Source organism: Peromyscus leucopus, chromosome 15, assembly GCF_004664715.2.
Source record: "Peromyscus leucopus breed LL Stock chromosome 15, UCI_PerLeu_2.1, whole genome shotgun sequence".
NCBI lineage: Eukaryota > Metazoa > Chordata > Mammalia > Rodentia > Cricetidae > Peromyscus > Peromyscus leucopus.
In genome coordinates, this window is record NC_051076.1 from 30,351,074 (window position 1) to 30,423,162 (window position 72,089).

At 39.8% G+C, this 72,089-nt stretch overlaps 1 pseudogene; it reads right to left on the bottom strand.

Moving 5' to 3' along the window:
* Nucleotides 1-18,097: 18,097 nt before the first annotated feature.
* On the bottom strand, nt 18,098-32,705 carry LOC114689996 (annotated as a pseudogene).
* Between the last annotated feature and the right edge of the window lie 39,384 nt (nt 32,706-72,089).

A 72,089-nucleotide genomic window follows, 5' to 3' on the forward strand; every position in this document is an offset into this window, starting at 1 on the left:
TTTTAAAACACTTCTTGAAGTTGTGTGCAATTTGAATTATATTTTTTATTTAACATATGAATAATATTGATAATCATATGCCTATTTAATATAGTGCAGTACAAAGACCATAGTATAATTTATTGCTTCATGCACAATGTATAAACTTTACAGTACAGCATCTCCCCTTCCTATCTTTTATACTGTTATTGACATACATTTCAGTTTTACAATTTAGAAACCCACAAAATAATTGGTATTATAATTCATTTTAATATTTGCATATTCTCACTTATACATGAGGCAAGATTTTGTATTTATTACTTTTACTGATGCTGTGACAAAATATTTGACAAATCTGCTTAAGGAAAGAGGGGCTTATTTGGGCTCATGGATTGAAGGGATATAGCCTATCATAGTGGGAACACTTGGCACCAGAAGCATGAGATGACTGGTCACACGACTTCTGCACCCAGGAAGGAAAGAGTAATGATTGTATATGCTCATGTCACTTGTGGGGTTTTATTTGACCCATGATCATAGCCCATGGTGTGGTGCTGCCTACGTTTAATGTGGCTTTTCCCTATTCAATTAATTCTCAGCAGAATCATTCTCACAAATAGGCCCAGGCGTATGCCTCTGGTGATTGCAAATCCAGTCAAGTACACAGTGATAACTAATCATGCCAGACCTTCATATGTTTACCCTATGTCAGAGCTGTTCCTAGTGTTTGTTCATTCTTTGTTTTGACTCAGATCATCGTCTGGTATCATTTTGTTCTTCTCCATTGGATTCCCTTAAATTCTTTTATATCATGGCTGTACTAATACTTTCAACTACTGTCTCCAGGGGGAAAAAGTATTTTGCCTTCATATTTGAGTGATATTTTATAGAATATAGAATTGGATGGTAGCTTTTTTTTTCCTCTTAGTATCTCAAAGATCTTATTTCATTGTATCATTGATATGTATAATTGTAAGTTTAGTAAAGCCTGGCAAGTTTTTTGCCATTGCTTTTTCAAGTATGTTCCTCTACCAAGAACTCAATTTATATGTATATTAGGTCTCTCACAGCTTTTCCACAGTTCACTAATGATTTTTAGATTGTATTGTTTTTTAGTTCTTGATTTTAATTTAAGGGAGTTTCTATTAGTATATTGTTACATTCACTGATGCTTTCTTCTGCAATACTGAACTTTTCGTTAAGCAATATGTGTGTGCTATATATGATACATATGTACTATATAAAAGATATATAAAAACCTTTTAGCTCAAAATTTTTTATTTGAGAATTTTTCATGCATTCCCGGTCTCTACTTAATATTTCAAGGATCGAGAGTACAATTAAAATAACTATTTTAATTTTATTCTCTGTCAGCATTCACATCTGTGTCAGTTCTGTGTTAACTTTTGCTATGGGATGGTCTGTATGTCAAATTGTTCTGATTGGTCAATAAATAAAACACTGAAGGGCAGTGGCCAGGCAGGAAGTCTAGGCAGGACTAACAGAGAGGAGAACAGAGAAAACAGGAAGGCAGAGGGATCACTGCCAGCTGCCACCATGACAAGCAGCATGTGAAGTAAGCCATGCCAGTAAGCCAAGAGCCACGTGGCAAGGTATAGATTTATGGAAATGGATTAATTTAAGCTATAAGAACAGTTAGCAAGAAGCCTGCCATGGCCATACAGTTTGTAAATAATATAAGTGTCTGTGTGTTTATATTATAAGTGGGCTGTTGAACTGCTGGGGCTTGGTGGGAGCTGGAGAGAAATTCTCCAGCCACAAACTTTGATTTTTTTTCGTTATAAGCCTAAACTTTTCAGCCCTGTTAATACCCAGTGTCTTATTATGAGCCAAATAGCTTATAGTCAACAAGAATCAAAGTGGCAGCAGATGTGGTCTGTGGAGACCATCCATCCTCTCTGAATGGCTCTTCCTACAGTGTTCTCCTGTGGACCTGGCAAGGCAGTTATTCTCTTAGCCTCTTTAAAAGGATCACTAATCCTATCTGAAAGAGAGATCTGCTGTCAATGACCTAATTACCTCAACAATGGTGGTACCTCATAATACCATTGTTTTAGGAATTCAAATTTCAACATATGAATTGTCAAGGGATCAGGGATGTAAACATCCAGACCACAACATTTAGTTATACATATTGTACCTTCCTAAGTGACAGATATTTTCTTTTTTTGTGTGTGTGAACTTTCTCCAGCTTTGTGTTGAGATGTAATTTTGTTCCTGGGAAGTGATTCATCCTTTAAAGGGTCTTGCTTCTAAGATTTGTTAAGCATCACCTTATGTGTGTAATCTGTGAATAATGATTTCACATTACCAAGGCTTCTGCTTTCTCCCATTGCTTCAAGAAACATGAGACTATAGACCTGTGTGAGGACCAAATGTGTTAACTTCAGTTCTTTCAGTTAGTTATGTCTGGTTATTGAATAGTTTTCTATAAAGGACCAGGATGCTATATATAGGTAAGCCTCTGTAGACCTCTGGATCCTCCCTTTCCCATCTCATCTGGTGTTGTGTCCCATGAACACCATCTACTTCCTCCTTTCTGCCTTCTCAACATTTTCTCTCTGCCTCATAGAGGCCATCTGGCTTTATGTCAATTCTCCTTGCTTACTTCACAGCCCAGGAATATTTTCTGTACACTAACTTGAGCTAATCATGTGCCACCTCATTTTGGTTCAGTGTCTTAAAAATAATTATCTCATACGTTTGATTCATTTTACTTGTGTTATATAGGAAGCCCCGTTGCTCTGTTTTGCTTTGTTTTTTTAGAAGTGTAAGTATAATTTATCTTTATTTTTATTTTAATTTTGAGTTTGGGGGATAGCTAGTTTAAGTCTGGTGAGTGGAAAGGATGAGAATGAAGCAAGCAGGAGAGGCAAGGAAAGCATGTAAAGCAAGTAAGTGGATAGGAGTTTGGACAGGAAGATGCCAGCGGTCAGGAGTCGACCCATGAGGGAAGGAGCAGGAAGAGAAAAGTATAAAAATTACTTAAAAATGAACTTTTCTTATTTTAGTTCACTTGAAAATTGTAGGTGATATACTTAAATTTGACTTTTTTATGCAATATTTTCATTTTGGTGGGCTTTTTTTTGGGGGGGGGGAGGATATTGTACCTTACATAAACATAACCACTGGCTTCCATACAGTTTAAAATTTCTGCCATGCACTTTGGAAAGTCTATCCTTGCCCATGTGTTTTTCCTTATATTTGAAATGTGATTATACCTTGACCTCCCCAAAGTCTTCACATCCTTTTCTGTTTAGCAGAAAGGCATTTTCCCATGATATCTCCCACTTCTGCTCCTTCACTAAACCTATTTCTACTTTTTCTAAGTCACCATAGCTCTTTTTGTGTGTGCAAAATCCTGCACATACTGTATCCATCCCACCCCACTTCCCTCTATCTGATGTTCTTTCCCCAGACTGAGAATGTATGAGAGCAGGAGGCACAAGACAGTCACTTTTGATTGACCTTGACTGAGCCAAGCACTGTATGTGTCTCCTTGTCCTCTTGTACACTGAAATAATCCTGTCTCTTCTCTATGTGGCTTACACCTCACCTCCCCCTACATGATTAATTCCTCAAACCCCTAAAACTATTGTGGTATCCTCACATAGGCCTATTTAAGAAATGAGTCACCAATTTGGCATTGCCAGAACTATGTGCTTCGTACCATAGTTTCAAGCATTGTTCTTCCTCAGGGTACTCCATCTCTGAGCTAAGAAATCAAATAGAGGTAGTCCCAGGAATATATGTTCTTAAATAGTCATCAGAGTAAACCTGATTTTTTTGGCAAATATCTGACTTTGTTTCTAGTTAGTTGGGACAAAACTGGAACTTGCCTTTCTGTCTGAAACGCTTTAGAATAATTCGGTTCCTAAGACAAATTGATTTTATAATAAACCAAGGTAGTGAATGAACTAAAAGTTTGGATGGACATGTGAGAATTAATACCCATACCTCTATTTCTATCTAGAAAGGTGGGTATAGTTAATAAATGTATATATTTTTGAAAGCATAAACAGCTGAATGGTTGGAACCTCTAGCATTTGAAGAAGCAATCCTACTGAGAATTAAAGATGAAATATGCATCGTCACCTGCCTTTTATTTATCTTTCTGCTTATTTATTTATTTACTTAGTTTATTTATTTGTTTGTTTGTTCTTCCTTTGCCATTTTCTAGGAATCACATCCCATAATTTGGTTGTAATAGAATGTGACTGCTCGGGAAATGTTCACAGAGTTGGCATTCATTTGCATGCGGCTGCCATTTCAGCCCAGGGCACTCTCTCCTTCTTCCTGGTTCTCCTGCCTCCCTCCCGCCAGCCTCCCCCAAAGAGCACTGATGAGATGTGACAACGGAAAACACAAGTGCATTTCCTGGAAATTTACCAACATCCAGAAGGAAAGCTCCAAGGAAAAGGAACAATAGAAAAAGCAGAATTGTGGAGGGAAGAAAGTTTCTAAGGCTATCATTTGCAAATGTCAGCTCCATTCTCAGCGAACTCTAGAGACTGTTAAGCAAACCTGTTTCTAATGAATACAACAAGAGCTGTTTGAATCCTCGAGACTTGAGCCAGTCACATTTAACAGATCACCCAGTCTATCTTCCATTATCCTCAGAGGCAGTGTGGGCCTCATAGCCTCTTTTCAATTTCAGCTTCAAATGACCCAAGCTGTAGGCTGTCGTGGGCTTCAGTGAGATTTGGTGGAAACAATGTCAGAGGGTTAACATGGTTTCCTTATTATATTATATAATTGCTATGTACTTTAACCATCCTGTTCTCTTAACATGAGGGGTTTCAGCAGTCAATTAGTCCTCATTATTTATCAATAGGATCGGGAAGGCAGCAGTGAAATGTGTAAAGCTAAGACAGAAGACCTGCCCTCTACTCCAGCGCTCATCTCTGCTTCCCTCTGGTGAAATGCCTCTTTCATTTCTGCACGTATGAAAATGAGAAAGAATTTCTTTTTGCTATTTGCTTAAAAATAAAAGGAAAAGATACATTTGAAAAGCATAAAGTAATGCAAAATCTAAGCTAATAGAATTACAGGGCATCATGGTCTCCAAGCATGTGAGGTTAACTTTTGTTTTTGTTGAGTTGCATTCTTTATAACAGCATATCCTGCTCTTCAGCATCACTTGACCGAGCATGCTCATCATTCCTTCTGTTGACTGCTTCCATTCACAAATCATTCTTGTCATCCCAAATCCTCTTCTTTGCTACTATATATCTGGTCTGGTGGGGTCCATTGAGCACGAATATTAAATAGAACACAGTGTTGATAAGATTCTCCATCACCTTGTACCAAGGTCATTACTTTTGTTGGATCCAGTTTACATACACTTTATCTTGGGCAATTATTAGTTCCATTATGATCTTCCTCTAATGCAGAAATTCTGATCAGAACTAAAATACTTATGCTTTTAATAAATAAATTATATTTTAATGAATAGTTAATAGTGGTTGTTTTTATGTTCCTACTTTGTGAAACTAGTTATATGTATTAATGATAAATGCATGTGATCTTACAATGAACAAGTTTGGGGTGAATGATTTACCCAAGATCCAATGGACTGATTCAGGCAAGCAAATATGCCAGACTTACAACATCATTTGGGTTTCTTCCAAATCAAATGAATTTCTATGGTCTTGCTGGCTGAACAGGACTTCACAGAATCAGATGTGATACGGTTCATTTTTAGTCGCTTATCACATACAGAGAAAAACATCATTAGCGGTCAGGGAAAAGGGAGGGGAGAGTGCAGAAAAAAAGTGATGGGAAGAATTCAAGTTAGAAGGTAGAAGAAGAGAGTGGATAGAAGTCTGAAGAAGGGAAGCAGTGAAGTGTAGGCCAAACAATGTGAAGACTGTGGGCTCCATGCTTGTATATTCAAGATGAGATACATGGACAGCAGTGAGACCCGTCTTCCTTTGCCCCCTTACAGCTCCCACAGGCGACACTTGAGCTGTGAAAAAAAGAACCGGAAAACAGATATTTCAAACTCAACAGCAAATGGTGAGACAGCAGGAAAAGACCCGAGAGAAGCATGCTACAAAACAGATACACGGTCAAAGCTACAATGAACTCTACTGATGCTTTTACACTGCAGAACACAAAACTAGCACCACTCAATTTTAAAGCATTCCCTGTTTCGATGTCTCTAATAAAACATATAAAGGGAACCAATTGTTATTTTTCTTGAGAAGTGGTTGCTGTCCCTTACCAGTGTATTTATTTCGCATAAGCCAAATTCATCCACATTCATACGAATTGTTCACTTCAGTAAAACAGACAGAAGCAGCCAACTATTTATGGTAAAATGGGATGCATATAGCAGGACTGAAACAGCAATTGACCTATCTGTAAACTCATCTCTCCCCACTGTCTGACCGACTCTTCTTTCTTGCTGGTAAAGAATTATGAAAATATATCTCAAGCTTTCACATCAACATTAAGCTAACTCTGGGTCTCTACTGGTTCAGGATTGAACCACATTCTAAGAACCATGTCTCTGCTGTTGTACTGGGAAGAATTACTTTCCTTCTTTTTTTAAAACTACTTTTTGTGTGTCTATCCCCACTAGTCTTTTTCTCATGCCCCTTCTCTGAACCCTGTTACTAGGAACCGGGACTTTGGTAAGAGTACACAAGCAGTTTCCTTCTGATCAGTCCATTATGTTGTCTACTACCACATCAGCTCTGTGAATGTCATGGGGTACCCCACCATCTCTAGTTCAAATCCCTCACATGCATTCTTAAACCTACAGAGACAACCAAACCAAACTAGTGGGAACTCATGAAATTTAGACCAACACCTGTAGGGCCTCCACGGGACTGGACTAGACCCTCTACATAAGCGAGACAGTTGTGTACCTTGATCTGCTTAAGGGCCTCCTGGCAGTGGGAGCAGGATCCATCACTGGTACATGAGCTGGCTTTTTGGAGCCCACTACCTATGATGGGACACCTCGTGCAGCCTTGAGGCAGGGAAAGGAGCTTGGACCTGCCACTACTGAATGTACCAGGTTCTGCTGACTCCCCATGGGAGGCCTTACCATCTTGTAGGAAGGAATGGGGGAGGGGGCTGGGGGGAAAGGCTGAAAGGGTGAGAGAAGGGAAGAGGGGGATCATAAAATGAGCTCCACATGGGTCACAGGATGAACATGATGCCCTAGCATGGAAGCTGCCTGAGCTTGTCTCCCTAAATCTGCCCTGCAGGTGTAAGACAGAAGAACTCACTTTTGTCAGTAAGATTACTCAAGAGCCATTTGCAGCTCATTCTATCCTTAACATTAGACAAAATTCTCTTTTCCCCATTAGGAATATGCTTACAGACCAGAATCCTCTTTACTCATTGTTTTGTGTGGTTTTACTTTGCTTTATACTCTATCTTGTATTATGAAAATCTATCTGAGTGAAGGCTCAGAGAAAAAAAAACAGGTGATGCTGTTGTATGGCTTGCTGTTTGCTTAAACATCAATTGTATAAGCGACACAAAACTTATATTCACTAAAGTAGACTATTTTTACAGTGTGGCTGATAATACACAGATTTTCAGTGTTGAGCATGTTAATTCATGACCTGTAGCTAGAGTTTTCCTGCCTTGCCCATAGTCAGGACAAATCTTTGTCACCCGCCAGTCCCACAGCCGCTCACCCAACCAAGTAAACCCAGAGACTTATATTGCTTACAAACTGTATGGCCATGGCAGGCTTCTTGCTAACTGTTCTTATAGCTTAAATTAATCCATTTCCACAAATCTGTACCCTGCCATGTGGCTAGTGGCTTACTGGCATCTTTTCATGCTGCTTGTCCGGGTGGTGGCTGGCAGTGACTCCTTCTGACTTTCTGTTCTTTTATGTCTCCTCTCTGTTAGTCCCGCCTATACTTCCTGCCTAGCCATGGGCCAATCAGTGTTTTATTTATTGACCAATCAGAGCAACTTGACATACAGACCATCCCCCAGCACAGCCAAGTGCAGACCATCTCAGACACCTGCACTCAGGCCTGAGGTCCTAATCATCCTCTATGCGGACCTGCTGGGTAAAGCCACAAGGAACCGAGAACGGGCTCCCACAGGACGTACAGAACATCCCACAGCAATGACCCTTTAGTAATATTTAAGATTAGAAAACCTGACAACCTGGCCTTTCTGTGGTCTCTACTCATTTCAAATCTGGAAGGGGATTCAATCAGATATGCATCTTCCTTCACAGTTGAACAGAGTCCTTTATCTGTCGTGTGCTAGCGATGTATCCAACAACCTTATGTTGCTTGGGAGGTTCCAAAAACATACCTCTCTCAATAAGAATACATTTTTTGCATGACTAGAACTGTTTTGTAAGTGATAATAATAAAATATAAAGAGATAAAACAAAAACAAACATATTGGAATTGGACAAAACAAACAAAACAGAAGGAAAAGAGCCCAAGTAAAGGCAAAAGAATAAGACACACTCATTTGCACACTCAGGAATCCCATAAATTCCATAAACTAGAACCCATAATATCTATACAGAGGACCTGGCACAGACCTAAGCAGGCCCTGTACATGCTGTCTCAGTCTCTGCAAGTTCATATGAGCTATGATCATGTGGATTTAGAGGGCCTTGTTTTCTTGGTGTGTTCCATCCCCTCCGGCTCTTACATGCTTTCTGTCTACTCTTCTGCAAGGTTCCCTGAGCCATGAGGGGGTGGGATTTGATGGAGATATACCTTTTAGGGCTAAGTGTTCCAAAGTCTCTCATGTTCTGTACATATGTCTGGAGGTCTCTGTGTTTGTTCCCAAGTGCTGCAGGAGGAAACTTCTCTGATGATGGCTGGGGAAGAAACTAATCTCTGAGTATAGCAGAATATCATTAGGAGTCACTATACTGCTAAATTTTTTAGAACAGTAGTATCTGGTTTTCCCCTAGGTCCCTGTGCTATCTAGTCTCAGATTCTTGGTCACCCAAGCAGTGTCATATATGGGTTCCATCTCATGGAGTGGGCCTTAAGTCAAATCAGACATTGGTTGGTAACTTCCATAAGCTAGGTCACTTTTTTCTTGTCAATTCAATTTTAAGGCAAAAGTAACATCTTATTATTGGCTATAATTTTGCTGAACCCAATACTGTGCCTAATAAATACTATACAATTGATTGATTGTATAAGATAACTATTGCTGTAAAAATCAATATACAAAGAAAATAATGTTGTGGAATAATCCTTTTGTATACTGTGAAGAACTGTCACTCAGATTGGTTCAATAAAAACCTGATTGGCCAGTAGCCAGGCAGGAAGTAAAGGTGGAACAGCCAAACTGAGAATGCTGGGAGAAAGATAGGTGGACTTAGTAGAGATGCCAGCAGACACAAAGGAAACAGGATGTGTAGAAAATGAGGTAGCTAGCCATGAGCCATGTGGCAGAGCATGGATAAGAAATATGGGTTAATTTAAATGTAAGCATTAGCTAGTAACAAGTCTGAGCTATTAGCCAAGAATTTACAATTAAGTTTCTGAGTGGTTATTTGAGAACATCTGTTGGCACAGGACAGCTCCGCCCATAAAATAGTTTTAATTACTATGGGAGAAACTAGAATAACATTTCCTCAATATCATTTAGAATGAAATCATCATCAGGAAAAGTCTCTGTTTGGGAATATGGCAAAGAAAATGTAATACAACAAAATCTAGTGAAGGAAACTGCTTGTGCAACAATCCTGAAACAATATTAAAGAAACATCTTGGTATAGCCTCGAACAAGAGGTAAAGACCATGGTGGATAATGAGAGAAGAGAAGGAAGAGAACAGATAAAGCGGAGACAGAAAAACCAATAAGAATTTGAGGGGAGAGGGTCAATGATTTGTGTTTACAAAGTAAAAATACAAATGAGAGACGTCTAGAGTACCTAGGTGCCCCAACCAAGAAGAGTATGCTATTCTACAGAAAACCACAACAGATCAAAAACCAGAGAACAACTAATCGCAGGATTCTACAACCTCCGTGGATACATCTATAGCATCACTCCTGTACCTAGGGCTTAGGCAACATTACAGAAGAGGATGTGGAAAGAATGTAAGGGCTGGATGGCCAGGAAAACTGCTGTGAGAGTGTGTCTCCTAGAAATAACAGGGAAGCTTCAAGCATGATACCTTAACAATATAGCTGCCTAAACAAGAGCTGAACAAGGAAAACACCAGTAGACATCTGTAGCTGTACAATTTCTCTCCAGCTCCCAAGTCCCACCAGTCCCAGAGCCCACTTATAAAATAAACACACAGACTCTTACATTACTTAAACTGCTTGGCCATTAGCTCAGGCCTATCATTGTCTAGCTCTCACTCTTATATTCAGCCCATTTCTATTAATCTATACTTTGCCACATGGCTCATGGCTTACTGGTACCTTACATCTTGCTTGTCCTGGTGGTGGCTCCAGGCAGTCTCCCTTCTCTTTCCTCCTTCCTCAATTCTCCTCTCTGTTAGTTCCGCCTATACTTCCTGTCTGGATTTCAGCCAATCAGGTTTATTTACATATAGTGATATCCACAGCAGACAGACATCCTAACATTAAAGCAAGCAAGCTCAGGGGGAGCTCAAAACATTAGCCAAGACCTACCAGTAATACTTAGAAAGAGGCAATTAGTCATCTCTGAAATCATGTACAGACAAGCAATACTAAGTGAATGCCACAGGTTGTATTTATATATTTATGTATATCTAATAATTTACATTTAAAAAAAAGAAAAGAGATTGTTGGAGTGCTGTAGCTCAAAGATTTCTCTGGTCCCATCCAGGCCTGTGTCCCATGGCCACTTACAAAAAAATCATTCAGAGGCTTAATATTATTTACAAACTGTATGGCCTATGGCAGGCTCCTTGCTAGTTAGCTCTTATATCTTAAATTAACCCATTTCTATTCATCTATGTTTCACCACATGTTCTGTGGCTTTACCTGTCTGCTGGCATGTTGCTCCTTGGGCAACATTCTGTCATCTCTCCAGACTCCACCTTTCTCTTTCCTATCTCTCTCCTTGGATTTTCCACCTGCCTCTAAGCTACCTTGCCATAGGCCAAAGCAGCTTATTTATTAACCAATGAGAACAACATATATTCACAATGTACAGAAAGATATCCCCCAGCACTTCCCCTTCTCTATCTAATCAAAAAGGAAGGTTTTAGCTTTAATATAGTAAAATTATATATAACAAACAGTTATCAAGCAAGAATTACAGTTACAATATCCAGTCTATTTGTATTTGGCAAAAATTAAAAAAATAATTTTATCATCTATTCTATATTTGTGAGTCTAAAGCTTCATATCAATTTATCTTTTATCATAACCAAGTAAAATTATAACTATCTAGTCTTCAACTACATCAAAGACCTCAGAAAGATATAAAATTGCCTAAGGAAACAGGAAGAGCATTGTAAGCAACTTCCAAAGATCTAAAATGACAGAGACACCAGATGTAATACAAATTGCTAAATTATCTTATTAATAAAAAACCTGGAGCCAGATATTGGGGTGAATGCTGAAAGATCAGAGGTATAGAACAAGCCAGTCACAAGCTTTTACCATTAGGAAATCCTCAGCCCCAAGAGAAGCTATAATGGGAATGTTGTTCTGTATGTTGTGATTGTGTGTTGCTCTGATTTGGTTGATAAATAAAAAGCTGATTGGCCAGTAGCCAGGCAGGAAGTATAGTATAGGAGGGATAAGCAGGGAGGAAAATTCTGGGAACAGAAAGGCTGAGTCAGGAGTCCCCAGCCAGACACAGAGGAAGCAAGATGTGAAGGTAAAACTGAGAAAAGGTACCAAGTTACATGGCTAAACATAAATAAGAATTATGGGTTAATTTAAGTGTAAGAGCTAGTCAATAGTTAGCCTGAGCTAATGGCTGATCTATTTTAATTAATATAAGCCTTTGTGTGTTTACTCGGGTCCAAGTGGCCACAGGGCTGTGGGAGCTGGGAAGGACCAGGAAAACGTCAGCTACAGAGCTACTTCCTGTGTACTCATGCCTTATATACCTTTCTATGCCCTGCCATCTCACTTCCTCTCTCTACCCAGCTCTATTACTTCCTGTCTGTCTGTATAGATCTCCAGACCTCTATGGTTAACTAGTTCTGGGATTAAAGGCATGTGCCACCACACCTGGCTTTGTTCCAGTGTAGCCTTGAACTCACAGTGATCCAGATGAATATCTGCCTCCTAAACGATAGGATTAAAGGTGTGTGCTACCACTGCCTGACCTCTATGTTTAACATAGTGGCTGCCTTTATCCTCTTATCCCCAGGCAAGCTTTATTTTTTAGAGCACAAATAAAGTATCACCACAGAATACAAGTTCATACTAGCTGGTGAACCTTCATTATTTCCCTTCTTCCCAAACCTTAGAGATGACTTCACCAAGTAACTTGAAATCATTTACAATGAGAATGTTTATGAAAATGAACAGATAGTCATGCAAAGGAATTTCTCTCACTCCTACCTACAAACTTCCTCCCAGTAAGTTGTGAGACATCTACCAGTCCATCACTGTATCATGTGGAAACTTATAACTGTTTATTCTTAAAAATAACTGCTGAAAGTCAGGGGTATTTGCATGAGACAGGGAACCCACCTGAGATGCTCATAGCCAGGTTCTTAAGAAACCCAGTCAGTGCCCCCCAACTCCTGTCCTACTGATTCTGCTCATAGAGATTCAGAATACTCTTCAATGCTTTGGGCAACCTTGCTGACCAGCTTCTACCAGCAGAAGCTGGTATAGTCCTGGACGATCCATACCTGTGGCAGGTTGTTGGTTAATTACTGGACTTGTCCTTCCTTGTTGTGATGGCTAATCTTTTCAAGTTGGTGGAATCTGGAATCACATGAACCAACTTCTGGGTATGTCTGTAAGGGATTTCCTGATTAGGCTGAGGAGTGAAGATTCATTCTAAATATGGGTGGCAGCAATCCATGGTCTAACATCCTACACTGCTAGAAAAGGAAAAAGTACATACACTGAACACTTCATCCATCTCTATCTGCTTCCTGACTACAGACATGATTGTGACCAGCCACGCCAAGCTCTTGGTACCATGATTCCCCTACTATGATAGACTGTACCCTTAATCTCTGATCTAAAATAAACTCCTTTGTCCTAGCAACACATAAAGTAACTAACCTATCTATCCAATGCCAGTCTATGACTGCTCAGCTTTCAGGGTAATAACAGAGAGGCTGCCAACCCACTGCAAAGGAATTGCCTTTTTTTCAAAAACTTCTATGGTCTATGAAATAACATCCCTTCATTTAAATGAAATCAATGTGGATATGGCTCATTAAACAAAATCCCATATAAGAAAAGGTAAATTTGGTAACAAGTATTTATTATAATAAAGAACTCACCATAGGGTAGCATTAAATAACTAGTTTCCTGAGTGCACTTACACAAAGTCTTTTTAAGAGCACTGCCATTATAGAAAGTGAGCTAATATTTAAGCTGAATGTACAATGACTCTTTAGAGGAAAGAGTGCTTAACTACCGAGAGTAATTGTGGACTTGCTTTAGATTTAGGAAGTCTCTGGTTTCTGTGGTTCCACTGTAAAAATTCCTCCATCCTAGGCTTTGGCCGCCTCATCAGAAAGACACAACTGGAAGAGAAGATAATGTCTGCATGGGATGTAGGGACCAGAAATACCTTCGAGTCAGATTCCATCACTTTGTCAGCATAACGGGGGAGTTATTTATGCATCAATTGGAATGGTCACTGGTAACTACTCAGTAAGCGCTAGGAAATATTGAAATTGGAATTCTATCAATATGCAGTCATTAAAATGTGAAGGTTGGCTAGCTATGGCGATGTAAATCCTGTTGAGTTTTTAATTGAGCAATTTTGTTCAGCTGCTCATGAAATTTGGTTAAGTATGTTCGTTTTATATTGTTCTTTGAAATTTAGCCGGGTATTACAAAATAAGTGTAATTTTTCCCTTCTATGTAAAAAAAAAAAAAGAAAAAAGAAAAAAAAAACTTCTGTATCAGGAAGAGATAGCAAATAAAATGAAGAAGGAGGAAAGGTGGAAATTTGAAAGGAAACTTACTTTATTTACAGTTAGCAATGTTATGGAATTTTTCAAGTTTAACCCCTGCTCAAAAATAAACTTGGCAGTATTAATAAAATTTTTTTACAAATGTGTAAATAAATTGCAAGAGATTAAACTGTCAAAACTTATACATTGCACCGATGACATAGGTTATAATATCTGACCTTTGAAACTATTTGATGCCAAATTCTGGTATCTGGGCAGATATTGTTGATGTCCCCAGACTAATGACATACTTATCTTACAAAATGAAAAAATAATATAAATACATAAAATTAAGTAAAAACAGAGACTGATTATCCAACCTGGAGGTATACATGGTTTGTATACAGCTGTTATTTTCCAGTCTTTATAATTATATATTATTCTCCTTTATGATATACTTGTATCTTTTTACAAAAAGAATACATCTTCACTGGAGAAAGTGCAGAAATATACAGGAAAATAAACCCATCTATTATTCATTATTTTCTTGATGTCTGACACAAAATGGGCCTGAACCAAGTGTTTTATTTTCTTTTCTTTAATTACAATCATATGTTTAGAATTTTGTGATTATGTATAAGAGGATGAGGAGGCTTTGCAAAACACTTCAAGGCTCCCATTGCATGATAATTTACTCTACATTATGTGACCATTAATTTTTGTGATAAATTTAAATAATTTTCAATTGTTTTTCACATTAAATAATGCTATTGTGACTACAATGTCTCGTATATCTTTAGCCCCACTTAAAATTATTTTCTTAAGAGAAATTCCTAACAACTAGATTAAAGCACCTGAGAGGTTTTGTAAGGTTTTTATGGACCAAATTGCTTTCCAAAATAATTGTACCAATTTACAAACCCACCTACAGAGCCCAAGACTGATTCCAGTTATAATAAGGTCTTTACATTGATGAAAATGTATTCCTGCTTGTTATTATTTCCAAGGAAGCTGTTCTTTCCTATGTAACACTTAACAAAATTTGAAGTAAGTATTTTTCACATTTAACATAGACTTCTCTTATTAACTGTAACCCTGTTTTTTTTTTAAAGGAGGGGAATACACTTTTCACTATTAGTTTATCCATTAATACAGGCCAAAGGAGAGAAAATACCATCTTTGGCAAGTGAACAGCGAAATTGGTTCCTTCAGGGGTGTGTTTCTAAGTGTCAAGCAATTCAAATATCTAAGTAGAGATCTTTGAGATGACTTTTCACTGTTACCCATTTTTAAAAAATCATAATAATTGAAATATAGTTTTCTGTGGTATTCCACATAGGTCTGGGACCAGACTGTGGAGGAGAGGATGGTGATTTCAATAGTTGAATCCATGCCTGATGCACAAGGTGCTGCAGACTGCACAGGGTTCCACAGCACTCTCACATAGAGCAAGATGTTAGTGCCAAGAATCTGAGGTGCACACAGGTAGTTTACACAGGAATGGTAATGTGTGCCTTGTCTAAAACATAGGGCAGGGCTTGTTTTCTCACTGGAACGCAAACCTCCTCAAAGTAGCTTGCAAAGAAACAACATGAAATATCAAGGAAGTATAAAAAGAGCTTTTACAAATGAAGGGGGAAAAAACTCTCTGGATGTTCCCACATAGAACTCACTGCTTTCACCCACAGCATCTTCATGTGTAGATTCCTTAACTGGTTATCTGTTCACGAAGACCTTGGCTGATCCATCTTTGTTGTGTTCCTCTGTGATACTACTGAGTCACTTTAACTCAGCACAGTAATGTGGCCAATTTTAGTTCTATAGCCCCATCAAGTTGCCAAACTTGGCCAGATTCAGAAATAAGAATTTCCTGTCCACTGGATATCATACCACAACCCTTAGTTTTCTTTGCTACAAAGCCGATTTTGAATGTAGGATCACTCTGTGTGGTGGTTTGAAAGAAATTGGCCCCAAAAGGGAGTGGCCACTGTTAGGAGGTGTTGCCTTGTTGGAGGAAGTGTGTCACTGTGGGGGTGGGCTTTGAGTCTCTCTTTTCTCAAGCTTCACTCAGCATGATGGTCAGTCAACTTCCTGTTGCCTCTGAGTCAAGATTTAGGACTCTCAGCTCCAGCACCACATCTGCCTGCATGCTGCCTGCTCCACATTCTGAAGATGATGGATTGAACCTCTGAAACTGTAAGCAAGCTACCTCAATTAAACCTTTTTAACTTGTAAGAGTTGCTGCGGTCTTGGTGTTTCTTCACAGCTATAAAAACTAAGACCTCCTGTCTCCTCAAATCTGTTCCTTAATTTCACATCATTTATTTTGGTCCCTTGTAGATCTCCATGTCTGTGGGATTTGGGGTGCAGGCAGATGTGTGAAGCCTCTTCTGCATCCTACAATTGCTTTGGGTTTTGCTTTGATGGCCATTCCCACTGAGATACACGACACAGGTGATATCTACACTTCACCAAATCCCCGCTGTATCACACCACAAGGACTCTTTCCAAGTCCCATCCACCTTCCTGGAAATAGGTTGTGGCCAGAATTAAATAGCTTTAGCTGGATCTCCCTGCTCTCAACATTCATCTCATTTATGGAAAACTGTTATAAATCTTTCACTCCCACAAATGGGTGGCGTGCAGCAGACTCCCCCTGAAGTCCCACAGTGAGGAGACTTGGGTCCCCTCACTGCTCCCTGCAGGACTTGGCATCAGGCTCTGTCCTTGAAATGACACAGAAGACCTCACTCTTTGATCAAGGGTAGGAACAGGTTTTTCTACTCACTCCATGTCTTCCCACAGGGACTCATGTTTTCTTTCCTTAACTTCAGTAAGAAAATAAGTAAGCTAAATCTCTTGGTTAAAGACAACAAAGAAACCAACAGAGAGACAAGTCAGTCCATCAAATTTATCCAAATATTTGGGACGTATTTGAATGGAAATGTTGCCAAAAGAGAGAGGTAAAAATCTGGATTCTAAATTTCTAACAGTAGAGGCTGAAGCAGGGTGTATTCACAGTCAAGAACTTCTAGGCGACACAGTGAATTCCAAGCTAGCCTGTACTAAGTAGCAAAGCCCACACGGTGGTGGCAGGTGTCGCATGATGCACTCACCAGAGATGTATTTAGTTAGGTCTGAGGAAGTAAATGCCATACATCAAGAGATGCAGAGAAGTAAATAGACCAGTGATTGCATAGAGAACATTTGGGGGGGGGGGACAAACAAACAACAAAACCAGATAGGCATCATTACCATTAGAGAAAAATGATCAGTTAAGGGGCAGAGGTCAACTTAAAACTCAGACTCAATAAAAACAAAAAGGTTAAACATAATCAATAGACATAGTTGTCTAAAATGACCTAATTCAATCTATTTCTAGCCACTTTCCTCCCTGAAAGAGTATTTCTAAGGTGTAAATCTGGATTTCCTTTTCAATATGCACCCTTCACTGGGCCATTTACCAGCCCATACAAACATCAGCATTTCTTCCACATCTGAAGCACAATCCTCTCATGTTCTCATGCCTGACCCAAAATGAACTTGTATAGGGTGTGTATGCGTGTGTGTGTGTGTGTGTGTGTGTGTGTGTGTGTGTGTGTGTGTGTGTGATGTATCTAAGACAGGTACACTCCATATGGCTCAGCCTGGCCTTGATCTCAAAATCCCTCTGCTCCGGACTCTGCTGAGATTACACATGTGTCACCATGATCAGCCTCCTTCCCATGCTTCCATAACATCTTGAGTGTCTATGAAGACTGACTTAGCCACCCTCATCATCTATGCTGTTTCCAAGGGTCCTCACATGCTAATTTTCTTTTTAAATATGTCTTTCTTTCCTGAGTTAAGATCTGTTTACAAGAGGGATAGACCGTGCCCTGGGTTATGTCTACACAACACCACTTTGCCTTCGTTTTTTTTTTTTTTTTTTTTTTAAACAAGAAGTATTTTAATCATTTCCAAAGAAAGAAGGTACAGGGATTCAGATTTAAAAACACAACATTAAAAGTGTGTTTCACTAGAAGTGAAAAACAGAACAGAAAATGCAATTTTTTTGATCATCCATCAAAAGCTCTGTATCTCTTTTGCAAGCACAAGCTTCCAAGATCAACTTGTTCTTTATCTCCCTCTAGCTGGACAGGGCAAATCCCTCCCCCTCCCCCTCTCTTCTCTCAGTCACACTGTGTGGGTGCTGAAGGCCCTGAGCAGACCAATGAACAGAACTGTCCTTTAAGCCAGCAGCCCACAGGCAGTGGCACCCAGGGCAGCCACAGAACTGGCATTGTTTCCACGGTCTCAGCAAGAAGGAGTCGAAAGCCGACCCTCTGCACAAATCAGAGTCAAACGTAGAGAGGGAGGAAGGGCTCCTGGGCCCAGGGAGAAGGACCTTTCTCTACTACTATGGTTCTTCAAGCTCCTCTACTAAGCTCCAACAGGATATGAAGCACATAGCATCTACACAAATCGGGGGAACTGTGGTGGATGGAGACAAGAGTGATAAACAGGGACTAAATGAGTGTGATAATGTATAGGACCATGCTGGAATTTCAGCTCTTCACATGGCTGCCAGCCCCACAGAGCACAGCACAGCAAGAACCAAGACAGCCACTCCAGACTGCTGCACCTGGGGCATCGCCAGGCCTTTCCCTAGGTCCCACAGCAAGTGTCAGATCCCATTCCATGTATGATACATAGGAGGGAAGACAATCACAACTTAGCTGTGTGGGTCAGTGCTGGCCCCAAGCACAGGGACTTCACAAACATCAAATAAGACTCAAAGTTCCCAGGAAGCAGCAGTGCAGACAGGCCAAAATGAGAGATCCCTCCACTTAAGGCCAGACCAGTTTCACAGTGGCAAAGGGACATTGCCATGGGAAAAGACCAAACTGTAGACAGTAATATGGGGAGAAACAGGGTGGTTTGAACTCACATTTTTTTTGTTTGTTTGTTTGTTGGTTTGTTTTGTTTTGTTTGTGGATCTGCTCCATCTCTCCCCGTGGCTGTGGTTCCCAAAGTAACAGCCTTTCTGAGACAAAGCTGAGAATTAAGGTGGGCTTGGAGGCAATCATGGCCAGCAAGAGCGTAGCCATCTTGAGTCTCTTGCGTTAATTTTAAGCATGGGCTCTGCTATCATTTTGCATTTCCTACAAGACAAAGCCAATAGCACTGAGCACACCATGCAACTTTATTAGGCTGTGACTAGTAACGTAATTGGAGTTTTCTGCATCACAGCTTCGCACACGCACAGATGGAAACCACACTTCGCACACGCACAGATGGAAACCACACTCTTTGAATTCCCTTAGTAACCATGATTCAGACTTCATCATTCAATACAAAGATATTAAATATTAATGAAGTATTAGACATGAGGCACAAGGAACCAGGTTCTGGGAGGCTCTCTGTGGCGTTCTAACAAAGTACTACAGATACAGCAACTTAAACCAACACAAATTTATTACCTGGATAGTCCACGAGATCAGAAGTCTAGTTAGAATGTGCAGAAGCTATAATCAACCTGTCCACAGTGCTGCATTTCTTCAGGGGACTCTAGAGGAGAATCTACGCTACACCCATCCTAGAAGTCAAGCAAGTACACTCCCTAGATTTTGGCTTCCTCCCATCTTCAAAGTTCCCACTGGTGGAATCAGTCCTCACTCTGTCCTTGCTTCTGACATCATTAGAAATTGCTAACTTTCTGCACCATTCTCATTTTAGAACCCCTGAGATTGGATTAGGCCAATTTGGATAATCTCAGATAATCTCCTTATTTAAAAATTAGATGGTTATCAACCCACTTTTCTCAAGGCAATGTACCAAACATATTTATAGTTCTGGGGATTAACCTCTAGGTATCTTTGGGGAGCCATTATCCTGACTACCTTATTGATGGAGACCATAATTAATAAAAGACTTAGTATTATATTTTATTATCTCAAAGAAGTCTGCTAATAGGGACATGGAAAAGAGCATGAGAGTCATACTGGACCCTGAGATCATATTATCCTGGTAAAGGGCCAGGTATTGCTCTAAAATTAGATGACATTGAAATTAGGGTCTTAAAAAGGCTGTACTTTCTTACCAGGCTAATGAGACGAGATAATATTTGATAGAAGTAATTCTGAGCAAAGACGACAGTAGGCAAAAATGCTTATGTGCATAAAACAGCAAGACAAGTTAATACAAATTGAAAGAGTTTTAAATGCTGTGCTGTGAAAGACTGCGTATCATACTAAGATAGAAACAGAGAAGAAAGACAGAAAGAGACCACTAGAGGAAAAAAATCTCTGTTTAGCATGTAGAAGATCCTAGACTTCATCTCAAAAGTAGTAATTAACACATAAAGGTATTCACAAGCAACAAACGAACAAGTATTTCAGTTTGAGGGTCGATTCTTCTAACTTAAGACCACGTGAGACCAGTGATGAGGGATGCAGCTTTGCTTACCTCAAGAACCGTTGAGACTGAACTGATAGAGTTTCAGAGAAGATGGAGGAAAACATCAGCTAACACATGATGAGAAGGATTTGAGAACTGGGTGAGTGATTGGCTTTGGAATGTGGAAGGGAAGCAAGCTTTAGGGTGACTCACAGGATTGGAATAACAGACAGTCCAGATCAAAATGCAATCGCCAGGAGAGAAGTGTGTTTAAGGTTAAAGTAAAACCAGGCTCTGTTGGAGATGGGTTTATATTAAGATGGTTGCAAGAAATCCATGTGAAGGTTCCCAGGCCTGGCTAAAGCATAGTTAACTGTATTTGATTTAAGAGAGGTGTGAGCTGTATATGTCCATGTGAGACATACCCATACAATAGTAGTGGTTGAGTATATAGCAAGAAGGGAAGTGGAGCATGGACAGAACTGGAGCAATCACTAATACCCATAGCATGGGCAGAAAAATATCCTGCCCAAGGAAGCAAGAAATAATATGGAATATGAAAAAAAGGTCACAGAATTCTGAGGAGGAGACTTTGGAGAGGAATGGTCAAAGGTCTACCATCAAAGGAAGGTCAAACATGAAAACAGTGAACAAAAGCCATTGGATGTGATGAAGAGGAGAACACTGCTGACCTTAGCTACTATCTTTGAAGAAGTGCAAATGAAACCTAAGTGTGGTGGGCTAGAGAATAAACAATAAGTTCAGAAGGTGATTTCCATGGAAGTAGCTCTGAAGGAAAGACACGGGAATAATTAAAATCTTAAGAGGTTTACTGTGTTGCATTTTATGTAGCAGATGAAGAGAGAAAAGATTTCACATCTTCCTTCCCCATAAAATTCTTCACCACAGTTTCAAAAACAATTGACGGATTCTTTCTCAGAAGTCTCATGAAACAGTATACACTGCTGTGAATGTCTCAATAACAGAAAGGAAAAAAATTCAAGTCTCCTGTGTAGCCATAGGCAAACGAATGTTTTTTATGTATGCAGACATGAATGAGCAAAAAAGGCTGGTTGATTGACCAAACTTTGGAACCATAAAATTCTCACATATGAGGGCTGAAATATGGATTTCCAGTGTGTCCCCTCGTCACTGGACACCAAGAAATATGACACACAAGCAGTATTCAATATATTTCTTTATAACCAACAAACAAAAACTGGCAGAACATTTCTCACCATAGGGATTTAATTTTCATTAGAACGTTTTCTTTATTGCTCACACCACCCTTTCTAATAAGTAACCTAAAGTGAAAAAGTCCCCAAGAGATGATTCTTTGGAGAGAGATTTAGTTTGTTGTGCAATTCCTTCCGCCCCACCCCATCAGCACTGGGTGATCACAGGCAATACTTTCTCCACATATCCAGCCTTGTGAGGGAAGGGAATAGAAGAGCAGTGCTTGGAGAGCTTGGCACATTCCTTCTTAAAGTCTTGGATATCTAGTTTTCATCGATTGTAGATGGAAGCTAAAAGAGATGCCTCCTTAGATCCTGAAAGAAGAAAGACAGCTGTGTCAGCAGGTCTACCTCCGTCAGCAGTAAGGGTGAGAGCAACTGCATTCTGGGTACAAGATGTGGGTCCTGTGGTCAAAAGCCACCATCCCAAATCAACTACACATCAGATCTTAGGAATGAATTCCTGTAGAAAATCTCTCAACAGGAAAGATGTCATGAGGGGAGGTCCACAAAGGTAGGCTCGGGTCCTGAACAAGGAAGTTAAACATGTGACAAGCAGTGATGCAGAAGAAGAGTACTTTCCATCCCTATGGGACAGAAGGAGGGGCTCCACCCAGGAGTGCAGATGGGAAATCTTGAGTGTGTGAAACAAGGCTGTGACAGTAGGTCACAGGAGATACAGTGGTGGGTTCAAGGGACATTTCAAAAGCAGGACAAACAAAACTTGTTGCCTAACAGCGGGGAGACAAAAGTCAGAATGAGGCAAAGGGTGAGTCTCAGGAAGAAGGTGATAGCATCCATGGACAGAGCATCCAGGAAAAGAGGGCCTAGGAAGGGGGAATTGAAAGGTCATCCCTTTATAGATACAATTTTGTCATCGATGTAGATTCAGTCGGATGCTCTTATTGATCTGATATGTTGCAGCCAGATCCATTATTGAAGTCTTAACATTTTTGTACAAGAAACCAACTAGGTAGTACATACTAATTTAAGACAGGGTCTACCCTAACAGCCTGCTGCATTCTTTTTCCCATTTGTTTTAAGTTGTTATGAAAGCAAAGCAACCTCAAGGAGCCAGCATCCCATAATGCTCTCTCCACTTAGTAAAGGAAAGGGGATCTAATAGCTTAAGGAGAAACTGAGTTAAGTCTGACAATTGTCCAAGAAGGTATCTTGGTGTCTAAGAGAATAGAGTTTTTTCTACGTAACTGTCGATTTTTATTCCTGCTTGAATGTTCTGTCTCTCCCTTCCAGTCCTAACAGCTAAATTAAGAAAAATCTCAGTTATACAAAAAATAATGAGCAGTGGTGATTCATAAGTGACTCACAGTTCTTAATAAGCCGTAATTTTCCTTATTTCCTAGACTGTTTTTAAATACAATATTCTAAAAAATTACTTTCCTTTCTTCTACTAAAATATCATCTAAAATGTGGTTGTCAGAGATCTATACATGTACGTATTTGTGCTAATTCAGATATGCCAGGGTTATCCTCCTTTCATTTAATAATGGCCCACAGCTTCTCTTGATGTTCACATGCACTCATTTACTATGTACATCTAAATAGAAGCATGGGATCCCACCTTGTACATCTTTGTATTTAGTATTTAATGCCAAAATAATTGTATGGTTGGATGACCCATGTTTATGCCACATCCAACATAGTCCTTGAAATATCAGACAATTTAATTAGTGGTATTCTGATTATGTGTTATAGAACATGATTTTAATTCACATTTCTATGATAAGTAATAATGTAAATTTTTTCATACTTTTTGGCCATTTAGATATCATGTTTGTTCTGTTTTTATGCAGAAATATCTGAATGAAACATTTTAAAAGAGGAGAGATTGGGCTGATGGCATCAGAGGTTTCAACCCATGGTCACTTGGCTCCATTTTTTTTCCCTGAGCAGAAGGAGAACAATACAGCAAGAATCATGTGCCAAATTCAAGGTGCTCATTGCAGCATGGAAGGAGAAAGATGGGAAATGGTCCAGAGTAAGACACATCTTTTCAACTCACAGTCTATCGATGTGGATTTATTGATGCATTCACCCACTGATTAGGTCAGAGCCCTCATGACCCATCACCTCCCAATAGTGCTGCCCAATGGGGACCAAGCCTTACACACATGAGCACTTGACAGGATACTTCATACCCAAGCAGTCTTTCTTATTTGGGAAATACTTTCTCAAATCTTTTGCACATTTTTAGATTTCCTGATATTGTCTGCATGAGAGTGTGGGTGTTCCATGGCGTGTGGGTAAAGATAAGAGGACAATGTTCAGAGTCAGCCTTCTCCTTCCCCCTCAGTGAGGGAGGGTCCCTTTTGCTTGTGCAGCACTGTGCACACCTAGCTACCAGGTCCTTGAGCTTTGAGACAACTCTCCTGTTTCCACCTTTCTTATCACCACAAGAGTGCTGGGATTACAGATGTGAACAACCACATCTGACTTTTTTATGTATGTTTCTAGGGACCCAACTCAGATAATCAGGCTTGTGTGCCAAGAACTTTTCCCACAGTTGTCTTATTGCCCCGCTTTGGTCTATTGTTAAAGGCAGCTTACCTTGTCCTTCTTGAAATTAGATGCATTTCAGTATGAAACTCTTATGTCAACACATACGTTACCTTTTACAGACACTGTCTCACCATTCTTTGCTATAATCTCCCATACATGGAATTGGAAATGAATCTTACATGCCTTGGAGCTGCTGCTCTCCGGTGGACTTCTTTACCTGTTCTTTCTCTAGTGAATGCTCATAGCTGTTCAGTGCATAAATGTTCTCTTTGAATCTAGAATCTTCTGCCTGTTGAATTCCAATAAATGTAACCGATATTTAACTTCTTAATTACATTAACTGAAATAGATTCTTTTTATATAAACAACACTAACGTGTTCTTTAATATCTTCTTTTTCATTTCAGTGCATATATTTTCATTCATGTGCATATGTGACACATATTATTTATTTTAAAATGTTATTCAGGTTGTTCTGTGAAATTTATTTCACTGGAGCTTTGAACTAACTGAGCATTTTATTTCTTCAAATGTCTGTTTTCTTAAAAATTTCTTTTCTTGAAGTCTTGAAATGTTTTCAAAAACCCCTCTCTTGGGTTGAAGAGATAGCTCAGTTGTTCAGAGCTCTGACTGCTCTTCCAGAGGACCCAGGTTCAATTCCATACATGGCAGCTTACAACTGTCTGTAACTCTAGTTCCAGGGGATCTGACATCCATGGCAAAATACCAATGCACATAAAATAAATATAAATAATTTTAATCCCCTTTCTCTGAGTTCCATGACTCTGTCACTCTTGCAGCTCTATCTCCCCCACAGCCTCAGGTCTCTGGCCCATCCTGAAATGAATTCATCAGCTCAGGGCTTCTGTCTTCTGTTGTTTCATGGTGCATCCAGTAGTCAGCGCAGAATATTAAAGTGACAAAGCACAAACATGGCCCCGTAGTCATGTGCTATCTGATGCCTTTCCGGACCTTCATCTTCTTCTTGATAATCCAAGACCTGAGCAACAAGATGATTATGATGACAAAGAGAAGGAAAATGAGGATGAGGATGAGGAGGATGATATGATGATGATGGGAAGAATGATGATAATAATGGTGACAATTGGTTAGACTTTTTTTAAAAATGAGTTACCCATAGGTGCTTCATTCATTTCCCTACTTTCAAACAGTGAGCGCCTGGCTCCAGCTTTCTCTTGGGATATGGTATGGGTTTTTTTGTTTTGTTTTGTTTTGTTTTGTTTTGTTTTTGCGTTTTGCTTCATAAATAGCAAATTCTTGACCATCATATTCAATCCCAGATGCATGGCCTAGCAGGTATTTAGTTTATTTCTGTGTGTTTCAATGTTTATATTATCCTTCCTTCAATAGTGCTATTATTGATATTCATGGAAAGTATCTATGAACCACAACAATTACCTGCATACCAAGATATACCCAAAGACACAATAAATGGCACTCACATTTTGGTGGAAATCAACAACTGTCTAATTGGGCTTAAGATCCACTCAACAGGAAGGAAATAATACCTAGAGCTGGAAATACAACCAGTTTCTGGAATAGCTCTGCCATGAGGACTAGCTTCCAGCAGTGCAGGGCTTAATGGTGATCCAATGGAGTCAGTGAACTAAGACTTTTTATCTGAAGGAGGAAGGGAAAAGACACACACACTTTCTTGATGATTTCCTTCTGACTTTTTCTTTATTCATCTATTTCTATTTTTCTCTACATCTTCCCTGGTGTTTTCCTTGTTCTTGATGTTTTCTTCTAACTAACTTTATTTTTTCCCTTACAGCTTATATACCCCAGTAGAATCTTTTAAGCAATATAAAATTTACAATGTGGTTATATTCTATTTTTTCACATGAATGATTACAATGAGTGTAAGTAAAAACTGGCATGTTTTCCATATCTCTTACATGATTAAACATTTTACATATTACAGGTAAAAAAAACAAGTTGTCCAAAGAACCCACATATATTCCTATCCAAGCAACTTGTTGTAGATTAGCAAAGTGTGAACAAGTAAGGTATTTTTCTCAGCCAGTTCTTTTGTTGGCAGTCTGCATTTTGGGGTTACAAGGAAAAGACCAATCATTTTATTACTTATCTTGAATGATAATCTTGAATGATAAGAAATATGAGAAGAATCACAAATCTAAACTTTTATATATGAAAAAGAATCAGTTAACTCTATTTTAAATTTTCAGGGTGCAAACCCACTCATCAACAGTTTTTTTATATCAGGAAGCTGAGGGTAGAAATGGGCACAAGGAATTAATCATCTTTTATCATTAACCCATCCTAACAGGAAAGGTATGCCAGCTAATATTAACGGGGCTGCTTTGTTTCTGATCTCTAACCTATCTATCACTCAGCTGTGTGTCCTTGTGAACTTTAAATTGTTTTCTAAGGGTTTTATTTTTTTTAGCCTCAAAGCTATTATCAAAACATCTTAACCTAACTTGAAATCACTTTAAGGCTTTGTTTCAGCTATGATACACTCTGAAACCCATGAACACATCTTCAAACATTAAGATTAAAATAACTTAAGCTTCCTGGGCTACTAGGACTCAATTGTTTTTCTTAATCATTAACCTAAGCCACAGTCTACATGGCTCATCAATAGAAACTCATGTGTTCTTGCTGTGTGACACTTCTTTGTACTTATTTTCAGTCACCAAAACTCTATTTTAACCAACATTATTATCAATTAAACAGTACAGCTTAAGATGAAATCATCTTCCTAATAATCCACAGGTAAAAGTGCCCAGTAGAATGAGATACACCAAGAGATGATCATACTGCATTAAGGGAAGTTGGGACCTCCCCAGGCCCATTCACACCCTGCCAGATACCAGAGAAAAATGGCAGCAACAAGCATACAAAGACACGGCAGTAGCAAGAAACATTATGGAACTGAGGCTCTTGGGGCCCTGCCTATCCAAGATTTACCCCTCAGGGGTTTTGTTTACTGGTGGGCCAATCCCCTGATGTCAATTGCCATCTGCTGCTCCTCTGATATGGCCATCAACCCTAGAGGCTAGTGATGTTATGGACCTTGGAAAATAATCTACTACAGCCACTTTGCTTAGTAAAAAGTAGCCCTTACTACTTTCTAAACCTTAACTTGGTGCGCACAGGTTAAGGGCGGCTCACACTCCTCATCAAAGTAACCTCTCTTGTCAAAGTTTACTTGAGCACCTTGGCTTGACTTGAAGCCTTTAAAAATCAACAAAACTAGCCGGGCGTGGTGGCGCACGCCTTTAATCCCAGCACTTGGGAGGCAGAGGCAGGCGGATCTTTGTGAGTTCGAGGCCAGCCTGGGCTACCAAGTGAGCTCCAGGAAAAAGGCGCAAAGCTACACAGAGAAACCCTGTCTCGAAAAAACCAAAAAAAAAAAAAAAAAAAAAAAAAAAAAAAAAAAAAAATCAACAAAACTATCACTAGACTAGGAGCCTAGGTTAGTTATTTCTGGGTTGCAAAGTAAAGAGTAATTTAAATCACAAAGAAGGGATGAGAACCTCAAATTCACAAATTTGAAGCTTACTCTGTTTAATCTCCTGAGGGTTCCTAGGTGATGTTGAAGGACACATGAGTAAAGGGATGCACTATTGTTGGGAGTTCATCCTCCTTCAATCACAGCAAATTCTAGGGGCAGAAGCTAGCTCAGCTCTTGCTGCACAAACATAAGGACCCAAGTTTGATCCCCAGCACACACATAAATGGGTGTATGGGTGTATGTACATAGATGAGTGTGCTCCCAGCTCTAAGAACACAGAGACAGGGGGATCTCTGAGGTTCCCTGGCCACCTGCCTACCAGAATCAGACATCCCCAAGCCCTAAATAAGTGATTCTGTCTCAAAATGACAAGGCAGATGGCTGGTGAGGAAGGATATCCAAGGTTGACCTCTTACCTCCATACACACCCTCCACACATAGTCATACTCATGCACATGCATATGCACATGTACAAACATAAATGTCCATACATATGGGCACATGCACACTTGTATAACTTCACACACATGAACACACATGCACATGCACTAGTCCTGCCATTGTGGATTGCACAAGAACCAAAGCTAAGGTATTATTGTACAGAAGAAATTCAGATCTGATGGTCACAAGCTGATCCTGAGATTCTGAACAGTGACAGCAAAAGGAGAAAAGAGGTCCAGAATGGCTGCCCCTTCTAGGTTCCCTGACATCCTCCCCTGCCATCCTATTCTTTAGAGTCCCATTAGAATGTCTTAGCACTATTTTTTAAACTGAGTTATGCCCGTGTTTATCTTGTTTGTTTTTTAAAAGGAAATATCAGCCTTGCAGCATGGTGCTAATGCTGTCAAACCTTTCCATAAAGGATGCTACAGAAAGACTGAGTCCCACAGCCTTGCCCTCCCAGCTCCCTTCCTCCCTCCCTGTCTCCCATTCAAGCTCCAGGAAACCTCTTCTCTTCCTGTCTCTCTCCAAAGGCACCTCAACAGCTGTGAGCTCATGACCTAATTGTTCTAATGGCATTCCCAAGGTCCCCTGCTCAAGGCCAGAGAAATCACAGCCCTTTGGACCTCCAGCCAGTAATTCATGGTACTTAGTCAAACTCCCTTCCGTCCTGCGGCCCCCCTCCGCTCCCCTCCTCCTGTCCTCTTGCTCTCACTCTCTGCTCTCTCCTCACACCAGTCTGAAGCAGCTTGATCACCTGCCAACTGGTATTGATTTTTGCTTCCCAATCTCCAGGCTGGATGGAAGGAAAAGATTAAAAACAGTTTGTCAGTTTGAAGTTGAATAAGAATTCGGCACAAGGGACGTCTCAGAAATGTGAGGAAGTGGCGGGGGAGGCCGGGGTGTGGGCAGTCAAGGCCGAGGAAAGTCCTCAGGGAGTTTAACCCTTCATCACAACAGACCCCAGCTTTTTTTTTTCTTTAAAGAGAATTGTGCTACAATCTCACACACTCCCCCTTTCCTGTGTTTCACAGACTCAGACCCTCTCAGGATTTGCTCTCGGCCGGCAGCAGCCACTGAAGTTTAGCAGAGACTCTCCCAGGTCCTGGGACACTCGCCTCTTTCTCTTACTGAAGCCCGCAGCCACAGTAAGTTCACAGGCAAAGTTCCAGCTCCTTCCTGCAGGGTCCCCTGGTCCTTACAGGGAGGCAGTATCTCTCTAGGTGTCATCTCTCTCTGTGCTCTGTGACTGTAGGCGTCCCTGGCCCTGTGCCTCTGAGCTCTGCCAATGGCCTCTGTTAGTATTCATTGTGCAGGGTCAGATGTTGTCCTTGTCAAGACAGAGTAGGGGGACTTCAAAAAAAATGAGCTTCTCCAGCTCATGAAGGATCCTTTTTGGTTGTTTTGTCTGCTGTAGAGATGACAGATTGTTTACAAGCATCTGTAGAAAACCTGAAGGGCTGGAGCACGAAGAATCAGCGTGTGCAGGAGTCAAATCCAGGGCACTAACATTTTACTCACCGAGAGCCAAGTCACTGGTCTCCTAGAGTTTAGGGGCCGAATTGACATGGTTCTCTTTTTGCCTCAATCTTCCTGGCGAGCAGGACAACTACACACAAGGCAGGCACACTCACAGCCACTCACAGAGGCAGAAAATGGGGGACTCCTGTGTGAAAAATCAGTGTTTCGGCTGGGCACTCAAGATGTAGAGCCTGGTGGATCTCTGAGTTTGAGGTCAGCCTGATCAACATAGAGAGTCCCAGGTCAGGTAGGGGTACAGAATAAAACTCTGTCTCAAAAATATAAAATAAATTAAAAATAAAACTGAGTCAGTATATAAAAGAAAATACTCCACTAAGAAGATACAATCCCCGGTCCTTTCCCCAGTCATTTCTACATGGCTTTGTGCTTAATGGGCTGTGCAATGTATAGCAAAAGCAGAGAGAGTCAGCCTCGCTACAGCTCCTGTCTCCAGGGTGGACTGTTCTAATCGGCCTCCCCACTCCGCACAATAGGATTTGCCACTGGGTAGTAACTGTGTCTCACTGAGTTCAAGGACGTCCCTTCTGTAGAACACACCTCGGCATGTTCGGTTAGGTGGAATTTCATCGGGACAGCAAAGGTAAGCAAGCACCCGTTGAAACTGGCTGAGCATCAGGAGCACCGGTCCCTCTTGTGGCAGGACTGAAACTGGACGAATAAGTCAGCATCTCTTGTTCTTCCCTCTAGTCTTGCTGATGGAAAGGGCTGACTAGTGCAGTTGTTACTTCCTCTTGGTCCCCCCACCCCTTCCTCATCTCATAGGAGGTACCACAGCAGCTTCCCTTTCTCCAGAATCCTTGATATGTGGCCTCTAGTTTTGTTTTGTTGTTGTTGTTGTTGCTTTTCCTTTTTTGGTTTTTCAAGACAGGGTTTCTCTGTGTAGTTTTGGCTCCTGTCCTGGGTCTCACTCTGTAGATCAGGCTGGTCTCAAACTCACAGAGTTCCACCTGACTCTGCCTCCCGAGTGCTGGGATTAAAAGTGTGCACCACCGCTGCCCGGCCCTAGTTTATCTTTTTAACACACTCTAACCTTATTCTCAATCTTGAGTGTTTCTGGAAGAGTACCTTCTTCAAATTGCTGTTGTAGCTGTGGGATTACTCCATGCTTCTCCGAGCCTGGTCTTTATCCTGCTTCTCTTTGGATCATGTCTTTATTACTTCTATAATGAACTGCATATTCTTTGGCAAAGAAGATGGGATTAAAATCTCATTTGGAAAAAAAAATGTCATTTGGCCCTGGAAATAACTGCTACATAAAAAAGATCAGAAAACATTCCTCCCAGTAGGTAGATAAATGGACGCCAGGATACTATATCTATTCCAACCTCAAGCAGCCATCCATCCTTCTCCTAAATGCATTTGTGTAGGACAGCAGTTCCCTGTTACATTGTAATAAATTACCACAAGTGTGGTACCTTAACAGCACAAATATATTCATTTACAGCTCTGGAACCCAGAAGCTAAAAATCTGTTTACTGGATAAAACTCAGCCTGACTGCCGATGGTGCTGGTTCCCACCGCAGGTGGCTTGGGAGCAGCTCTTATCTTGCCTTGTTTAGTTTCTGGAAGTCTCTTTGACTTCTGGGCTTCTGCCAGAGTCACTATTACCTACTGTTTCTGTCATCGAGTCTCCAATACCACCTGACCTTCCTGTCTCCAACGACTATACTGGGAACCTTCAGATAATTCAGGGTAATTTTCCCTCTTCCAGATCCTCACCTAAATAACTTCTAGAAAGTCTCTTCTGCTATGTCAAGTCACAAACCTCACATGTTTTAAGGACTGGGACAATAACATTTAACCTATCGCTCCGCCTATTTGTTCATATAGTGTAAAAGTATATTCATTAAATATGAAACTGTCGAGCTTGGCCTGTTGTTACTCCAGCACTCAGAAGGCAGAGACAGGGTTGCCATAAGTACAAGCTGGTCTAGTGCACATAGCGAATTCTATAATTACATACCAAAACATGTCTTTAAACGATCTTAAGGGCATGGGAGGGGGGGAGAATGCACTAGTATAAAGAGAAAAAAGGGAATTGTGGTGCAAGAAGGGATCAATTGGGGTGGTGGGGGAGAAACAGGGTAAAAGGGGGAAACGGAGAAGGAAGAACAACACTAAGAACTGTTGAATAATGTACTGCTGAAACCTACTACTGCAGAAGTTTCCTGAAATATCCTTATACACATGCATAAAAGTAGCTAAAATGGAATTTATCCTGCAACAGGGCAACAATGTCCCTATTAGATACCAAAGAATAACAAAAACATCCAATGCCAAGAATGTGTTACTTTTGATGATTCATTGGCTAGCGAGATCCCAAACACATCCATGTCATTACAAGTCATTGCCAGTGCTCTTGGTTATTCTCTATAACATGACAATAAGATCCTGTTGCTGAAAATAGCATATTCTTGAATCATAGAACATGAAGAAATCAAGCTTGAACTGACTTGGAAGCTTCATCTCTGCTGGCTAGCTTTCATATTGCTGGAAGGGGCTGTGCTCCCCGTCAGAGAAGAAATGAAGCATCAGTCTTACCCAGCTGTGAGCCCTGAAAGCTACAGCTCTTGGCCTGGGAAGACCTTGACCACTGGTACAACAGTGGAATAAATGTCACAGGAATAGTCGGTCACTTTCTGATTGGATTTAAGGCTCTCTCCACAATATGAAACCCATATCTGGAACCATTATTGGGCCAAGAAACTATGACTAGACAGATTATAGACCTTAGGAAAGAACCTACTGCTACCATTCTGCTAGCTCAACATAGTATTAGCCTGACTCCTAAAAAGTTATTATTATATTCCTAGTCTAAGAAATCTCTCAACCTTCAATATACAAGCTCCTGTTTGCAATAGATAACAATCAATACAGGAACCCACAACTGGCCAAGGTGTATACCGTGAGAGACTACAGAACAGTCAACCCTTGATGGGACATGTATACCACACCACATTCCAAAGACCCGGGTATCATTGTAGAAGATGGGTGTAAAGAATATAAGAGCCAGAGACTGTGGATAACGACAAGGACTGGTGTCTTCTGGACACAGCAGGACAGCTGCACATATAAACATGGTCATCGCAGCAGGGACAAACCTTGGAAAGCCTAAACCAGGTCAAATCCCAGCCTGAGAGGGGACGCATGCAAAGTTCTACCTCTAAGTGAGAAGCTATTGGCAATCCTAGCTACTGGAAGTGAAAAGTTTAAGTTTCCTCTAGGGGTTTTACACTCCCCCACTCCCTGAAGCTGACCACACTCCAGTGGAAGGCCATACATCCAAGAATATTTGAGCAGCACAAATTGGCTTTGATGGGGGGGGGAAGGATATGAAGTTGGATATGTAGGGACATGAGGGTGAGTCTGAAAAGAGATGTGGAGGGATGAATATGATGAAAATACTTTGAAAGAAATTCTTAAATGCCAATAAAGACATGTATGAAAAAAATTAAAGATAAAATATTACAAAATAATTAACAACTATATATACTACACAAAACATCCATATAAAACAAATGTAGTAGACATTTATAATGTAGATTTTGTTGTTACTACTTTTCCTCTAGGGTCCACTTAGTTCAAACTTGAATTAGGGAAAGCCAGAATGTTGCTCTCGCTTATTCAATTCTTGATCCCATCCGGTCTGTTCTCTATAGTACAACTGTTAAAATGCAGCTCCACTCACAAAGCTACTGAACACATCTCTCTACCTCTACATGGCTCTGCAATCTTTTTGATATATTTGTTCCCATACTGACCTCCTGTTCTTGGAGGTCTACAAGGTTGGCATATAGCTTCTTTGCACAATTTCCTCTTTTCTGAGTGTTCTTCTACTTTACCACCTGTAAAGTGCTTCTTACTTCTCCATCAGAGTCCAGCTGAGGCAACATCAAGCAATGAACCTTTCTTGACATTGTCTTCATCTCTCCTGTCCTTCCTCGAGCTGGCTCACACTCTCTGTGAGTGTTGAATGTTTTCCCCTCCCCCTCACATCTCCTATCACACTGAGGATGTCTCAGTTGTTTTCACGAACAGACTAGAGCTATAAGGAAATTTTTATTTTAGTCTGAATCTTTTTCATATCTCATATGAACGAGGATACCATATCATATCAATGCTTCTTCATATCAATGCTTGGCACATCGTGGGTACTTTACACATTTCTTGGTAGAAAACACACAATACTGGTGTAATCCTCAAAGAACAATCTGATATTGACAATGCCTGGTGGTTCATGCAATGTGCCTTCCTTAGAATCAGAGTAGTGAAAATGGACCATTCCTACAAAACAAACTTTTATAATCATAGTAGGCCTATGTTTTAGAGACTGAAGCAGCAAGCAATTTTTCCACTAAATTATCTCAGTGACCCATTATGATGCATTAATTTTAAAAAAATGTATGTGTATAATTGTATATATGCACACACGTATGTATGGTTTTGGAATATGTGTGTTATGGGTACTTCCAGGTTTCCTGCATACCACTCCCTGCCTGTTTACACTTTTTCTAAGATGAAAACTTTTGATATTTAAAGGATTTCAATCCCATTCACTCCTTCAAGACAGTTATACACTAAACACATATAGAAGAAGAATACAACTCAGCAATTGGCCATGTACATAATATGACTCTGATGAGTTTTGCTTCTGTAGCTTTTGTACTTTGATTGGACATACATAGCATGATTGTTCCAATCACACTTTGAAACTAGACTCTAGTCGTAATCATGGCTTCTGTTGTGCACTAGTGCTAAGCACCAATCTGTGTCTGAGAAAAATGAATGTTCTCCTAGTGCTGTACTCTTTTGGACCCTTCAGCCAATTATCTACCATTCCATAATCCTCCACTGCACACTTATTCTTGAGGAAATACCTGCATTACTTGGCTCTGCATCTCCTATACAGTTCTGTCAAGAGAATAAAAACTATTATTTAGTCAGAATGTGAAAAATCTATGAATTCACATTGTATACACATACACAAGATATCTCAGGAAAGCTTCAGGCGGGTGGATGGGGAAAGGGTTGTGTTGGTTGATTTTATGTCAGCCTGACACAAGCTAGAGTCATTTGGGAAAAGGGGCTCTCAACTGAGAAAATGCCCCCAGAAGATTGGCCTACTGACAAGTCTTTAGTGCAGCTATACTTTGACATAAAGTCAGCAACATACTTTCAGTGTTTTTTATCACATGACACTGTTAACTCCTCTATGAAACAGGGTAGGGCATTGACCATCTTGATATCTCAAAACAAAATATCTTTAACCTGTTCCCAGCATAACAGCTCAGATGCACTACTTGCAATTTACATCGGGTTGGCAGAAGGTATCAGGTAGAGTGGATGCCTGAGTAAGATACAACCATGAGCACTGTTATTGACATAGTTAAATTAAAATGTTTGCTTTTGCCTAGTGACTTCTCTCATTTCATCAAGGTTATCACTATGGAAATTTTATCTTTAATATTTTTTAATATTAAATGTTTAATGTTTAAACATAAATTAAACATAAATGTTTAAAATATTTAAATATTAAATATTTAAATGTTTTTCTTCTTTGAGTATTTTATCATGATTACTGTATTTACATGATTTTAACCCCAACCTTTTCCCCTCCCATTTCTTGCATGTCTCTTTCCTCCTTTTAAATTTGTGACTTCTTAATTTTTATGCTTATTTTTAATAATAAAATAAAATATAAGATAAAACAAAAACTAAGAAATTGGAATTAGACAAAACAAACAAATAGAAGGAAAAGAGCTCAAAAGAAGGCACCAGAATGAGAGACACTCTCATCTTCACATTCAGGAATTCCACAAACACACTAAACTGGAAGCTATAATATATATGCAGAGCACTTGGTACAGACCTGTACAGGCCATGTGCATGCTGCCACAATCTCTGTGAGTTCATATGAGCTCTGATCATATTAATTGAGGATCATGTTTTATTAGTGTCCTCCATCTCCCCTGGTTCTTACACTCTTTCTGCCTTCCTTGATGGAGACATCCTTATTTTAATATTTGACAAAATAGCCATCAAATCAAAACTAATCAGAATAGATAAGGAAGGGCATTACATACTCATTAAAGTGAAAATCCACCAAGAGGGCATTACAATTCTTTACATCTATGCACTAAATACAAGGGCACCAATATTAATAAAAGAAGTACTACTAAAGCTTAAATCACACATTGACAGTGGATGACATCAATACCCCACTCTTATCAACAGACAGACCATCCAGACAAAACTAAACAGAGCTAACAGATATAACAGGTATTTATAGAACATTTTACCCAAACACAAAAGAATATAACTTCTTCCCAACACCCAGTGGAACTTTCTGGGAAATTGACCACATATTGGACACAAAGCAAGTCTCAACACATACATAGCACCTTGCATCTTATCTAACCACCGTGGATTAAAGCTGAGTATCAAAGCCGGGCGGTGGTGGCTCACGCCTTTAATCCCAGCACTTGGGAGGCAGAGCCAGGTGGATCTCTGTGAGTTTAAGGCCAGCCTGGGCTACCAAGTGAGTTCCAGGAAAGGCGAAAAGCTACACAGAGAAACCCTGTCTCGGGGAGAAAAAAAAAAAAGCTGAGTATCAAAAAAGAACAGAAACAATAGAAAGCTTACAAACTCATGGAAACTGAACAATTCACCACCGAATGAAATATGGGTCAAGACAGAAAATAAGAAAGAAATTAAAGGCTTTCTAGAATTGAATAAAAATTAGTACAGAACATACTCAAACTTATGGGACACAAAGCGGTTTGAAGAGGCACTAAGCGCCTACCTGAAAAAACTGACAGATCTCACACTAGTGAGATTTAACAGCACATCTGAGAATTCTAGAGCAAAGAGAAATCTTACCCAAAGTAGGAGAAGGCAAGAAATAATCACTCTCAAGGCTGAAATCTATAGAATAGAAAAAAATAACAAAGAAATACAAAGAATCGATGAAGCAAAGATTTGGTTCTTGGAGAAAAATCATTAAGATAGACAAAACCTTCTCCAAATTAACTAAAAGGCAGAAAGAGAATGTTCAAATTAACCAAATTAGAAATGAAAAGGGAGACATAATAACAAACACCAAAGAAATCTAGAGAATTATAAGGGCATAATTTAAAAACCTGTACTCCACTAAACTGAAAAATATAAAAGAAATGGATAATTTTCTCAATACATACTGCTTACCAAAGTTAAACCAAGACCAGATAGGAAACTTAAACAGCACTGGGCTGTTTAATTGAGAAAATTATCCATTTCTTTTAGATTTTTCAGTTAAGTGGAGTACAGGTTTTAAGATTATGTCCTTTTAATTCTCTAGATTTCTTTGGTGTCTGATGTTATATCATCCTGATCACAGGAGCAAGTGAGGTCAAGAGCATGATGGGGAAAAACAGAGACAGCTGACCCAAGCTGGTGGGAGCTCATCGACTCTGGCCTGTCAGCTGGGGTACATGCACGGGATCGAACTAGGCCCTCTGAATGTGGATGACAGTTATGTGGCTAGATCTGTTTGGAGATTCCCCCCTGCATCAAGGGTAAGCAAGGCATCTGACTATAGGCAATGGGCTTCAAAAGTCAGCTCATGCACGAGGGATAGATTTTGACCCCACTGTCTCCTGCATGCAGAGGGCCTAGTCCAGTCCGATGCAGGTTTCACAGCTGTTGGTCAAAAGTTCATGAGTTCTTATGAGCTTGGTTCAGTTGGCTCTGAATAAAATAAATAACTTTTTATAAAAAAAGGAAAGAATGTCAAAAAAAAAGGAAATTTAAATAGATCTACAACCCCTTGTGAAATAGAAACACTAGTTAAAAATCACTCCAAAAAAAAAAAAATAAAAGGTCAGGTAGTTCAGTGTGGAATTCTGTCATAATTTCAAAGAGGAGTTAATGTCAATATTCCTAAAATTATTTCACAAAAGAGAAACAGAAGCAAGATTGACCAATTGGGTTTATAAGGCCACAGTTACCCTAGTACCCGCACCACACAAAGGCACAACAAAGAAAGAGAATTACAGAACAATTTCCTGTATGTACATAGATACATAAATTCTCAATAAAATACTCGTGAACAGAATCAAAAACACATCAAAATGATCATCCACAACAATCAAGTAGGCTTCATCCCAGAGATGCAGGGATGGTTCAACATACATAAATCAATAAATGTAATCCACCATATAAGAAAGGTATGTCCCTCAGCATAGTAAAGGCAATTAACAGCAGCCCATAGCCAAGAGCAATTTAAATAGAGAAAAACTCAAAGCAATTCCATAAAAAACAGGAACAAGACAAGGTTGTCCACTCTCTCCATATCTATTAAACACAGTACTTTAAGTCTTAGCTAGAGCAATAAGACAACTAAAAGAGATTGAGGGGATAAACATTGGAAAGGAAGTACATAAGAGACCCTAAAAGTTCCACCAGAAAATTCCTACAGCTGATGAACTCCTTCAGCAAAGTAGTTGGATACAAGATTAATTCACAAAAAGCAGTATCCCTCCTATATACAAATGACAAACAGACTGAGAAAGAAATTGGGAAAACAATAGTAGCCTCCATAGTAGCCTCAAGTAATATGAAATAAATGGAGGTAACTCTAACCAAACAAGTGAAAGACTTGTGTGATAAAAACTTTAAGAAACTAAAGATGTCAGAAGGTTGAAAATTGTCCCAGGCACGTGGATCATTAGGAATAACAGTAAAAATGGTCATCCCACCAAAAGCAAGCTACAGATTCAATGTGATTCTGATAAAAATTCCAACACAATTCTTAACAGACCTTGAAAGGATAATTTTAAGCTTCAGATGGAAACTCACATACAAGCACACACAAAATAAATTTAAAAAAAAAACAGGATAGTTTAAACCATCCTGAATAATTAAAGACCTGCTGGAGATCTCACTGTTCCCAATTTCAAGTTGTACTACAGAGCTATAGTAATAAAAACAGCAGGCATTGGCACAAAAGCAGACACATTGATCAGTTGAATCAGATTGAAGACCCAGACATAAATCCACACACCCATGAACATCTATTTTTGATGAAGAAGCTAGAAATACACATTGAAAGAAACAAAGCACCTTCAACAAATGGTGCTGGTCAAACTGGATGGCTGACTGTAGGAGAATCCAAAGAGACCCATACTTACCAACCTGAACAAAACTCTACTCCAGATGGATCAAAGAACTCAACATAACACCACACACACTGAACCTGGTGGAAAAGTGGGGAATGGCCATGAACTCAGGGGTCGGGTAAAGACTTTCTGAACAGAACACCATTAGCACAGGCACTGAGGTCAACAATTAATAAGTGGGACCTTATGAAACTGAAAAGCTTCTACACAGGAAAGGATACGTTCAGTTGGATGAAGCAACAGAATGAAGAGATATTTTTACCAGCTACACATCCAATACAGGGATAATATCCAAAATATATAAAGAACTAAAGAACTAGGTATCAAGAAAACAAATAACCCCATTAAAATGGTGTGTGGATCTAAACAGTGAATTCTCAATAGAGGAAACAAATGACAGAGAAGCACTTCAACAAATGTCCAACATCCTTCGCCATCAGAGAAATGTAAATCAAAACTACTTTGAGATTTCATCTTACACCTGACAGAATGACTAGAATTAATAAAAAAAAAATGAAAGCTCATACTGGTAACAATGTGGAGTAATGGAAAACTCACCCATGGCTGCTGGGATGGCAAACTTATACAGCCACTATAGAAATCGGTGTGGCAGTTCCTCGGAAAGATGGAAATCGATCTACCTCAAGGTCCAGCTGTACCATTCTTCAATATACCCAAAGGATATTTTATTCTACCACAAAGACTCTTGCTTAACCATGTTCATTGCTGCTTTCTTCATAATAGCCAGAAACTGGAAACAACCTAGATGACCCTCAGCAAATGAGTGGGTAAAGAAAATGTGGTATATTGAGACAATTCCTCAGCCTTTAAAAAAAACCAAATTTCATGGAATCATGATATTTGCAGGTAAATAGATGTAACCAGAAAAAAATCATCTTGAGTATGGTGGTTTGAATGAAAATGGCCCCCAACAGGCTCTTAGGGAATGGCACTATTAGGAGGTATGACCTTGTTAGAATAGGTATATCCTTGTTGGAGGAAGTGTGTCACTGGGAGCAGGCTCTGAGGTTTCAGATGCTCAAGCCAGGCCCAGTGTCATGCTCTCTTCCTGTTGCCTGCTGATCTAGATGTAGGAATCTTAGCTTTTTCTCTAACACCATGTCTGCCTGTATGCCACCATGCTTTCTGCCATGAAGACAGTGTACTAAACCTCTGGACTGTAAGCCAGCCCCAATTAAATATTTTCCTTTATAAGAGTTTCCATGCTTATGATGTCTCTTCATAGCAATAGAAACATGAATTAAGACACTGAGTAAGGTAACCCAGACCTAGAAAGACAAAAATGGTATGTATTTGCTTATATGCGGATATTAGCTGTTAAGTCAAAGTGGCTTCCATAGAGCCACAGAGGTTAGGGACAGAGTAGGGGACTAGGTGGGAAAAGATATATCTCTCTATAGAATAAAAGTAGTTACAGATCAATGGGGGGTGGGTAATTAGAAAAAGAGGATCTAGCAGAGATGGGTAGGGAAGAAGGGCACAGGGGAGGAAATATGAAGAAAGACAGCTAAAATTAAGAGCTATTTGAAACCTATAATACAGTAGAAGCTTCCTAAAATACATACATATATGAAGGTTCTCTAACTGAAATTGCCAAATAATGGAGAGAACAAAGCCCAAGCTGGACATCTCTTTGAGATTTGGGGTAAGAGGGTCCTATGGAATGCCCTAAACAACCTAGGCTATTGAGAAGACTATGGGTTGCTCACCACAAACTTACAGCAAGGCCCCATTGCTGAAAACAACACCCATGTAAGTAAGTCACTGAACATGGAAAAGTCAAGCTGTTGCCTACATAGTGCCTTTGCCACTACATGCTAGCATCTTTGGTATAGGAAGTTACTCTGTATGCTACCAAATAAGAAATGTAAACACCAGCCCAGTCACAAACCCTTTGTTTCACAATGGTGTCTGCCTGCAAGATATGTTAGGGCAATGGTGGCATAAAACTTCTGGGAATAATCAACCAATATCTGGCTTGACTTCAGGGCTACTCTATGAGATGGAACCCATATCCAACACTGCTTAGGTGACCAAGAATCTAGACTAGATAGCCCAGGGACCTAGGGTAAAACAAAACACTATTATACTAAAACAATAATAATAAGAGGTAGCCATAAAATCTCATGGCATTCTACTATACTCATGGATCAGTGCCTTGCTCCGCCATCATTAAATAAGGATCCCCCTGCAGCAGTAGATTGGAACAAACACAGAGACTCACAGTCAAACATTATGCAGAAAGTGAGCGACCTTAGAATACTCAGCCCTAAAGGGGATGTCTGAATCAAGTCCCTCCTTTCAGGGCTCAGGGAACCTCACGGAAGAGGAGGGAGAAAGAGTGTAAGAGCCAGAGGGGATGACGGACACCACAAAAACAAGGCCCTCTAAATCAACATGATCAACGCTCATATGAACTCACAGAGACTGAGGCAGCATGGATAGGGCCTGCACAGGTCTGCACAGGTCATCTCTGTACATATTAGTTTTTTAAATGGGATTACTGAGTGTGCAAACAAGTGGGTCAATGATTTTTTTTTTTGGACTCAAATTTATATATATATGGGTTGTGGTCTGATTGTTCTTCATTTTATATCTAGAATCCACCTATGAGTGAGTACATACCATGACTGTCTTTCTGGGTTTGGGTTACCTCACTCAGGATGATTTTTTCTAGTTCCATCCATTTGCCTGCAAATTTCATGCTTTCATTGTTTTTCTCTGCTGAGTAGTACTCCGTTGTGTATATGTACCACATTTTTTTTTCATCCATTCTTCCATTGATGGGCATCTAGGTTGTTTCCAGGTTCTGGCTATTACAAATAGTGCTGCTATGAACATAGCTGAGCATGTATCTTTATGGTATGAATCAGCATTCCTTGGGTATATGCCCAAGAGTGCGATGGCTGGGTCTTGAGGTAGTTCGATTCCTAATTTTCTGAGAAACCGCCATACTGATTTCCACAGTGGTTGTATAAGTTTACATTCCCACCAACAGTGGAGGAGTGTTCCCTTTGCTCCACATCCTCTCCAACATTGGTTGTCATTGGTGTTTCTGATCGTAGCCATTCTAACAGGTGTAAGGTGGTATCTCAGAGTCGTTTTGATTTGCATTTTGCATTTCCCTGATGATTAAGGATGTTGAGCATTTCTTTAAATGTCTTTCATCCATTTGTAGTTCTTGTTTTGTGAATTCTCTGTTTAGCTCTTTAGCCCATTTTTTAATTGGACTGTTCAGTACTTTGAGTTCTTTATATATTGTGGAGATCAATCCTCTGTCAGATGTGGGGTTGGTGAAGATCTTTTCCCATTCTGTTGGCTGTCTTTTTGTCTTATTGACTGTGTCTTTTGCCCTGCAAAAGCTTCTCAGTTTCAAGAGGTCCCATTTATTAACTGTTGTGCTCAGGGTCTGTGCTGTTGGTGTTTTATTTAGGAAATGGTCTCCGGTGCCAATGCATTCAAGAGTGCTTCCTACTTTCTTTTCTATTAAGTTTAGTGTAACTGGATTTATGTTCAGATCTTTGATCCACTTGGACTTGAGTTTTGTGCATGGTGACAGATATGGATCTATTTGTAATCTTTTACATATTGACATCCAGTTATGCCAGCACCATTTGTTGAAGATACTTTCTTTTTTCCATTGTATAGTTTTGGCTCCTTTGTCAAAAACCAGGTGTTCATATGTGCATGGATTAATGTCAGGGTCTTCAATTCGATTCCATTGGTCCGTATGTCAATTTTTATACCAGTACCAAGCTGTTTTTATTACTATAGCTCTATAGTAGAGTTTGAGGTCAGGGATGGTGATGCCTCCAAGGGTTGCTTTATCGTATAGGATTCTTTTAGCTATCCTTGGTCTTTTGTTTTTCCATATAAAGTTGAGTATTTTTCTTTCCAATCTGTGAAGAATTGTGTTGGGATTTTGATGGGGATTGCATTGAATCTGTAGATTGCTTTTTGGTAAGATTTTTTACTATGTTAATCCTACCTATCCATGAGCATGGGAGATCCTTCCATTTTCTGATATCTTCTTCAATTTCTTTCTTTAGAGATTTAAAGATCTTATCAAAAAGGTCCTTCACTTGTTTAGTTAGTGTTATCCCAAGGTATTTTATATTATTTGTGGCTATTGTAAAGAGTGATGTTTCTCTGACTTCGTTCTCAGCCCTTTTATCATTTGTGTATAGGAGGGCTACTGATTTTTTTGAGTTGATCTTGTATCCTGCCACTTTACTGAAGGAGTTTATCAGCTGTAGGAGTTCCCTGGGGTAGAGTTTTTGGGGTCACTTATGTATACTATCATATCATCTGCAAATAGTGAAAGTTTGACTTCTTCCTTGCCAATTTGTATCCCTTTGATCTCCTTTTGTTGTCTTATTGCTCTAGCTAGAACTTCTAGTACTATATTGAATAAATATGGGGAGAGTGGACAGCCTTGTCTTGTTCCTGAATTTAGTGGTATCGCTTTGAGTTTCTCTCCATTTAATTTGATGTTTGCTGTTGGCTTGCTATAAATTGCTTTTATTATGTTTAGAAATGTTCCTTGTATTCCTGATCTTTCTAAGACCTTTATCATGAAGGGGTATTGGATTTTGTCAAAGGCTTTTTCAGCATCTAAGGAGATGATCATGTGGTTTTTTGCTTTCAGTTTGTTTATATGGTGTATTACATTGACTGATTTTCGTATGTTGAACCATCCTTGCATCCCTGGGATGAATCCTACTTTGTCCTGATGGATGATTGTTTTGATGTATTCTTGGATTCGGTTTGCCAATATTTTGTTGAGTATTTTTGCATCAATGTTCATGAGGGAGATTGGTCTGTAGTTCTCTTTCTTTGTTGCATCTTTGTGTGGTTTGGGTATCAGGGTAATTGTAGCCTCATGAAAAGAGTTTGGTAGTGTTCCTTCTGTTTCTATTGTGTGGAACACTTTGAAGAGTATTGGTATTAGTTCTTCTTTGAAAGTCTGGTAGAATTCTGCACTGAAACCATCTGGTCCTGGGCTTTTTTTGGTTGGGAGACTTTTGATGACTGTTTCTATTTCTTTAGGGGTTATTGGTCTATTTAAATGGTTTATCTGGTCTTGATTTAATTTTGGTATGTGGTATTTATCCAGAAAATTGTCCATTTCTTCCTGGTTTTCCATTTTTGTGGAGTACAGGTTTTTGAAGTATGATCTGATGATTCTCTGGATTTCCTCGTTGTCTGTTGTTGTGTCTCCCTTTTCATTTCTGATTTTGTGAATTTGGGTGCTCTCTCTTTGCCTTTTGGTTAATTTGGCTAGGGTTTGTCTATCTTGTTGATTTTTTCAAAGAACCAACTCTTTGTTTCATTGATTTTTTTGTATTGTTCTCTTGTTTTCTATTTCATTGATTTCAGCCCTCAATTTGATTATTTCCTGGCATCTATTTCTCCTGGGTGAGTTTGTTTCTTTTTGTTCTAGAGCTTTCAGTTGTGCTGTTAATTCATTGGTATGGGATTGCTCCATCTTCTTCATGTGTGCATTTAGAGCTATGAATTTTCCTCTTAGCACTGCTTTCATAGTGTCCCATAAGTTTGGGTATGTTGTACTTTCATTTTCATTGAATTCTAGGAAATCTTTAATTTCTTTCTTTATTTCTTCCTTGACCCATTGATGTTTCAGGTGGGCATTATTCAGTTTCCATGAGTTTGTGGGTTTTCTATAATTTTTGTTGTTGTTGAGGTCTAACTTTAAGGCATGGTGGTCTGATAAGATACAGGAGGTTATTCCAATTTTTTTGTATCTGTTGAGATTTGTTTTGTGTCCAAGCATGTGGTCAATTTTTGAGAAGGTTCGATGGGGTGCTGAGAAGAAGGTATATTCTTTTGTGTTAGGATGGAATATTCTGTAGATATCTATTAGGTCCATTTGAGTCATAACATCTGTTAGGTCCTTTATTTCTTTGTTAAGTTTCAGTCTGGTAGATCTATCTTTTGGTGAGAGTGATGTGTTAAAATCTCCCACTACTAATGTGTGGGGTTTGATGTGCGTTTTAAACTTTAGTAGTGTTTCTTTTATGAATGTGGGTGCTTTTGTATTTGGAGCATAAATGTTTAGAATCGAGACTTCATTTTGGCAGATTTTTCCTGTGATAAATATGTAATGTCCATCCTGGTCTCTTTTGATTGATTTTAGTTTGAAGTCTATTTTATTAGATATTAGGATAGCTACACCAGCTTGTTTCTTAGGTCCATTTGCTTGGAAAGCCTTTTCCCAGCCCTTTACTCGGAGGTAGTGTCTGTCTTTGAAGTTAAGGTGTGTTTCTTGTATGCAGCAGATGGATGGGTCGTGTTTTCTTATCCATTCTGTTAGCCTGTGTCTTTTTATAGGTGAGTTGAGACCATTGATATTGATGGATATTAATGACCAGTGATTGTTAATTTCTGTTATTTTTTGTGGTTGTGTTGTGTTGTCCTTCTGTGGTGTATGTTGGTGTGGGATTATCTATTGCTCGATTTTTCATGGATGTGTTTAGCTTCTTTGGGTTGGATTTTCCCTTCTAGTGCTTTCTGTAGGGCGGGGTTTGTGGACAGGTATTGATTAAATCTGGTTTTATCCTGGAATATTTTGTTTACTCCGCCTATGGTGATTGAGAGTTTTGCTGGGTATAATAGCCTGGGTTGGCATCCGTGGTCTCTTAGTGTCTGCATGAGATTTTTCAATGATCTTCTAGCTTTCATAGTCTCTATTGAGTAGTCTGGTGTTATTCTGATGGGTTTGCCTTTATATGTTACTTGGTCTTTTTCCTCTGCGGCTCTTAATATTTTTCTTTGTTCTGTGTGCTTAGTGTTTTGATTATTATGTGGCGAGGGGACTTTTTTTTTTGGATCCAGCCTATTCGGTGTTCTGTGAGCTTCTTGTATCTTCATAGGTATTTCTTTCTTTAGGTTAGGAAAGTTTTCTTCTATGATTTTGTTGAATATATTTTCTGTGCCTTTGAGTTGGTATTCTTCTCCTTCTTCTATCCCTATTATTCTTAGGTTTGGTCTTTTCATGGTGTCCCAAATTTCCTGGACGTTTTGTGTTATGACTTTTTTGTTTTTAATGTTTTCTTTGACTGACGCATCTATTTTCTCTATCGTGTCTTCAGTGTCAGACATTCTCTGTTCCATCTCTTGCTATCGGTTGGTTATGCTTGTTTCTGTAGTTCCTGTTCATTTAGTCAGAATTTCTATTCCCAGCATTCCCTCAGCATGTGTTTTCTTTATTGTCTCAAATTCATTTTTCAGATCTTGGAATGTTTCTTTCATCTGTTTTATTGCTTTTTCTTGGCTTGATTTGATTTCTTCCCATTTTTTGTTCGTTTTTTCTTCCATTTCTTTAAGGGAGTTTTTTATTTCCTCTTTAATGGAGTTTTTCATCTCCTCTTTAAGGAAAGTTTTTATTTCCTCTTTGAGGGAATGTTTTATTTCTTCTTTAAGGGCCTCTATCATCTTCTTAAAGTCATTTTTAGGGTTGATTTCTTCTGTTTCTTCTATCTTGGTATGTTCAGGTCTTGCAGGTGTAGAATCACTAAGTTCTGATGTTGCCATATAGGTCTTTATGTTGTTGCCTGTATTTTTGCACTGGCGTCTACTCATCTCTTCCTCTGTGTGGTGCAAGTGATGTCTGTGTCTGAGAGTGCCTCTCTTGTTCTAATTTTTAGTCTTGATTTAGTAGGGGTTCTTGGTTAAATTGGTGCTATTGGGCTATTTCTTCAGGGGCACCTGATTTCAGTCGGTGAAGTATATACTTATGATTCTGGTGATCTGGTTTGGTGGCTGGGTAGCGACTTCTTCTGTGTTCCCAGGTCACATTTTATTCATTTGTCAACTCCTCAGCTGATCTTGTTTATTCAGACTTCAAACTGTAGGCATCTGAATCCTCTCCCAGATGGGTGTCAGCTGAGTGGGGTAGTCTCACCAACACCTCCAAGTTGTTGGGTTTCACAGGATCAGCAGCTGGACCCTGGGTTGTCCTCAGACGGAGTGTTCAGATTCGTTCTTGTTCCATCCCACAGAGATAGCTTCTTCCCCAGGTGTTGGGGTTAGAGGCGTCCCTGTTCCAAGCTGTGTCTGCTTGTCTCCCTCCCTGGGCCTGTCTACCTCTGCGGTCCGCCACTGGGCCTATATGTCCCTGTCAGCTGCTGCTGGGTCTGTCTGCCTCTGTGGGCCACCGCCGGGCCTGTATGTCTCTGCTGGCTGCCGCCGTGGGCCTACCTACCTCTGCTTGTCACTGCTGACAGGCCTGTCTACCTCTGCGGGCTGCCACTGGGCCTGTATGTCCCTGTCAGCCACCACCGCCAGCCTGTCTACCTCTGCTGGCCGCCGCTGCGGACCTACCTGCGTCTGCTTGTCTCCACCTCGTGTCCTGTCTACCACTGGGCTTGTATGTCTTTGCTGGTTGCCGCCAGGCCTGAATGTCCCTGTCAGTTGTCGCCTCCCGGTCCGTCTACCTCTGCGGGCCGCCTCCGCGGGTCTACCTGCGTCTCGGGTCAATGATTCTTACACCTTCTCTTCAGTTCTTTTCCTTCTGTTTCTTCATTTTGTCCAATTCCAATGGGTTTTTGTTTGTTTATTTTACTTTGTTATTTTTTTATTTTAACTTATTTTATTATTATTCATTCAAAGCCTGTTTGTTTTCTAATGAGAGACAGAAAGGAAATGGATCCAGATGAAAGGGGGTATGTGTGGGGTGGTCCTTAGTAGGGCAGAGGGAAGAGAAATCATAATCAAGATATATTATATGAGAAAAAATATTTTCAATAAAAGAAAAAGATAATATATTTCAAGAGATAGAGAAAATATTTTAATGGTTTTTATTGCCATATATTATTATGATTCTTTTATTACACTTAGTCTTATTATTCCTATTTCATAAATTATACTTTATCATAAGTTTGTGTGCATAAGGAAAACTATACAAAGAGCTTAAGATTATGTAGAATTGTAAGCATCCACTGGTGAGTGTGGAATGTATCCCTTGTGGATAACAGAAGATTGCTGAATCTGAAGTGTATTATCTGTGAAATCATGTGTTGTTCATGTTCTTTCTGGATTTCATTTCTTCATCTGACAAATGGATTATTAATATCCCACAAATGCAGAAATAATCAAGTGTAGCCACATATGTAAAGTCATGTTATCAGGTGTAGCATGACACAGAGAACATTCATCATTATTGTGAAATATGTATCCATTCAATTCCTTAATTGAATGCCACTGACCACCTACAGAGAGCTGGGGACAGTCTGAGGATCTTGTGGTCATGACTGAATGCTGAGCCCCACTGTGAAGCTGGCATTTGGGTGGGTGAAGACAAAAAAAAAAAAAAAAAAACCAAGAATGAATTTGAATTGAGATGAAGAAAACCGGTTGTGTTAACAGATCAAGAAGTGTGAAACAATTTTATCTCATGTAGGGAAAATGGTTACGATAGTCTTAAAACAAAACAACAACAACAAAAAATCAAGGAAACAATATGTAGAAAGCAGGTCTCTATTTTATAGATAGGAGAGCAGAAATCCAGGAAGTAAAAGCTATCATAGGTGTTGCTTTTTAAGTGAGGGATTTAGTCAATTTTTAAGTTATTAAGACTAAAATATGTTGAAGATATTCATAAGTTAATTCTGAGACTTGCCAAGCCAGAAGTAGCCACTGACCTCACAGTTTTCAGTTAAGAAATCTGAAAGTTACACTTGATTGAGAGAAACTTGATAAAGGTATCTCTCAGGGCTGACATCTATCTCTCCTTGAAATGGAATTAGGATGATGCTGAATTCTTAATACACCCAGGTTCTGGGTGAAATAAGCGTAAATTCCTTCTGCAAAAATATATAAGTGGTGGCTGTCAATTACTATAACTTTAATATATATCAATATTTTGTAAATACAATGTCCATCATAAAACAGTGGTGTCTTAGGGTTTCTATTGCTGTAAAAGGGCACCATGACTTGTCAACTTTTATAAAAGAAAACATTTAATTGGGGATGGCTTACAGTTTCAAAGGTTTAGTCCTTAATTGTCATGGCAGGAAGCATGGCAGTGTTCAGGTAGACATGGTGCTGGAGAGGGAACTGAGAGTTCCACATCTTGATTTGCAGGAAGCAGAAGGAGAGACTGTCTATCACACTGGGCATAGGTTGAGCATATAAGACCTCAAAGCCTGCCTCCATAGTGACACACTTCCTCCAACAAGGCCACACCTCCTAATAGTTCCACTTCCTATGGGCCAAGCATTCAAAGCATAGACAAGAGTCTATGGTAGACATTCCTATTCAAACCACCACAAGTAGCCCCCAGAAGAAACAAAATGTTCTAAATAGAAGCAAAAAAAAAAAAAAAGAAAGAAAGAAAGAAAGCAAAGAAAAACCCTATAGAGAACAGAAACCAGCCAAGAAGACACAGAAATTGTCAAGCCATCAGACTTTAAGTAAATACTCTTGGGCCAAGGAGATGCTCAGCAGATAAATGTTTGTCATATAATTGTGAGGATCAGAATTTGGATTCGTAGCACTCATGTAAATGCAGGGAAGGCATGGAAACCTGCCTATAATCCCAGTACATAGAAGAGAAAGAGACAGGACATGCCTGCAGCATGCTAGCCAGTTGAGCTAACTGAATCAGGAAGTCTTTGTTCAAGTGAGAGACCACATCTCAATAAGAAAGAGACCAATCAAAACAGACAACCAGGATCACACCCATCCACACAAGCATGTGCCCACACACATGCTAACATGCATACATATATGTACATGTACCATACATGTACATAGGCAAAAATATAAATATGATTTTTTTACAGAAATTAAAAAATATAAGAGGGCTAGCAAAATGGCTCAGTGGGTAAAGGCACTTGCTGCTAGACAGAAGAACCTGAGTTCAATCCCCGAAGGAGATTGGAAGTAGAAGGAGAGAACTGATTCATGCTAGTTGAACTGTGATCTCCACAAGTGTTTTGTTGTACAGATATGTCCCTGAAAATAAATAAATGAATGAATGAATGAATAAATATGAAATTTTTCAAATAAATATAAAATAGGAAAACTTTCAGTAGAGGTCTAGAATAAATGACAAAATCAGATTTTTTAAGGTAAAAAAAAAAAAATAGCCAAAGTAAAATTAGATTGATAACCGAATAGACTTCGATTTCAAAATAGGAACTGAAAGCAGCCCAGAAAAATAATGATTCTAATTTGAATGTACCTGACAACAGAGGATAAAAATATAAAAAGTGAAAAAATTAACCATACAGATCAGCAAAACTCTTGCTTAATGGGATTCGTCACCTCTCTTTCTCTCAGTGATTAGTAGGGAAAAGAAAATTACCACTAGAATGTGCAAACTGATTTTATATCACTGTGACAGAAATAGGAAATTCAACACCAATAAGATACAGAAAATCACTAATGTGTTAGTTAATTTCATTGGTCAGCTCTATAGGACATGAAATGCAAGGCATTTGGTTATATATTATTCAGGGCACATATATCCCTTTAAAATCACCATTTAAATTTATAGATTAAGCAAAGCAATGGATGGCCTTCAGCGTAGTTAAACCTCACAGAACAAAAGATCTGTGCTGTGGGATATCATTCCATATGTGGTGAATATGTGTTAGTTGAGAAACAAAATGCTGATTGGCCAGTAGCCAGGCAGGAAGGATAGGCAGACAAGCAGACAAGGAGAATTCTGGGAAGAGGAAAGGCTGAGTCAGGAGTCACCAGTCAGACACAGAAGAAGCAAGAAGTCAAGGCAGAACTGAGAAAAGGTACCAAGCCACATGGATAAACATACATAAGAATTATGTGTTAATTTAAGTGTAAGAGCTCGTCAGTAATAAGCCTGAGCCAATAACCAAGCAGTTATAATTAATATAAACTTCTGAGTGATTATTTTATAAGCAGACCATAGGACTGCGGGGGCCTGGCAAGACCGGAGGAAACTTCCACTTACAGATCTGAACTCATCTGTGCTTCTTGAATGAGACCCTAATCTCTCATAACTGGGCTGGGGACAGGCACAGGCTGAGACAGCTGAAATACAGAATGCCATCCTGCTGCTGGCTAAACCACAATGCAAACTGAGTCCCAAACCTCACTAAGAAAGATCCTCTTCATCAGGTGAAGAGGTTTCCTGTCCCCAGGGAAGTGGCCTCCCCACTCCTGCTGCTAATGGCATTTTTCATCGACAGTGTTAGGCTCTCCATGCTGTCTGAGTATTAAACATGAATTTTCTGGGAACTGTAATGGTCTCAGAAAAGCAGCAGTCATATAAGACAAGATGAATTATTCTCAGGACCAGCTTTGCTATTGGTCCTACTGCGCTCAAGTCTCTAAAGGATTAAAGATGAGGAAGAATGGTGATCTATGAGAAAGTACAAGAAGTGCCTGTAACTAATGATATCAAAACTGCATAAGATACCTATAAAGAAAACTTTAAAAAAAGGCATTGTGAAAGACCAAGTATCTAATGAATAGACAAAGGAAAAGTGTGTTTCTAAATTGAAAGTCAACACAGCATTATAAAGATATCAAGACTGTCTAAACTTATCTACAGAATTTATACAGCTGTGGATTCTAATTAAAATCTCAAGATGGGATGTGTGCCCTTCACTTCTCTGTGTGGTAGAATTTGCCAAAATAACTCTCAAATGAGTATGCATATTCATTTACAACGAATCCTCAAAATCTTATTAAAAGATGACAACATTTACTGTATAAAATATTTATATTTTATCTATAATGATTAATGTTGCCTTAAGGTAAACTTCTAATTGATGAGAGAAACATTGCTACAGATCACTAGGGAATCATAGTCTACTGGTCAACTGAAATATCCATGCTACAAAACAAGGTTGACTATTTTCAAATAGTCCCAAAGAAACATCAATCTACTACAGTTATACTATAGATTCAAATACATGGTATTAATATGTAGAGCTTCTATGAGCAGAACTTAGGGGTGGATCTTGAGTATGGCATGAGAAGACCAAGGAAACAAAGATTGACACCTGGAGTGTATTTAAACCAAAATTTGTCTTCAACTAAAGAGACTAGGAGAGAATGAAAAAGATGATGCAGCATGGGGAAAAGCATTTCCAACAAATTTAACCCAAATGATAATATAGGGAATAGAGAAAAATCTCTGAGCAGGGCACTGGAAAGACACAACTACAAACAAACCATCTTTAAGAATGTACTTCCAAGAAGAAAATATTGGAATAACTAATAAATACTTAAACAAAAATGAAACCAGTCCCCAGTGTAATTAGCAATAAGGAAATTAAAAATTAAAGTCACAAGAAAAGTAGCTGCCCACACAGGAGCTTAGACACACTTTTAAAAAACTCACAGAACTGAATGTTGGCAAAAAAAAGTGTGGGTAATTTGGCACTTTCCTGTCCTCCTGGTGAGACTGTAAATTGGCACCACCACTTGAAACATAGTTTGGAACTATTAGCTAAAATTTAACATCCCCTTAATCTATGACTCGGAAATTACATTCTTGGGTATATAACCCACAGAAGTATGTGTGCATATGCATATAGTCCTACACAAAAGTGTTCATAGTAGCACACTTCATAATGCTAATTGTTCATCAATGACAAAATTAAAAGCCAAATGAGCTAAAGATAATCACTCAATAGAATAATATGTTGTAAGGAAGAAAAGGAATTAGAACTGTATACAACAAAATACATGAGTCAAAATCTATTGTGATAAGCAAAAAGATTAAATAAAAGTGTAGAGAGTCCACCATATATGAAATAAAAATGGCAGTCAATTTTAATTATGTTCTGTAGAATTGCACAGTTTAGTGGTCAAATTTGAAGAGAAACAGGGAAATGGACACCATGGAAACCAGAATATAGTTTTCCTTTTTGTAGATGAGTGGAGCTAGTTACTAAGTGACAATACAGGGAATATAGTGAATTTCCAACCGTGCTCATTTCTCAATATGGACAGCAGTTACACAGGCATGATTCATGATAAATCCATTACTTTTTGTACTGTCATACTTTAAAATATTTGTTAAGGAGTAGTATGAGGAAATGAATATTGGCAATTATTTTGGAATTGGAAAATGCTTGAAGATATTTTCCTTTATATTTATACATGAAATGTTTTCTTTTTGGTAATCAAATATACAGTATTAATGTGTAAAGCTTCTAGAACAGTGATGCTCAACCTTCCTAATGCTACAATCCTTTAATATAATTCCTGAGGTTATGGTGACCTCCAACTATAAAACATTATTTTGTTGCCATTTCATAACTGTAATTTTGTGACTATTATGAACCTTAATGTAAATATCTGATATGCAGGACATCTGATATGCTACCCCTCGAGGTTGTCAAGACCTGTAGGTTAAGAACTGCTGTTCCAGAAGGTAGGCAGAAATTATGGTATTTGGTGGTTGTGCTGGTTTGAAAGGAAATGGCCCCCATGGGGAATGGCACTATTAGGAAGTGTGACCCTGTTGGAGTAGGTGTGGTCTTGTCGGAGGAAGTGTGTCACTGTGCAGGTGGGCTTTGAGGTCTCATACATGTTTGAATCATGCCCAGTGAGACAGATCACTTCCTGTTGCCTGCAGGATCAAAATGTAGAACTCTCAGCTCCAGCACCATGTCTGCCTGCATGCCACCATGTCCCACCGTGATGATAATGGACCAAACCTCTGAAACTGTAAGCCATACCAGTAAATGTTTTCCTTTGTAAGAGTTGCCATGGTCATGGTGTCTCTTCACAGCAATAGAAATCCTAACCAAGACAGAAGTTGGTACTAAGGACTTGGGTATTGCTGTGATAGGCCTGACCATGCTTTTGTTTGGAGGAATTTGGACTTTGGGAGTTTGGGTTATGAATGCAGTGGAATGCTTTAAGTGCTGCTTAATGGACCATCCTAGTAGGAGCATGGAAGACAGTGGTGCTGAGTGATTTGAACTGTGGGGGCTGGCTCAAGAGGTTTCAGAAGAGAAGGATTTTAATATATTGCCTAGAAATCATTCTTGTGATATTTTGGAGAAGAATGTGATTGATTTTTGCCCTTGTCCAAAGAGTCTGCCTGAGGCTAAAGTGAAGAGTTTTGGATGAATACTGTTGGCAGAGGAACTCTCAAAACAGCCTAGTATACTCTGTTGTGTGGTTACTAGTGTTAACCCTAACAACAATTTATAATGAAAAAGAGCAAGCGGAGAAGAATAAATTATAAAATGTAAAATTTCAAGAGAAAATGAATGCCATGAAGTGGAATGGAGTTAAGTCCTTTGTTCAAGGAATAAACAAATTAATTAATGGAATAAAGGAGTAGTGACCTCAGGGCAAGATGCCACCCAGCTAAGTTTCCAGCTTGTAATGAGGAATTAAGGAAAAGCTAAGGGCCTGGTGTGGTGGTGGTTCACGCCTTTTATCCCAGCACTTCCAGAGGCAGAGGCTGGTGGATCTCTAAGTTTGAGGTTAGCTTGATCTACAGAGAAAGTTCCAGAATATCCAAGCTTACTCAGTGAAAGCAACTATTGAAACAAGAAAGCTGGTGAAAATGTAATTGAATGAGGGAACCATGTTCCAGTCCCAGAAAGTGGCAAAACTTAGGAGCTTTAGCCACATAGTTCTGGCTTTAGAGTTAAAGATAGAAGAAAAGGGCTATGGAATTTGCCTGTGGGTCTAAGAAAAGCCACAGAGGCCAGGTATGGGGCAGGGGTGTCCCTGAATGGAGGCCTAGAGTGGCCATTATGTGAAGCTGTGAAAGTGAAGCCTGGATTGCCCAGGAGACCCCAAGATGTTGGCGATGCCAGAGTCATGGGACACCTGCCAAGGAGAGCTGCTAACAGGGAGTGGAACCAGCTCAAGAAAAAGAAGTGTGTTGCAGTCAACGGAGCCAAAAGGAGTTGGAGGGCTAAAGAGTGTTTTGACATCAGACCTGGAGATGCAGAGTTTGGAGTTTGCCCAGCTGGTTTTGGTTTTTGCTTTGGTCCAGTATTTCCTCATTATGCTCCCTTCCCTACCTTTTGGGATAGGAATATATATCCTGTGCCATTATATGTTGGAAGTAAGTGATCTGCTTGTTTATTTTGATTTTACAGGGGATTACAGTTAAGAGATTGCATGAATCTCAGAAGAGACTTTGAACTTTAGACTTTTAAATAAGTTTGAGACTGTCATAGATTATGGGGACTTTTGAAGTTAGACTGAATGCATTTTTGCAATTTGATATGGTTACAAGCCTTTGGGGGTCAGGGAGTGGAATATGGTGGTTTAAAAGATAACAGTTCCCAAAGAGAGTGGCACTATTAGGAAGTGTGGCCTTGTTGGAGTAGGTTTGGTCTTGTTGGAGGAAGTATGTCACTGAAACTGTAAACCACCCCACTAAATGTTTTCCTTTATATGAGTTGCTGTGGTCTCTCCACAGCAATAGAAACCCTATCTAAGACAGTAATCAAGGAAGTTGTCTCTTATTAGGTCAAATTAGAACAGAAACTAGAATAAGATTTAAAAAATGGAAGTTCTTAAATAGCTTTGGCAAAGTCCTGATAGGTTTAGAGAGCAGGCATCCAAAGGCCCTGAGGCCAGGCATGTGCTCAGCTTGTTGGTAGTATCATCCCACAGTGTGTTTGCAGTATCAACCAGGTAAATAAAGGTAGAAGACAGGATCAGGTTTCCCTTCATCTGGTCATGTGCAGCCTTGTAAAAGATTGGAAAAAGATTTCATTTTATTTTGAGCCAGAATCCCTGGAAAGCTTTGAGTATAGGAATTATGCGAACAAAACGTTATTACTTTAAGTGCATCATTGTGGCCACCTTGTGACAAATAGACCAGAGTCACCTTGAGAGAAGAGCAGCTGGAAGCCATGGCTTCAGGGCAGGTGAGTAACAATGTTTGCCTGAACTCAACAGTAGTGATGGACGTCACAGTGAGGAGGGCCTGTACTCTGGAGATAATTCAAAGGCAGAGCTGATGGGTTGAGAGGAGAGAAGATCAAGAAAGAAAGATAAAATCAAGATGGTCAGACTGAGAAATGAGATAAAAACACGTAATGAGCAGTAAACATAGGATCATTCTGTGTAAGAAACCAATGTAACAAAGTAATCTAAAATAAACCATTTTCCACAAGAAAACTTTAGTTCCGCAATACAGTTTAAACTTTTAAAAAAAATTTCTGGTTAGGGATATTAAGAGCAAGGTGGAAATAATGCAGGGTGTGAAGCTCAGACTGCCAATGAACTGGGGAGATTAGTACTTGAAAAGAGTAAATTCATAGTTCAGCATGGTAGACAAGTCTAAGCTGGAGTTGGCAACTTAAGTTGAAGTTCAAATTCTACTACTTAACAGCAATAGACCTTGAACAAGTGTTGTGTGATATTTTGTTTGTGTTCTGACAAATAAAGCTTGTTCAGTGTCGGAGGGCAGAGGTAGCCTCTAGTTAATCATAGAAATCAGGAGGTCTGTCCAGAGAGGAGACAGGAAGTGATAAGGTGGGGCAGAGATGGGATCTCAGCCCTTTTGGGTGGAGGAAGGAAGAGGTAGGAAATTACTGGCAGCTGCTCCCAGTTCTCTGATCTTTCAGGTTCTTATCCTGAAATTTGACTCCCATTTTTTTATTAACAAAGATTAATTAGATTTACGCCTCAAACAAGGTACTGTGTTACATTGTATCTCAAATTCCCCTTCTGCAAATCAGTCAGTATTATAATAGTGCTTTAAGTCACATCATTAGGTTGTTTGGGATCACTCTGATTTTTTTTTAATGTAAACATTTACAGCTATAAACTTCCCTCTTAGGACAGTGAAACTTTGTCTTACAGAGACTGGTAGGTGGTATATTCATTTCCATTTGTTTCTAATTGTTTTTAATTTTCTCACTGATTTTTTTTCAGTGACCCACTCTTCATTTAAAAGTAAATCATTCCCTCTCCATTTCTATAGAGCCTGTAGTCATTCTCGGTGTTGATTTCTACTTTTGTTCTACTGTGATCTGATAGGACCACAGTATGCAAGTAATGCACGTAAGGAATTACCTCAATATTCTCAGATTTGCTGAGGTTTGCTTTGTAGCCTGTGGTGTGATCAGTTTTGGAGAAAATTCCATGTGCTACTGAAAAGAATGCATGTTCCATCTGTTGCATGGAATATTCTGTGTCTATAAACCAGTTTATCTATGGCATAATTTAGATAATAAGTTTTTTGGCTAAGTTTTAGCTTGGAATGTCTTTCTAGATATGACAGTGGGGTATTGATATTTCCCACTATTATTGTGTCAGGACCTATATGACATTTTACACATTTTAATGCTTGTTTTTACAAAGTTAGAAGCTCTTATATTAGGAATATAAATGTTTATAATTACTATATCTTCTTTATACACTGTTCCTTGAATTATGATGCAATAACACTCTTTATCTCTTCTCACTAGACTTGGTTTGAAGTCTACCTTACCTGATATAAAAGTAGCTATTTCTGCATGTTTACAACTTCTACTTGCTTGGAAGTTTGATTGCCATCAGTTGATGCTGTTGGGGATGCCTTTGCCAGCTAAGTGAGTTTCTTGTAGACAACAAAGAGTTGGTTCTTACTATTACTCAAGTGCAGATTCTAACTTGTAAATTTGTCATTGCACATGTCAGGGAGCTGTAAGCAAGATAGAAGACCATAAGAGGGGAACAAGAGGTGTCGGTAGGGGGTAGGGGATGGCAAAGAGTCACTTGTAGCCCGGACATGGAAAGGAGGCTGATGGAGGTTGCAGGACACCAGGAAGAGAAAGAATATGGACAAGGAGAAGGAAAAGAAATTTTTAAAAAAGGTTATTTGGAAATTGTCATCACACAAATTAATTCTTTCTAAGATAATAAAAAGAAGAGCTACTATATAGTTCTCTTCCTGGTGTGAGCACTAAAAATATTAACTGCATAAAGAACTTGGACAGTTCCTAAAATGTAAGTAGAGTCTTCAGTAAGTGTCATATAGATACCTTCATAAGGAAAAAAAAGGGGATCCAGCTAACTAAATGGACGCAACTAATTCACATTAGTAAGGCAATCCTACTGCTGATTTTTTGTTTGTATTGATTTTTTTTATAATTTTGTACACAAATATAACTTATTTAACTCATATCTACTCACTGTTTTCTCCCTATGGACTGTGGTGGGTTGAATGAAAATGGCTCCCATAGACCCATAGGGAGTGGCACTACTAAGAGGTGTGGCCTTGTGGGAGTAGGTGTGGCCTTGTGGGAGTAGGTGTGGCCTTGTTGAAGGAAGTGGTCACTGGGGCCAGGCTTTGAGGTCTCAGATGCTCAACCCATGCCCAGAGTGACTCAGTCTTCCTGATGACTGATGATCCAGACGTAGAACTCTTGGCTCCCTCTCCAGCACCATGGCTACTACCTATACACTGCCACCTATACTCTATACCTATGCTTCCCACCATAATCATAATGGACTAAACCTCTGAAACTCTAAGCCATCCCCAATCAAATGTTTTCCTTTATAAGAGTTTCCATGGTTATGGTGTCTCTTCACAGCAGAAGAAACCCTAACTAGACATGGACCAATCCCTACATTCCACTCCCAAATTTATTTTCCCTCTTCTTTACAGCCTACTATATGCACTTGGTGACGCCCATAAATGCCTGGGTGGGGCACCATCCAATAGAGCAAGGACAATGTACAATGGGACACACTCCTGAAGAAAATGGATTCTCTTTCCTCCAGTGGCCAGTTAGGAGAAAGGCTTTGTGAGCCTCTTTCCACTCCATGTTGAAGTGTTGAAGTACCGGGTTGGTCCTATGAAGACCTTGTGCCGGCATCCACTGCTGCTGTGAGTTCATGGTTTCAATAACCCTATTGTGTCCTCTTTGTTCCCTGAGCATTGGGGCTCCAGGGGCACAGCTGTCCCACTGTGGACTAAGGACTTCACAGTCACTTTCAACGGTTGTTATTCCCTGTACTAACTGCCATCTGCTGCATAGAGAAGCATTCGTCTATGGGTCCAAGGAGAGGTATTTAGACGGCAATTTGACACTGTGTCTCTTTAGCACGGTGGTTTTCAGCCTTCTTACTGCTGCCACCCTTTAATACCACCGTTCCTCATGTTGTGGTGAGCCCTAGCCATACAATGATTTCCATTGCTACTTTATAACTGTAATTTTGCTACCGTTATGAATTGTAATGCAAATATTTGTGTTTTCCGGTGGTCTTAGGTGTCCCCTGTGAAAGCGTCATTCGACCCCAAAGGGGGCAGGACCCGCAGGTTGGGACTAGCTGCTTTAGCAACATGAAAGTAGGAGAGGGGTCCATGACTTCTTTTGAATTGGATTTAACTTAATGTCTTTCTTTCCTTTGCTAGACACGTATGAGGCACAGACTCCTAGGGTTTTTCCTCATGAAGATGCTATTTTCGGTGATTACAAGACAACAAAAAGGACGATCTGGGTGAAAGACTATCATCTGCAGCTTTGAAAATTCACAACTGCTGTTCTTGCTTCACTTGGTGTTTTCCCTGACACTTTCTTCCCTGTGCTGCACTATTTTACTTTGCCCACATTTCACTCTCCACTCTTACAACACCTGATCCGGGGACTGGCTGAAGCCCTGTATAAGAAGCTGTATCTTAAACCTTTGCCCGCAACTTATGATGTCAGCACGGTGCTGGATGCCAGCTGGGTTGAAACGTATGATTTCCTCAAGCACATGTGTTGACAGCTGCTTTCCTCGTTGGTCTCCCTTCTTGGTTCCAAGAATCCATAAAATTGTATAACCACACAAACCAAAATTATATAGGAGACGTTCAGCTGGACTTGGCACAAAGTAGATTTTGTGAGTGAAACCTAGCTTCTTCTTTTCCAGAACTTTCTAAGTCTACCCCAGGGGCATGGTTTCACCTGTAGTCTGATCGGGCTACTAGGTGCCTTCTGTCTCCACTCTCCCATCACAGACCTTGCTGGACCAGGCAGGACTGTTGGCCTCCTTCACTTGTTCTAGTGAACAGACAGGCTCCTGTTCTCACTTAACAGCTCATGTGACATCACTGAAGCAGACTTGAGCTCTGGATTAGAAAGCTCTCTGGCATTGCAGTGATTTTCAAGGCCACTCAAGGAGCTTTGCCAACATAAGGCAGTGTTTAACAGACAGCTCTCACTCAGCTCAGCATCTCCTGCTGTCCAGACCTCAGGCCCTGGAGACAAGCTTGCTGTCTAAGTTGAAATGTCATTTCCTTTCATTTTGCAGTGTAAAACTGACTCCCTCTATAACACTATCCATAAACATGACTCAATGTCTGTTGGGTTAGGTTAAAATTGCAAATATTTAATTATACCATAAAATCATTAGCATGTCCTCTCAGGCCACCCAGACAGAAAGGGTGACTTACAGACTCCCTATAACCACAGGACTTTTTTATTTGCAGATCAAACAAAAGTGCCACAGCATGGACTACAAGCCCTCTCCGCCTGTCTCTGTCAGCTGCCTCAGCCAAGTTAGATCAGCTCTCTATCCCAGCTCCACAGCTGTGTCCTCTTGGTTGGACCAGGTCTCTGCCTGGAGGACCTACTCCCTCGTGTGCCTATGAAACATTTTTCTTTCAATGAACCTTCTTAGCTTCTGGGAAACAATCTCTAGTGTTTCCATCCACCTGGAGGCTAGGGTGCTTTCTCACACAGAGCTCTCTGGCATGGCCCCTATTGAAATTCTGAGCAGCATGGTTCTAAACAGTATCTTATTTTGATGGATGCCTAAGTGTACAAGATGTACAAGTGAGCAATGTCAATTAAAAAGCATAAATTAAAAGCAGAACTCCTAAAGCTCTCGAATATGTATTTATATTGAATATTGTATGTGCACATTTATAACGTATGTTCTATAAAGTGATTATATATGGTCACAAATGTAGTATATATAATATGTATTATAGTACAAAAATATGTTACTTATTACATGTACTCATGGGCTACATGGCTGCATGCTACACAGCTCTCAAAACACATTTCGGCCAATGAGTGACAAGTGCATTGTTGTATGTGTATGCTGTCACACACGTATGTTGTCACATTTTTACTATCTTGATTAAGACACACTAAAACCAATTTAGTAAAATCTACTCACTTACAATGTGGCTTATCTTTCATGGTATTGACTTGCAAACGAGTGCAATTCCCCAGGTACTTTTTCCTAACGAGAATAGGTTTATTATATAGTTATTTGTTTTAGTAAATGACAGCCCCTAGGTCAGTAGTTTTAAATTTCTGAATGCTATCACTTGCCAAAGAGACACCTTTAGAGGCTTGATGTAAATAGTGGCATGTCTGCAAAAATGACAGGTGAAGGTTTTACTCCCACTGCTTTCTGCTCTCTTCCCACACAGTTGTTAATTAGACCTTTCGATTTCTGAGGGAGGCCAGATGCTGGGAGCCACACCCTTTACATCAAAACAAGACACTTGACTGCTTCAGGGGTATACATCTGTAATCCCAACACCGAGAAGTCCAAAACAGGAAGGTTATGACAAGTAACAGGTCAGTCAGAGCTAGAGAGAGAGAGACACCTTTTTTGGGGTCCTCTTGGACTCCCCTGACCAATAATTTGAAATGAGGTTTCAAATGCCTGTCACTGGAAAGGGGTTAGCAAATAGCCTATAAGTTTGGGTGGAGACATTATCACTCCAGATGACATCACTTCATATGTCCATGTATGTATATATAGTGTGGTTTTAAGCAAGCATAAAGTATTGTATGTGATTTTAAGTAAACATATAATAATATGATTCTCTATGGCCTTTTCAAACATTCCTAGTGTTACTTATCCTTCCTCCTCCCTCCCATAACTTATTTCACATAAATGAAACAATGGTCTTGCAAATTAAACAAGAAGTATGTCATCTCCATTATATCTGGTGGAGGCTTAGGGGTATTAATCACTAATTACAAAAGGTACCAAGGTACTTGGGGAGATGGCTCAGCAGCTAAACTGCTCATTGCAAAAACATGAGGACCCATAGAGCTATGTAAATGACTCAGGGCAGGCAGCTTGGCTGTAATTCCAGTCTCCAAGGTGAAGACAGAGATAGCCCCAGTGCAAGCTGGCTAGCAGACGAACTAGCCATTGACGAGCAATGGGTTCGACTGAGAGACCCTCCCTCAAAAACAAAACAAAGAAACAAATAATAAATAAGTAAGTAACATAAGGAATGATGAAGGAAAGATTTCCAGCATCAACCTTGTGCCTACACATACATGCGTATGCCCAGATGTGTGAACATGCATATACGCAAGCACATCTCACACATAAACATGAAAAGAAAAAAAAGACCAAAAAAACCTAAGGAAAAGGCAGCAAGAACCAAATCCAACTCTAGAATTCACCTAGATCTCTCTGGATCCTGATTGGCTTCAGTCCTGAAGAACCCAAAGAACTAAATCAAGAACCAAGCAAGTTGTTCCGCCAGCAACCACCCAGCAGGCATACACATCCCAGTTATCACACATCATCAGTTTAAAGGCTTCTTCCCTGATTGTCTGATCCATGTGATTTTTGTGGGGTCTCCCTTCAACCCTTGCCACACCTGACAGAAGGGACAGCGAGCAGGTACATGTCTGCTCAGGGGCACTCCAACCCTTCCGCCTCCTCCAATAAATCACAGAGCCTTTGAGAAGGCAGCCACCTCTGGGCTCAACACAGCAAGTGTTGAACTGTGAGTAATAATTTATACCACAGAGTAATTTCACACTGAAAGTGAAAAAGATTTCTCAACCCTCCCGCTGCTGAAAGGAGACGTAAGTCATATAATTTTATGCCAGCAACACATGTATCATATGAAGGGGGAAATACTCTTTTGGTGACCTGAATGTTATGTGTTGTCATTAAAATATGTTTAGCCAAGGCTGTGGCTCAATTTGAAGCCCATTTGAGGGTATGTGTCATGCTTGGTCTCAGGCAGGACCTGAAGCCAATTTAGAGAGTGTGTGTTATGGGAAGTCTTCATGTTCGAGGTGTGAAATTTACAGTCAATAGAAAGTAATTTTCTGATTGGAACTTGGCCCAAACATTGCAATGGATCTAGTGAGAATGCCATGGGACCTGTAATATCCATCAGTGATAGATTCTGGGGTTTAAATTCTCTCCAAGTAGAGGAAGGGCAGGCAAGAGACAGAACTGGACAAAAACCATAAAGATGTTGTGCCAATTAATGACTCTTCGTGGCCTTATCTAAAACCTCTCCCCATAGTTACCAATAATCCTTTGCTCTCCAAACCATCAGCAAGCTTTCCAAAAATGACCCGTCCCTTTTAACCCTTGTCTTGCTTATAGCCCTGTGCTTTGAGACCTTTCAATTTCGTGTATTCCTGAGTCTCCATGCTAAATTTCTGCCATGGAAGCTTGCTTGAAACCCAGCTGCCAATGAACAGTGTCATGACAATTTCCATAACTTTCAGATTTAGGGGTTAGAACATTAAAACATTTTCTTGCAATCTTGGGATTCTAACTCACTATATCCAGTTTAGGGAGCTTTCCTTTATTTATTTATTTTTATCACTTTGTGTCCCCGAAGCATAAAATTCCAGAACAACTGAACACATGCCTGGAACTAAACTATGTACTGACTCTCAAATACTTAGGACAACTTAATGGGAAATTGTAAAATAGAAACTTTGGGGTTTGGCTGTTGTTGTTTGTTTGTTTTATTTTGTTTGGGGCTTTGTTTGTTCTTTATTCTTCTCTCATATATTACATTATCAGTTTCCTCTCTCTCCTCTCCTCCCAGTGCCCCCTTTCCCCTCCCTCCTTCCCTAGATCCACTCCTTCTCTGTTTCCCTTCAGGAAAAAAGAGGCCCCACAAGGATATCAACCAAACATGGCATATCAAGTTGCAATAAAACTAGGCACAAAAACACATGCTAAGGCTGGACAAGGCAACCCAGTAGGAGGAAAAGGGTTCCAAAAGCAGGCAAGAGTCATAGAGAACCCCTGCTCCCACTGTTAATAATCCTACAAGACCACTAAGCTCCACAACCATAATGTATATGGAGAGAACCTAGTTCAGAGCCATACGGGCTTCCTGATTATCGGTTTAGTATCTGGGAGCCCCCATGAGTCATGGTTAGTTGATTCTGTGAGTCATGTTCTTGTGATGTCCTCAACCCCTCTGGCTCCTACAATCTTTCCTCCCCGTCTTCCTCTTCCATAGGACTCCCTGAGCTATGCCTAATATTTGGCTGTGTGTCTCTACATCTGCTCCCCTTAATTGCTGGATGAAGCCTCTGAGGATGATTATGCTAGACTCTGGTCTACAAGTATAGCAGAGTTATCATTAGGAATCATTTCATTGCCCTTTTGTTTTTTTCATGCCTGTCATGTTTGATTCTATTCTAGGTCTCTGGACTGTCCCGACTCTGGTTCCTGGCCCTCCAGACAGTGTCAGGCATAGCTCCCTCTCATGGCACAGGTCTCAAGTTGGACCAGTCATTGGTTGGCCACTCCAACAAATTCTGAGCCATCTTTACCCCAGTACATCTTGCAGACAGGATGAATTGTAGGTCGAAGGTTTTATGGCTGGGTTAGTGTCCCAGAAGCCTTACCTGGTTACAGAAGATGGCTAGCTCAGGCTCCATATCCTCCATTACTAGGAGTTTTTCCTAGGGATACCCTCATAAACTACTGAGAGTTTCCATTGTACTAAGACACTATTTTTTTTTTTCAAAACTCTGTTGGTTATAATGTACAGGCACAGTAAGAGCCACCAACCTAACCATGATTGTAAGCCAATCTTTAATGTATACACAACTCACCTGAGAGTGTTTCAACTACAGATTTCAATCCACTCATCTTTGTTGGTCCTGAGAGTATATCTAGATGAGACTAGATGCTAATTACTAGCAAATGGGTCATGTTTTATGTATCAAGTTTCTCACCCATTTCTTCAAATCCAATGGGGTATCTTCTGTGAACACTTTCCTTATGTTCCCAGGCAGAATCAAGCACCCTGCTGCTTCTGTGTTCTCACACCTTAGCTACAGTCTTATCCAATTCTTTAATTATTCATTTCCCTGCCTGCCTTCCTCCACACACAGAGACAAATGCCATACACTGTGAGCACTTTAAGGGCAGAGGCAATGGAACCTTCATTCATTAAAGAGAAGGAGGAGGAGAGCAGGATTTAAGAACTTGACTGTTCTTCTCATCCACTTCTGTGCTCTCATTGGTAATAGCTAAATTCCTCACTGTAGTTCTGTGAATTACACTGGTTTTGTGTGTTTATCGCCTAAAGGAGACTGAAAACATTTTTCAACTATGAAGAAATTGTTTAGTTAGCTATTCATGAACAAATTACAAACTTCTATAGATTAAAAATAAATAAGTAAATGGTATTATTACAAACAAGATAAGGGTCAACAGGTTGACAACAAGACTCAATAAAGAGGTTACCAAGGATTCCTTTCCCTAGTGAGAGCACAGATTCCACTTTAGTATCCATCAATGTCCTTCCCTACCTTCCCATTACACATTGACATAATAAGACATGTGCGTTCTCCAGGTTTTCTAAAGTGATTTTATACTAATAAATGACAATTAACGAGCTTTATCATGTTATTTATGTGAATAAAACAAGGCAGAAACTATTCACAATAGTACCAGAATTAAATTTCTCTGTCTCTTTCTTCCTCCTCCCATACCCCCTACCTTTTAAGAAGTATCAGATTTAAAATTATTATCTCTCTTTGTTATCTTCTTTTCTGAAGCAGAGGGTCATGTCACTCTGGCTCGTCTTGAACTTGCTAAGCAGCAAAACCTGGTCTTAAACTCCTAATCCTCCTGCCTCTACTTTCCATGTGATGGGCCACCACATCAAGCCATTCATTTCTATAGTTTTATAAGATCATTCTTTAAAAGTTGATCTTATATAAGTCTTTTCTGGGAAAGACTTTTCATGTTTAAAAAACTTTTCTCTCAAATCCTGACAGAATTCTAGAACTCTAATAAGAATGTCTAAAATTACTTTGAGTATTAAAGTATGAATCTTACCTGAGATGATTAATATGGAGCTTCATGGATGCCCACCGGTGGCTTCCTTTGAGTTTGTCACTTCCACATGGGTGGATGGAATTTGGAAGGAAGGAAACCACAATAGATGCTATTGAATTCAAACAGACTGTCCTCGGCCTCTATCTATCCCTTGGAAGGAAAGGCAAGATGAGGAGAAAGGCCTCCAAGAAAGCTGTGGTTCTGTCTTGAGGAAGCTGAGGGCCGCTGGAAGGCTCCCTAAGCCAAGCTGAGCAGCCCCTGGAGGAAGCAGAGAAGCGGCAGATCAGCGGGGCAGGGTGCGGCACGTGAGACGGGGCTGCTTTACAGCCCAACATCAACAGAGAGTAACTTGGACTTGTGGTTCCTCGGACTGAGATCAATTCCTAGAAATCTGCTAGCCTCATAATGATGGGAGAGCAAGGCATTAAATAATCCTAGCATCATTTAGCCGAGAGACCCAGAGTTTACATTCATTATAGAGACAGCATCTCACCTTTTCCTCCCTGACCTGCTTATCTTACAGCCTCCTATGCACCTTTTCTCTTATCTCTTGGCATTTCACTCTTCTATCCTTTCTTGGCCTCCTATTGGTCTCCCATGCTTCACCATCAAGATAATCTCCATGGGAAAAGAGAGAAGTGGCAGAGCAGCTGAAACACAAACAGCTCCCAGGAAATGTCACAGGAGTTTTAAGCAGAGAGGTCACGAAATCATCATCATCATCCTCTTCATCGTCATCATCGTGCTGAACCACCTGCCCTAAAGAGGGAATGGTGACACACTCTTTCAGAGGTTTCACTTTTAATCCACTTTTAATTCTGGTTTGGAACGAATCCTAATCTCTCTATTATTCCACACACACACAACTTCACAAACTCAGAGGGTCATTTGGTTTTGCTCCCACAGTGAGACTCTACCAGGATGAAACAGTAGCAGTGTTTTCCACCAGCCCTCTCTGCTGACCACTGACAGCGCTGGCGGGTGATGGAGCCCCAGACAGACAGGGGCAGCCTCTGTTCTCCCTCTGCCAGACTCAATTCTCTCTCTCTCTCTCTCTCTCTCTCTCTCTCTCTCTCTCTCTCTCTCTCTCTCTCTCTCTCTCTCTCTCTCTCCTTGGAAAGAGCTGATTAGCCATGTCTAATAAGAGGAAGCATTTAAAAAATTCTCTTTGGAGGTGGTGGGGACAGTAGTACCTTACTTTGTAGCCTCAGTATATTTCTTCCTTTCGTGTGGGTTGAGAAGGAGTGGCAAAAAGAAAGAGAGGTACCGGTGGGCCCTCCTTTTGCAAAGTAGGATTCTCCCTGACTTAGGAAGTGGAAAGAAGGAGATGGTCCACTCTGACCCAAAACTTACAAACAAAAACGCTGTCGAAGATAAGTCAGGTCTTATCTTCATGGCACTTCATATCTAACTGTGCTGATCAAGTTGTGTCCCATTTGGCTATACATGTCTCACTTGAGGACCAAGACATCCAGTTTCACAAACACTGGTACTTGTGTGAGTGTGAATCAGACAGTGATCCCTGCTTGCTTTAGTTTTAATATCTAAAAGGTAAACATTGTCCTGGTCAGTGTTATACATGCCAGGTAGATAAAGCAACAACCGTCTCCATTAATGTATTTCTCACTAAGTCTTAGATTAAAATGCTATACTTGTTTTGTTGCAATTATTATTATGATAAAAGATTCTGCCATGAGAATTATGAAACTTAACTGAATAGGAAAATTAGCAGAATGTTGGTTTCTATTCCACTGAGACATTTGGCTACAAACTAAAGAAAAACAAACAAACAAACAAACAAAAGTATGACCAATTTTCCCTTTTAATAACAATAAGCAGAGATTATTTAATGTAAAAGTTATTTTCATATTAATTAAGTTCTTTCTCCTTTGGGACAAAAAGAGGAAATTCATAACAGTCGATGAAACTGAAGAATGTGTTGTTTTCTTTGGATAAAAAGGTTTTACTTAAATTCTATGGTCACCACTCATGGACACAGGTGAGTCATAGCAATAATTTTTTAAAAAAGGTAGCTATTGCAAATTTCCCTTTGGACAAAGCTGTATGTCTGAATGGTTTAACACTACAAAGGTTTATTCCTTCTTATGTGACACTCTACATGAGTCAAACAATCTAATACCACCTTATACCATTGCCCCCTAAAACAGGAGACTCAAAGGCTGCCATAACAAAGAAAGTACAGGACAAAGGAAGTAAGGCATATCAGCAAGCTCTTGCCTACCTTGGCCTGGAATGTCTGTACTAATCTATTTGTACAGATTGGGAGCTATACAAAAGAGAAAGTACTATTGGGTAAATCAAATGTCTCTTATATTAGAGGAGCATACACTACTTCACATACAATACTTCACATTGCTATTTTATTTCCAACCTCAGATGCATGAAGTGTGAAATCCCCATCGCACAAGGGACATCTAGAGGTTAATTCAAAGCAGTTGGTATTCCTCTCCCTCCTCGGCACTTCACCCTCACCTCCAAATCAAGCACCTAGCTTAAAGCCCTGAGAAATATTCAGAAACTGTATCTGAAAGTGCATGGGGTTATTTCTTGGTTGTTTCTGGGAACTTTCATTTCTTTGGCATTTCTGTGAGGTCACTTGTCATAGAAGTAGTTCAGCTCAGAGGCAAAGGTCGGGCAAGGAGTGTGGACCCAGGATCTTTTCTCATTAGCTGGGGTGGCTGGCTGCACTCCTGTGAGCCTGCTCCCTGACCTATTAAATGAGGCATGAGGTCAGATGACCCCTCGCCACACTTAAACTTCAGCAAGTTTTACTAATGGAAGGCAGATGCGTGAACCCTCCCTTGAGGAATCACAGATTCAGTTTGTATATCTACTTTTTAGGATATAAAATTGCATGATTCAAATAGACTTATTTTTTTCCTGCCTTCATTTGAGGGTTCTGAAGAGATTAGAGAAAGGAGAGGAAAGAGTCATTTAAGAGCAGTCACCCAGAGCTCTGAGAGCCATGCACTGTTTGGTCCTAAATAGTTACTTTAGACTTTTTAAAAAGGATTAATTCTGGATTATGAACAACCCACAAGCTGGAAATGGACAGCCAATGATTACAAGTCGAAGCTGCTACTGATACCATTGAAGAGGCAACAGGAGACTTATCGCAAACAGCTGTGCCTTGTACTGCAAAACAGACGTGTTCCTGGGAAGCTGGTTTTAAAGAAAAACTTAAAGTAACTCCATGTAGGTACTAAAGCCAGGATGAATAAATATTTTTGCTTGAGTACAGTCCAGAAATAACTTCCTTTTCAACTCCTGTTCAGATGTCTCAATGACTACATATTCCGAACATTTTTTCTAGCCACAGGAGTTTTGTTTCCTTGGTTCTTGATGGAAGACAAGGGTAAGCAATCCGGGCCTCAGACACTTTCTCTTCATTCCTTGTCAACACCTCTTTTGTTTGTAATGCTCTTGTGTTTTGCTTGATTGTATTGGGTTATTTGGGATGGAGGGATTGAGTGGTTTTTTTGTAATTTTCTAATTTTTAATTTATCTTGCACACACGCTCGTGTGTGTGTGTGTGTGTGTGTGTGTGTGTGTGTGTGTGTGTGTGTGTGTACCACAGTGCATGTATGAAAGACAGAATGACTGGGGGAGTTGACTCCATCCTACTGTGTGAGTCCTAGGGATCAAATTCAGGTCCTCAGGTTTAGCAACAAGCATAGTTATTTACTGAGACATCTCTCTGGCCCCTTTTTCTAATTTTATATTACTGCTAAGAATTACTCACATTACATATATATATATGAATTACATATGCCCATATGTGTTTAATGGATATATGGATTTGTATACAACATATACAAGTATCCACACACATACTTCATGTGTTTCTTACTTAGGAAACTCTGCTACAAACACCTTAACTATCTTCAGGGTAACATCATCGTGTGCAAAAGCAGTAGATATCCTTCTGACTTCTGTAGTCAACACCTTGATCTGCTGATACAAGCCTTCGAAAACTCAACACTAAGTTCCAGGCACAAAACTCGAAGGAGCTAACTCCTTTTTCTAATGATGCCTTTGCATACTGGGAATTGAACCCATATCCCACTACCCTCCAATAGCCACAGGACCGAGCACATGGACCTTGGGAAATACTTAAAATCTAAACTATAAAAAGGAGGGCAAGGTCAATGTTCTGGTGTCATTGACAAAAAGATCACAGAGGCATCCAGTCTAGTCACTGGTGCCAGTAGGAGGGCAGAAAGCATCCATTGGGTTTTCAGTGGTTTGGGCCTCCTCTCATATTTCTCCCTCAGACCTTTCAATATTTTTTGTAGGGAGAGAAGGTATGAGTGTGATACATAGGGATGTATTTTTGCTTATCAAAACAATTAAGTGGTACTTAAAAGTTTATAGTTATCTAGAAAAGATACGTTTATCTTATTCCCAGCTCCAGATCTATAACAATTCCTTTGATTTCCCAGCCTTAATTGCTAAGTGATCTGAAGCTTATAATAGCATTGGCAGAAAATGCTGGAGTTGCATCCCTGCTCTCCATCAGAAACCATCCATACTGTCTGGAGGATGCCTCTCATAACGTTATTTTTTACTCCATCTCATAAAGCCTGTTCTGTATAAATATATTTTAATTAATTAATAAACAAGATGTAATGAATTCTGGCAGGGTGACATTTGAGCACAAAGCAAAGGACTTAAACAGATCCTGACATGTGTTTGCCAGGAAAAACATCCCACATGTGTGCATTGAGCGCGCGCGCGCGCGCACACACACACACACACACACACACACACACACTCATGCATTTAGTCCTTGGAGATATTATGCAATTTGAAATTGTAGAAAGTTTATTTGACATTTGAGGAGCACCAGTCAAGAAATACAGAAAGACAACAGAAGTATGTTTTCTGAGCAGTTGGCTAGTGATCAACAAGAATGCACGAGTATTTGAGACGTCAGCAACACTAGACTCCACGAGCTGAGCATGCAGTTCTGTTGTTTCTTACCTTAATACTTTTGGATAGATCGCATCTTTATTTAGTGAAGTAGATACAGGGACTTACTTGGTGGGTTGGGGTACTCAATACATGTCAGTATTATCTTCACTGGATCTACCTTTCCTAAAGGATATCTACACAGGTTTTGAAAGCCTTGGATATGTCCCTACAACACAAGCTTTTGTCCTCAGAATCCACACAACACACACACACACACACACACACACACACACACACTTATTTATATAGGACCACCTAATGAGACTACCAGTGCAATATCAGTAAACAATTCTCTCTAAAATACAGAAAAGAGCAATGCTTTGTTGTTAAAGGATGATCTTTATTGCTTCTCTGTGTACCTTGAAAGTTGACTCTTTCCACAGGAAAATCTTCTATATTTTAAAATATGGATCGCCCAGCAAAGGAGGAATATATGAGATCTACATGAGCATACTGGAGGTGAGGGGAGGTAATGGATGGCAAGGGATGGGGATGTGAACATAGGGAAATGGGAGGTTCAAGCTGGAACAGGGACAGAGTGAGAGAGCAAGGGGAGAGACACCATGATAAATGAAGACATCACGGGAACGGGGAGAAACAGAGTGCTAGGGAAGTTCCCAGGAATCCACAAGGATAACCGCACCTTAGACTACTTGCAGTAGTAGACAGGGTGACTGATGGCCTTCTCTAGTCATCAGATGGCTCACTACCCTGTCATCATAGAGCCCTCATCCAATGACTGATGGAAGCAGATGCAGAGATCCACAGCCAGGTGACAGGCCAAGCTCCAGGAGTCCAGTTAATGAGAGAGAGGAGAGATTCTATGAGCAAGGGACATTGAGATCATGATGGGAAAATATACAGAGATGACCAGCCAAACTAATGGAAACTCATGAACTGTGGACTAATAAATGAGGAGCCTCCATGGTACTAGACTTGGCCCTCTGGATAGGTGAGATAGTTGTTTAGCTAGAGGGAGGGAGGGAGGGAGGGAGGGAGGGAGGAAGGAAGGAAGGAAGGAAGGAAGGAAGGAAGGAAGGAAGGAAGGAAGGAAGGAAGGAAGGAAGGAAAACAACTTTTGTTTCAAGGGTTCCATCTTGGAGTTGTACCAAACAAGTACCAGAGAAATACCAGCTGTACAATTCTGGGTCACCAACCATACCATGATCTGGCTTCAGTTTTATGTATATTAGAAATTACCCTTAGTGAGTAAAGCTTACAGATGCATATATAATTATGACAATACATAACCAAATACTTGTATGAAATATATACTATACACACAT